Here is a 72,089-nt window from a genome sequence, read left to right on the forward strand (position 1 = left end):
TGTTTGTGTAAACAACCGTTTGCTGAGAGGAAGAAGAAAGGAAAGGAACAACAGATGTTGACAGAATTCTCATGGTAGCAAATTTCAAACACTCGGAATAATAGACGACATGAACAATTAAGTTAAAATAGTGCATCAAAGCTTCAGGAAAATTGAACTTTGAAACTGGCACTTTAAAACATACCACTGCATTTAATTTTTAAAACAATACACAAGAGGCAATGACTCCATCATGTTTCTTGCATTAATGACATCTTGATGCATGAACCAAAGAAGCATGCAGATATAAGCCATCCTTGACACAATAACTAATTTAGGGAATATTCTTTAGCCATGCCGGCTTACACTGACATAACTAGCCTATGTATTATTTCAGACTTATTTTACCATTTATATATGGTGATTGCAAAGCACATATAATGCTAAAAATGCTTACCTATCTTTTAACCACTATCCACAACCACTGAGCTGTATAGTGCAGCATATTTGTGAAGGTCCTCATTATAGATAATATACAGGTCATAGTATAGCTAGCAGTTTGCCAAAACAGTGGGTTGAACAAAAAAAAAAAAAGACAGCTCATGTTGGAGCCGCTGTACTAACAATCTGACTTTAACCACTTGCCGACCGCTCACGTTGACCCTACTGCGGCAAAGTGGCTCGATATCGTCCAGCGATGTAGACCTACGTCGCTGGACTCCTCCCCCTGTGGGCGGCGCGCGCGCGCCGCCGTAGGCTCTCTCCCGCTGTATTCAGTCACAGCGGGAGTCGGGCCAGGGGAGGAGCGGCGGTGATCAAGTGATCGAGTGTGGAGATCTGCCCGCTTGTGTAAACAAAGCGGGCGGATCTCCTAAGTGGCAAACAGTGACAGATTGCAGGATTCAGCATAGCTGAACCTGCGATCTGTGCCTGTGTCACACAGTCCCCTCCCCTTACACACGTTATCAAGTGATCGAGTGTGGAGATCTGCCCGCTTGTGTAAACAAAGCGGGCGGATCTCCTAAGTGGCAAACAGTGACAGATTGCAGGATTCAGCATAGCTGAACCTGCGATCTGTGCCTGTGTCACACAGTCCCCTCCCCTTACACACGTTAGTAAGCACTAGGCATACATTAACCCCTCCCTCTCCAATAAAGTTAACCCCTTCCCTGCCAGTGTCATTTTTACAGTAACAGTGCATATTTATAGCACTGATTACTGTAGTAATGTCACTGGTACCCCCAAAAGTGTCAAAAATGTCAGTTAGGGGTTCAATCTGTCCGCTGAAATGTCGCAGTCCCGCAAAAAAAAATCGCAGATCGCCGCCATTACTAGTTAAAAAAAAAAAACAATAAAAATGACATAAATTTCCCGTGGTTAGTAGCTGCGATAACTTTTGCGCAAACCAATCAAAACATGCTTATTGCGATTTTTTTACCAAAAATATGTAGCAGAAAACAAATTGGCCTAAAATGTTAAAAAATTTTGATTTTTACATTATTTTTTTTTTTGAGGAATTTCATATAAAAAAATTTGAAAAATATTGTTATTTTATCAAAATTGTCAATATTTTTTTGTTTATAGCACAAAAAGTAAAAATCGCACAGGGGATAAGATACCACCAAAAGAAAGCTCTGTTTGTGGGGAAAAAAGGACACAAATTTAATTTGGGTACAGCATCGCATGGCCGCGCAATTGTCCATTAAAGTAACGCAGTGCCGAATCGCAAAATATGGCCTGGTCAGGAATGGGGTAAAATCTTCCGGTCTTAAAGCGGTTAAAAATACGCTCATTGAGAATTTTTCTGTCAAAGACATGTAGCTAAATACATTTTGGCCTAAATATATGACAAAAATTGAATATATTTGATATTTTTTAACTGTCAAAGTAGAAAAATATTGTTATTTTTTCAAAATTGTCGTATTTTTTTATTAATATCGCAAAAAATTAAAATCGCACAGGTGATCAAATACCACCAAAAGAAAGCTCTGTTTGTGAGAAAAAAAGGACGTAAATTTTGTTTGGGTACAGTGTTGCATGACTACGCAATTGTCAGTTAAATTTGCACAGTGCCGAGTCCCAAAAAGTGGCCTGGACGTAGGACAGCAAAATCCTTCGGTGGTAAAGTGGTTAATACAGCGATCTCCATTGCTGTTCTTTTGTGTTTTGACAGGGGGATGCCCCCTCCCCCCCCCCGCCCCCGCCAAAACACACAGGTCAGTCGGGAGCTGGTCAGCAGACCTTCTTTGGCCATGAACGTTCGGCCGGCTTCTGTCGGACCGGCTGCCATACACATGGGCCGAATGTTGGACGATTTCTATTTAATGGGTCGATGCCAGCCGACATTCAGTCCGTGTGTACTAGGCTTAACCCTAGCATTTACAGCCACATAAGCATGCTTGCCACAATATTCCTATTACCATGGAATGTATCAAGGCAGATTCTTATTGTCCAACAATAGGATGGGAGACGTGAAAGTTTGGAAAAAAACTGTTAGGGTCCTTTCACACAGGCTTTCCACCCGGCTGGCTCCGTTTTGCTCAGCGGGGATCGATCCGCCGATCCCCGCTGAGCAGGCGGATGACAGGTCTGTCTCCGCTTACTTTGCAGAGACAGACCTGTCAGATCCACACTCTCCTCTATAGGAGATCAGATGGAAATGTATCGCCTGTCTGTTTTCATCCAATCCTATACGATCCGATCCTCCAGACGGATGGAAAATATGGTTTCCAGCGGTCTAGATTTCACGGACAGGATCAAATCGAATCACAGCGGGTGTCAGCAGAGATGTAACCGCTGACACCTGCTGCTCCATAGGGGTGCATGGAGCATCCGATCAGGTCGGCCTGAAAAACTGACAGGCGGACCTGATTGGAAAGCACGTGTGAAAGGGGCCTTATAATTAAATAATACAATCACATGTTGCTAGGAAGTCTGAAACAGGTAAAGAACATTAGAACTGATTTAACAACTCGCATAAGATGTGAAATGCTTTTAACCATACAGAACATGGCCAGTTGCATGTGACTTCGGCTGGCCATACACTATACAATTTTCTTGTTCAATTTCCTTTAGATTTACCTTAAACTGTGAAGTGCAAGGACCAGCCTGATTCCATACAAACTGAAAGTATTTAGGTTTGACATCATATTTATGGTTTTGGTAAATCTAAAGGAAAATTGATCAAGAAAATTGTATAGTGTATGGCCAACCTTAGGGGCCTTTCACATGAGCGATCTGATCAGGTTCCCGTGTCAGTTTTTCAGGTGGATTTTATCGGAAGGTCCATACATTCCTATGGACAGGTGACTGTAAACAGACTTGTGTCCATTTACACTTGCATTCCTCCTGGTTTGATCAGGCCTGCAAAAAAAAAATTGCAGGGGGCCTTCTCAGAGGTAGCAGGGTGTAAAAGGGCAGCAGAGTTTGTTTACTGAAAGGAAAGTCTGGATGGGTGCACACCAAACTGAGATCCAAATACCTTTATTTGCATAAAACCATAAAGAATATGAAGAGCACTACATGTACAAGCAAGGGAGGACCGGGTTACATTTTCGCACACAAATTTTGCTTTATCAAAGCCCATTTGTTTCATCTATGAACTGGTAATATTTACCTAGCCAGACCCTCCCCCATGGTGGTATCAGCAGGTTAATTAACCAACGTAATACCATGTTCTTATCATTGCTTAACAATCAAAAACCTGTGTTTCAAAAAACATACAATAAAGTGTAAAAGTAATGATACAAAAATATATATACAAAATATGCAAGATATAAACATATGAAATAGTACAGTCAAACCAAATGATGATATACAGTAATCTATTATATATTCAAATTTTATCCATCAATATGGATTTAAGGTAAATTCAAAAACTAGGCTAATAATAAGATAAACAGCCCAGGTAACAATATAAAATAGCTATTAATGAAAAGGGAGAAAAAATAAACAAATAAATAAAATAACAATTGCTCTGCATGCTGGAAAAAAAAAAGTCACAAAAGAGAGAACTTAATATCATGTTCAGGGGAGGACTGGCCCAGGGGGCAGAGGGGCAATTGCCCTCCCGGATGCTCTGATGCCCAGTAAAAAGGCTGTACCGCTTCTGCCAAAGGCATGCCTAAAGGATTCCTGGTGAAGTAAAAAGGCCCCACCTCTGTCCTACCTGAGTGCAGGATGAAGACAAGGAAAAAGCGCAGCCCCCGCCCCCGCCCCCCCAGCGTGGATGGTGTAAACTGTGTCTGAGCAGAGGCCGGTTCCATGCCCCACTGGAGATTCTCCTCCCCCAGCCAGCCCTGACCAAGATGTCCCAGTTCCCCCAAACTGCCCCCTGACAACTGCCCCCTGCTGGCCAGGTGGGGAACCTGGATTTGTTCAATAGAGACTACCTGGAGCAGAGCTTCAGCCTGGAATGGGGGTCAGGGGGAGGCCAGGAAGAGGGAGAGTCGGAGGGGGGCAGAGTCGCTGCACCATGGGCATCTGGTTTGTACATGCTCCCTGGGCCAAAATTTGCCAGTCAGCCCCTGAACATGTTGATGGATATAGTATCATTACTGCGATCCATATATACACATGCATGTTGTAATATAAATATTAATCAAATGGATCACAGTTTGTGTAGTTCATTAATCATAGTAATGGGTGAGATCCCATTCAAAATGGAACGCTGATGGAGTTCAGGTTTGAACATGAAATTTCCAGAACACCTTGCGTTTGCAGAGAGTTCTGAACACATCTCCACCTCTTCTAGGCATTACAACTTTTTCAATATATATCCCTGTATTTGTAAGCAGAGATATTGCCCCATTAACATTATTGAAATGTCTCGCCACATTTGTACCATGTTTCTTTTCAATATTGTATAAATGGTCATTGAAGCGATCTCTCTGTCTTCTCATAGTCCTTCCAATATATTGAATAGAGCATATTCTACAGGTAATGTAATATATATCATTCCTGGAATTACAGTTTATACATTTCTAAATGGTATATTCTCTGTTATTGGTTGTAGATCTAAATTCTAAAAAAAAACAGTTGTCAACCCCCCACTTATAATTACCTGTAAAATCCAACCAGGTTCTCCTCTGTGTCTTAGATTAAAAATCATTGGGAGATAGAAATCTACCTAGAGAGGGAGCCCAGCGAGGAACTATCCTAATACCCCTTGATAATATCTTAGGATATATTTTATCCTTATATAACATTGGAATGCTTCGCTCAATTATCCTTTTGATCTTTTTGTATTATTGAATGTTTAGAACAAAGATAAATGATCTGAAGCATACACAGTGACATACCTCCATTACTAAATATACAAACAAACACATCGCAATGGTCATGGGACTTTAAATGAGGCAGGTCACTTAATGAAATACAAATTGAGTAAAAATAGTAATTTATTACAAATTCCATGATTAACACAAATACATTAAATCACTTTCCCAATATAGTACAAATATATATCAAAAGAGTTGGCATACAGAAATTCTTATATGATAAAACAATTCATATGTAATACTGTTGATAACATTTCAGGGAAAAGTACATTATTGATCTATATTAAAGCAAATATCTAAATATTTATTGGAATCTTTGGGACTCTACATGCTTCGTGGATCCATTGTCCACTCATCAGGAGTTTGATGCAGAAATATATCTATAACTGTAGGTTTAAATGAGAAAATCTCATATATATGTATAAAAGGGGTATAATAAATTGTTCCCCACAAAAAGGAGGGGGGGGAGAGACGATATCAAAAAGATGGCTTTATTACATACATGTCAGCTCAAGGGGTAGACCCGGTGTTCCGTGAAAAACCCTACCCGTGAAAATTCCCTACCCTCGTCACTTCCTATGAACCTATGTCATTGAACAGCTGAGCCGCTTCCCACTGTGCATGCTCACAGCTCCGGAGGGTAGGGAATTTTCACGTGGTAGTGTTTTTTAATGTTACACCGCATCAGCTGTTGCCGCGGGTACATTAAATCATCTCTGCTGCAACATTAAATCATCTCCGCTCCAACCCCTCTGACTTCCCTGATCTCGGCTCCAAAATATAAAAGCGGCGGCGGGTCTTTGAAAATATAACTCACGGAGCCGAGATCTCCGTGAGTTGTATTTTCATAGACCCTCCGTCGCTTTTACATTTTGGAGCCGAGATCAGGGAAGTCAGAGGGGTTGGAGCGGAGATGATTTAATGTACCCGCGGCAACAGCTGATGCGGTGTAACGTTACAAAACACTACCTCGTTAAAATTCCCTACCCTCCACAGCTATGAGCATGCGCAGTGGGAAACTGCTCAGCTGTTCCATGACGTATGTGCACAGGAAGTGACGAGGGTAGGTAATTTTCACGAAGTAGGGTTTTTAACGTTACACCGGCATCTAAAAGGGGAATGAAGGCGCCAAGACATATGTCTATCCCGGGGCTGTGGCGGGAATGAACCGCCCGGGACAAGGGGTGGCAGCCAAGGGGCAGACCAGGACATCAAGCTGTAATTCCATGGAATGTGAAGAGTTCATGTACCCCTGGATGCCCATAGAGCAGAACAGGCTCTGTCCTTGTCCACTTTGCATAACACAGAGCAGACACAGATATTGTAACCCGCCCGTTCTGCTCCAATCAGCAAGGGATCAGCTCACAGATTCCCTGCTTTTTAGAACAAAAGGCCCACCGTGTGAAAGGGGCTCTACAACTAACTACAACTACAAATACAACTAAAAACTACAGAAAGGAAGGCGCCCGTGTGAAAGGGGTGCTACAACTAACAAAAAACTACAAACTATACCTACAAATAGCTACAGTGCAGTATGATTTTAAAAAATGAAAGGAAAAGTCAGCAAATGTAGTATTTTTCGTATTCAAAGTGTAAATTGCAAAACTATTTTTTAGCATTGTAGAGAGTGGGGAACAATTAAGGACTGAAAAATAGGGAACACGTGACGTCTGAAGGGGCGGTGCCACAGGGTGATGTAACCAAATATTCCCGCCCCTTTCCTATAAAAGAGCTGTCATGGCTCAAGCGGCTCATTAGCCGGGAGGCATGTGAAGAGGCTGGAGCGTCTATTTCTTTTTCTATTCTTCGGGTGTGGCAGGCGACGATTGATTGATTGCCGATGGATTTACATCAGGGGACACTATTTTTTTATATTTTTAGATGTTGAACCCTTCCCAGCCAGTATCATTAGTACAGTGACAGTGTACAGTATCACTGATCACTGTATTAGCGCCACAGACACAGATGATGTCAGTGGCAGTTAGTCAGTTCCCCCCCAGTGTCAGTTAGTGTCGGATTTTCTGCTACATTATCACAGTCCCACTATTAGTCGCTGATCACTGCCATTACTAGTATAAAATAAATAAATCTTCCAATATTTATACCATAGTTTGTAGACGCTATAACTTTCACGCAAACCAATCAATATACATTTATTGGGATTTTTTTTTTTAGCAAAGATGTAGAAGACTATATTTTGGACAAAATTTATGAAGAAGTTTAATTTTTTATTTAATTTAAGATGTTTTATAGCAGAAAAAAATATTGGGATTTTTTTTTTTTTTAAATGTTGTTTATTTTATTGTTTATATCGCAAAAACATAAAAAAAAAAAAAAAAAAACAGTGGTGATCATATACCCCCAAAAGAAAGCTCTATTTGTGTTAAAAAGAATTAGATCATTTTTTTGGGGGGTACAGTATTACATGACCATGCAATTACCAGTTAAAGTAGCGCAGTGCTAAATAACAAAAAATGGCCTGGTAATGAAGGGGGTAAAACCGGAGCTGAAGTGGTTAAGCAGAATTTTACTCAAATTGCTCTGTTTTGCATGGAATTGGGGCAGATAATATTTTGCTAAGAAGCATACCCTGAAGCAACTAACAACTTTTTGGTTTCTGAAATAATGTAAACAACAGCTATATGACTTTTGAGCAAGCACCAACATTTGTCAGAGGCATGAAGGAATTCTAAAGAGTGTTGTGGAATTCCCTAGATTATGTCTATTCTGCGATCTAGAATTTTTACCTGCCTTTTCGTCTACTTATTTACAGATTACACTGAGTTGCACAATGTTGGCATCTGCCAAAATTAATGAACTTCCGCACATGCACAGGAGCTACAGTTTAAATGGTTGAATCCCAAACACAGAAAGGCTAGGCGACCATAGTGGCACCAAGGAGGGAGCTCACGAAAGTCACGTCACTGGAGGGAGTAAGTATAGTTCCAGTGTAAGATATCCAAAAACAAGGTCGAAATCCAAACTATGGAGAAATAAAAGGTTTCTCTCAGAAAGGAAATGTGTATTGACATTGCCTACATTCAAGTTTGAAAAAAATGTGAGAGATCTATTATAACTCTGAAAAATACCTTTTGATTGTCAGTGTGGTAGTGTTAAATATACTTCTTTTGTTGCAAATATTTCTGAATATGAACTGTAATAATACACATTAAGCATTACTCTGTCTAATGCCACCCACACACAAACAGGCATGAAGAAGGTCACTATGGGAGCGGGCAAAATTAGTCACAATTCTGCAGAGAAACCAATCAGCTTCTAACCTCAGTTTGTTTAACTACTTACCCACTGGGCACTTAAACCCCCTTCCTAACCATTTTTCAGCTTTCAGTACTCTCACATTTTGAATGAAAATTACTCAGTCATGCAATGCTGTACCCATATGAAATTTTCCTCCTTTTTTTCACATAAATATAGCTTTTTTTTGGTGGAATTTAACCCCCACTGGGTTTTTTATTTTTTGCGCTATAAATGAAAAAAGACCAAAAATTTTGTAAAAAAAAAATGCATGTTTCTTCTTCATGGTTTTAAAATTTTGAAAATGTAGTCATTTTTCTTCATAAATTTTGGCCAAAAGTAATACTGCTACAAATCTTTGGTAAAAATAACCCCAAGAAGTATATATTATTTGGTCGTTGTGAAGGTTATAGAGTTTACTAGCTATGGTGCCAATCATTAAAAACTGATCACACCTGATGTACTGCCTATCTCATTTCTTGAGACATTAACAAGCCAGGAAAGTACAAATACCCCCAAAATTACCCCTTTTTCAAAAGTAAACATTCCAAGGTGTTTAGTAAGAGGCAGGGTGAGTTTTTTGAAGTTGTAATAGTTTCCCCACAGTTCTTTGCAAAATGAAGATTAATATTATTTGTTTTTCACAAAATTGTCATATTACTCACACACTGTATAGGCATACTTGCAACTACACCCCAAAATACATTCTGCTACTCCTCCTGAGTAGGGATGATTGAACTTTTGAAAAGTTCGGTTCGACCAGAACACTCGAACTTCCCGAAAGTTCGGGTCCGGATTCCAGAACCCCATTGAAATCAATGGGACCCGAACGTCGGTAATCAAAAAACACCATTTTGAAGCCCTAAAACCCAATAAATGCCCCTAAAAAGTGCCTAGGGTTCTGGGTCATGCCACAGGGACTATTAATCACACAAAAAAAGTTCTTAAAAATTGTTGTTTTTGATAGAGAGCCAATTATTGAAAAAATTATTGGGAAAAAAATGAGATTGGATTTAGTGTCTGGGGGGTCTAAAAAGTGTACCTGTGAAGTTTCAGCTCTGTAGCATGTCCAGAACCAGGAAAAAAAGATAATTTTTCTTAGAATTTTTATTAGTGCAGGGATGGGGTTCCGCTCCTATCACACCTGTATGTGTGTATGTGTGTATGTGTATATATATATATATATATATGTGTGTGTGTGTATATATACCCCTATACAGAAGTTCAGATGTTATGCCTGCCTCCAAAGACGCCCAAAAAATGCCCAATAAATGCCTGCAACAACACACCTGGGCGTTTTTGTTGCAGGCATTTATTGGGCATTTTTTGGGTGTCTTTGGAGGCAGACATGACATCTGAACTTCTGTATAGGGGTATATATACACACACACATATATGTATATATACACATACACACATACAGGTGTGATAGGAACGGAACCCCTTCCCTGCAAATAATTTCATTAGCGCAGGGATGGGGTTCCACTACTTTTACACCTATATGTGTGTATGTGTAAATATACATATATGTGTGTGTGTATATATATACCCCTACACAGAAGTTCAGATGTCATGCCTGCCTCCAAAGATGTCCACAAAAAAGACCAATAAACGCCTGCAACAAAAACGCCCAGGTGTGAAAGTAGCGGAGCCCCATCCCTGCTCTACTGCAATTCTAAGACAAACAATAATTTTTTCTCTGGCGGTCACCCTGACATGGATGAATTCGGTCACCCTGGCATACAAGGAGCGGAGCCCCATCCCTGCTCTACTGCAATTCTAAGAAAAATTATCTTTTTCTTATGGCGGTCACCCTGACATGGATGAATTCGGTCACCCTGGCATACAAGGAGCGGAGCCCCCTCCCTGCTCTACTGCAATTCTAAGACAAATTATCTTTTTTCTCTGGCGGTCCCCCTGACATGGAAGAGTTTGGTCACTCTGGCATAGCAGTCAGAGTCAGTTCACCCTACACTACACTACGGTCACCCTGACAATTAACACTTTCCCTACAGAAACTAGATTATTGAATCTAACCATAGTGGTATATAGTACCCTAACTAAACTAGATATCCCTTTCCTCACACGAATAATTGCTAAATGACACTTTTGCAGCAGGAGTAACAGAACTGCTTCCACTCTCTTCCACAGCCCCTGTATTACAGTGCTAGAGATTTGGCGGGGCTATGTTATATACTGGACCCCTAGTTACTCCAATCACATTCCTAGCATCCTCCTGCCCCCTCAAATGGCTTTTACAGATTTTTCTGGTCCAATCAAGGGCTTTTAAAGCCCAGTTCCTGTCCCATTGCATTTTGGACGGTTCTGGTTGCCGAATGTGATGTAAAGGAAAGTGCACTGATTCAAATTGGGTGTGCTGCTACCTTAGAGTGAATATATTGAAGTGTATATGGAAAAATCAGGTGCGCTAACCCAAATGATGTGGTACAACATACAAAGCGGTATGTGAATAGAATCACCAATAACAAAGAAAGGTATACTGAAAACAAAATGGTGAAAACGAAAAAGTAAATCCAAAATTCACACTAGTGATTCACCAGTGAACAATGATATTAAACGTCCATGACATTAAATCAAAACAGTCCAAAAAGTGAAAATGCAAGTGCCGTGCTGTAAACACAAAACTCTGGAAGGTGCAAAACTTGTGTTGAGAAGGTTCAGGGTCCCGCCACCAGCTTAGCCTCTTACCAAAGACTGGAAAAGAAGGGCATATATGGATATTACTGCTCTGGGGGTCATGCAGCTTGTGAGGGGATTCCCAGACACTCAGGTGACACTCTAGCACACTTGTGATCCCTGGACTCTTACCGGACAAAGCCAAAAAGAGAGCCTGGAATGGTGTTAGGTGCCATAGTGCATTATTCTATCTCAGTGGATGCCCAATCGGGGGAAACGCGTCAGAGAGGAGGCACCGCGTCATCACTACTAGACCAAGGCAGCGGTCCGCACTGCAGGCGGACAACGCTACTCTGCTCCACCCTGAGGGAACTCGCTTATACTGTCTACTATACTGTAAGTGCGATCATCTGTTTTCAATAAATTTTACTGTTGATAATGCACTATGGCGGTCCCCTTTGTTGTGTCCCCTACCATTGAGGTATACTAGACACAGGAAGTCACAGCAGCCATCCAGAGTCCAGCGATTCCTGGCAGGATCACCACCTAACACCATTCCAGGCTCTCTTTTTGGCTTTGTCCGGTAAGAGTCCAGGGATCACAAGTGTGCTAGAGTGTCACCTGAGTGTCTGGGAATCCCCTCACAAGCTGCATGACCCCCGGAGCAGTAATATCCATATATGCCCTTCTTTTCCAGTCTTTGGTAAGAGGCTAAGCTGGTGGCGGGACCCTGAACCTTCTCAACATAAGTTTTGCACCTTCCAGAGTTTTGTGTTTACAGCACGGCACTTGCATTTTCACTTTTTGGACTGTTTTGATTTAATGTCATGGACGTTTAATATCATTGTTCACTGGTGAATCACTAGTGTGAATTTTGGATTTACTTTTTCGTTTTCACCACCTGGTTGCCGAATTCCGGACTTTTTCCGCAAAAAGTTTGGAATTCGGCCGAATTTCGAACAGGCAATGTTTGGGTCGAACCGATGGTCGACCCGAACCGTTCGATAATCCCTACTCCTAAGTATGGTGATACCACATGTGTGAGACTTTTACATAGCCTGACCACATACAGAGGTCCAACATCTAAGTAGCACCTCCAGGCGTTCTAGGAGCATAAATTACACAGCTAATTTCATGACAACCTATCACACTAACGGCCCTGGAGCACATTTTGGAAAGAAAACACCCCAACACATAATCTATGAGGCATAATGAGTCTTTTGAGAATGTCATTTGTTTCTACAAGTTTTTGGAAAATGTAGAAAAAAAATGAAAACACATTTTTTTTTTTTACACAAAGTTGTCCATTTATAAGATATTCCTAACACATAGCATGTACATAGCAAAAAAGACACCCCAAAATGAATTCTGCTATTCCTCCTGAGTATGGCGATACCACATGTGTGAGACTTTTACACAGCCTTGCCACATACAGAGGCCCAACATTCAGGGAGCACCGTCCGGTGCTCTAGGGACATGAAATTAAAAATCTTATTTCTTGACTACCCATTTCACTTTTGTGAGGCACTGTAGGACACTAATAAGCACTGTAGTGGCATGGATGTGGCACGGATGAGTACTGATGTGGCATGGATGTGGCACAGATGAGCACTGATGTGGCACGGATGAGCACTGATGTGGCATGGATGAGCACTATGTGGCATGGATGTGGCACGGATGAGAACTGATGTGGCATGGATGAGCACTGATGTGGCATGGATGTGGCACAGGTTAAGCACTGATGTGGCACAGATGAGCACTGATGTGGCATGGATGTGGTATGGATGAGCACTGATGTGGCATGGATGTGGCACAGATGAGCAATGATGTGGCATAGATGTGGCACGGATGAGCAATGATGTGGCATAGATGTGGCACGGATGAGCACTGATATGGCATGGATGTGGCACAGATGAGCAATGATGTGGCATAGATGTGGCACGGATGAGCACTGATGTGGCATGGATGTGGCACAGTTGAGCACTAATGTGGCATGGATGTGGCACGAATGAGCACTGATGTGGCACGAATGAGCACTGATGTGGCATGGGTGAGCACTGATGTGGGATGGATGTGGCACGGATGAGCACTGATGCGGCATGGATGTGACATGCATGAGCACTGCGGTGGCATAGATGTGACACGGATGAGCACTGATGTGGCATGGATGTGGCACAGATGAGCACTGACATGGCATGGATGTGGCATGGATGAGCACTGATGTGGCATAGATGTTACACAGATGAGCACTGATGTGGCATGGATGTGGCATGGATGAGCACTGATGTGGCATGGATGTGGCACGGATGAGCACTGATGTGGCATGGGTGAGCACTGATGTGGCATGGATGTGGCACGGATGAGCACTGATGTGGCATGGATGTGACAAGCATGAGCCCTGAGGTGACATGGGTGTGGCACGGATGAGCACTGATGTGACATGGATGTGGCGCGGATGAGCACTGACATGGCAAGCATGTGGCATGGATGAGCACTGATGTGGCATGGATATGGTGCAGATAAGCACTGATGTGGCATAGATGTGGCACAGATAAGCACTGATGTGGCATGAATGTGGTACGGATGAGCACTGACATGGCATGGATGTGGCACGGATGAGCACTGATGTGGCATGGATGAGCACTGATGTTGCATGAATGTGACACGCATGAGCACTGAGGTGGCATGGATGTGGCACAGATGAGCACTGACATGGCATGGATGTGGTATAGATGAGCACTGATGTGGCATGGATGTGGCACGGGTGAGCACTGATGTGGCATGGATATGGCACAGATGAGCACTGATGTGGCATTGATGTGGCATGGATAAGCACTGATGTGGCATGGATGCGGCATGGATGAGTATTGATGTGGCACAGCTTTGGCATGGATGAGTGCTGATGTAGCACGGATGAGCACTGATGTGGCATGGATGAGCTCTGATGTGGCATGGATGAGCTCTGATGTGGCATGTATGTGACATGGATGAGCACTGATGTGGCATGGATGAGCAGGGATGAACACTGATGTGGCACGAATGAGCATTGATTTGGCATGGATGTGGCATGGATGAACACTGATGTTGCATGGATGTGGCACGGATAAGAGCCAATGTTGTATTGATGTGGCACAGACGGGCATGAATGAGGCATGATTGCAGCACAGATGGGCATGGTTGAGACACAGATTGGCATGATTGAGGCATGTATAATGTATGTGTGGCTGTAGTTAATAGGGATGATCGAACGGTTCGGGTCGACCATCGGTTCGACCCAAACATTGGGTGTTCGAGGTTCGGCCGCATTTAGAACTTTTTGCTGAAAAAGTTCGGAATTCGGCAACCAGAACCGACCAAAATGCAATGGTTCAGGAAATGGGTTTTAAAAGCCCGTGATTGGACCAGAACCATTAGCAAAAGCCAATTGAGGGGGCAGGAGAATGCTAGGAATGTGATTGGAGTGACTAGGGGATCCATAGTCCAATCATTAGTGAATACGCCCCCCAGTATATAAGATAGCCCCCGCCAAATTCCTAGCATTGTTATACAGGGACATGGAAGAGAGTGGAAGCAGTTCTGTTAATTTTACTTTAAAAGTGTCATTTAGGATTTGTTAGTGTGAGGAAAGGGATATCTAGTGTAGTTAGGGTGCTCTTTTACACTTTAGTTAGATGCAAAAATTTAGTTTCTGTAGGTGAAGTGTCAGGGTGACCGTAATGTAGTGTAGGGTGAACTGACTGCTATGGCAGGGTGACCAAACCCTTTCATATCAGGGTGACAGTAATGTAGTGTAGGGTGAACTGACACTGACTGCTATGGCAGGGTGACCAAACCCTTTCATATCAGGGTGACAGTAATGTAGTGTAGGGTGAACTGACACTGACTGCTATGGCAGGGTGACCAAACCCTTCCATATCAGGGTGACCGCTATAGAGAAAAGCTAGTTTCTCTGAAGTCACTTTCGCTGCAGTAATATGGCTTCGCCCCTGTCAGCTTGCTTTTTGGCTGCAGGCGTCTATAGGGATTTTTTGAGCACATGTTTGGAGTCAGGCATGACATCTGAACATGTGTATAGGGGGTATATATACACACTCATGTATGTGTATATATACACCTGCATATATATAGGTGTGAAAAGAGCAGAAAACACTACTTGCGCTAATGAAATAATTAACACCAATATAGTTACGCTCCTATCACACCTATATATGTCTAGGTGTATATATACATATAAGTATGTGTGTATATATACCCGTATACACAAGTTCAGATGTTTTGCCTGCCTCCAAAAACCCCCAAAAAATGCCTGCAACAACACACCTGGGCGTTTTTTTTTTTTTTTTTTTGGCGCTAGCGTTTTTTTGGCCATTTTTTTGGGTTACATAGTTACATAGTTACATAGTAGGTGAGGTTGAATAAAGACAATAGTCCATCCAGTTCAACCTGTGTAGGTGTGTGTGGCTGTAATCATCTCACATACCCCTGAATGTTCTGATCCTTGAGATGTAAGTCTAAGAGTCTTTTGAAAGCCACCATACTACCTGCAGAAACCACCTCTTGTGGTAAAGAATTCCACAATCTTGTTGCCCTAACAGTAAAGAACCCTCCTCGTTGCCTGAGGTTAAAACGCTTCTCCTCTAATCGCATTGTATGCCCTCGAGTCCTCATGCAATCCCTTCGAATGAACAGCTTTTTTTCTAAGCTGGGATCCCCATTAAGATATTTATAAATTGCTATCATGTCCCCCCTCAGACGTCTCTTCTCCAGGGAGAATAAATCGAGCGATTGTAGACGCTCTTCATAGTCAAGGTCCTCCAATCCCCTAATTAGTTTAGTTGCCCTTCTCTGGACTCTCTCCAGCTCCAACACATCCCTCCTGAGGACTGGCGACCAGAACTGGACAGAATACTCCAGATGCGGTCGGACCAGAGTTTTATAAAGTGGAAGGATTATAGTCTTATCTCCGGAATACATCCCTTTCTTTATGCATGCTAATGTTCTGCTGGCTTTGGCAGCTGCCGCTTGACATTGCATGCTGTTGCCTAATCTATCATCAACCAAGACTCCCAGATCCTTCTCCATTTTTGATTCCCCCAAGGGTTCCCCTCCTAACGTGTATTGTGTTTTTATGTTTTTAGTCCCCAAGTGCAAAACCTTACACTTCTCCACGTTAAACCTCATTTGCCATGTCATTGCCCACTCTGTAATTTTGTCCAGGTCATTCTGTAGGATATCTGCTTCATGCTGTGTAGTTATTGCCCTGGCCAATTTTGTGTCATCTGCAAAAACTGATATCGAACTCCTGATCCCGACCTCAATGTTGTTTATGAATAAATTGAACAAGGTTGGTCCCAAGACTGAGCCTTGGGGGACCCCGCTTACCACCTCAGACCAGTCTGAGTATGCGCTGTTTATTTCTACCCTTTGGACACGCCTTTTAAGCCAATTCCGTATCCAAGAGCAAACCCTGCTATCGATACCTGCAGACCTTATCTTATAAATTATGCTATCGATACCTGCAGACCTTATTTTATAAATTAAGCGCTGGTGGGGAACTGTATCAAACGTCTTAGCGAAATCCAAGTACACCACATCCACTGGTCTCCCCCTTTCTAGCTCACAGCTCACCTCCTCGTAGAATGCTAAGAGATTGGTTTGACAAGAACGCCCATTTGTAAACCCGTGCTGATTACTGCTGATGATGTTGTTGTCTTTAGCAAACTGTACGATATAGTCCCTTATCATCCCCTCCAGAAGTTTACATACTATTGATGTCAAACTGACAGGCCTATAATTTCCCGGGATATGCCTCTGGCCCTTTTTGAATATCGGTATCACGTTAGCTTTCTTCCAATCCCCTGGTACATCTCCTGTCCTAATACTGTCAGCAAAGATCAGGAACAGTGGTCTCGATATAACTTTACTGAGTTCCTTGAGTACTCTCAGATGTACGCCATCCGGGCCTGGTGATTTGTTTGTGTTAAGTTTATCCAGCCTTTCCCTGATTTCACCCTCTGTTAGCCATAGTGGAAAGTCCTGTGTATTACTACTAACCATACAGTCATGGTCAGTGTACCCCTCCGTTTCCTGTGTAAAGACTGACGAGAAAAAAGCATTCAGCACGGTTGCTTTTTCAGTGTCCTCTGTAACCATCCTACCATCATTGTTAATTATGTGTGCAATATGCTCTGCCCTAGTTTTTTTGCTGTTGATATATTTAAAGAATTTCTTTGGGTTTTTTTTACTATCCTCTGCTATTTGTCTCTCAAAGTTGATTTTAGCCATCTTGATTTCTTGTTTACTTTTCTTATTTGCCTCCTTGTATTGCTCGAAAGCCGATACTGTGCCCTCTGATTTATACTTCTTGAAGGCCAATTTTTTTCCCCTAATAAGTTTTTTGACGCTACGGTTTAGCCAGCCAGGTTTGGCTTTGTCTCTTCTAAATTTATTTCCCATAGGAATGCACTGCAAGATGCCTTTGCTTAATATGTTCCTAAAGCATTCCCATTTTTTCTCTGTGGTCAGGGATCCCAGGGTTTAGTCTCAGTTTACCCTTTCCATCAATGAGTACAATTTTGGAAAGTTTGCCCTTCTGAAGTTTAGGGTTCTTATGTTCCCCACTTGCCTTGTTATATTGTTATTTATACTAAATGTGATCATCCTGTGATCGCTAGAGCCCAGGTTGTCCTGGACTCCTACCTCCGAGATTAGGTCTGGGTCATTAGTGATCAATAGATCCAGGACTGCATTTTCTCTGGTAGGGGAATCCACCAACTGTGACATGTAATTATCCAGTAAGGTTTCCGTGAATAGACGGGCCTTCTGTGAGTGTGTAGTCCCCTCTTCCCAGTCAATGTCGGGATAATTGAAGTCCCCCAATATGATGACTGATCCCAATTTTGCCACTTTACCCATTAGTGCTAAAAATTCCAGCTCTACCTCCTCCCCTTGGTTAGGTGGCCTATAGCAAACCCCCACAATTACTTTCCCCTTTTCTCCTTCCCTATGGAGTTCAACCCACACAGATTCTAAATCCATGCTCAACCCACACAGATTCTAAATCCATGCTCAAGAACCATCCGGGTTCTTTGGAGGCAGGCAAAACATTTGAACTTGTGTATACGGGTATATATACACACATACTTATATGTATATATACACCTAGACATATATAGGTGTGATAGTAGCAGAAATGTATGCTTGCGCTAATGAAATCATTTACACTAATATGGCTCCGCTCCTATAACCCCCAAAAAATGCTTGCAACAACACACCTGGGTGGTTTTTTTTTGGCGCTAGCGTTTTTGTGGGCATTTTTTTGGGTTCTTTGGAGGCAGGCAAAACATCTGAACTTGTGTATAGTGGTATATATACACACATACTTATATGTATTTTACACTTAGACATATATAGGTGTGATAGGAGCGGAGCCATATTAGTGTAAATGATTTCATTAGCACAAGCATATATTTCTGCTACTATCACACCTATATAGGTGTATATATACATATAAGTATGTGTGTATATATACCCGTATACACAAGTTCAGATGTTTTGCCTGCCTCAAAAGACCCCAAAAATGCCCAAAAAAACGCTTGCTACTAAACCGGCAAGGTGTGAAAAGAGAGAAGCCACTAACCTGTTCTATAAGTGACCTAATACAAACAATCTTTTTTTTATGGTTCTGGACATGCTTTTAGACCCCCCAAATACTAAATCCAAAGAATTATTTTTTTTTCAATAATTGGCTCTCTATCAAAAATGACAATTTTTAAGAACATTTTTTTGTGTGATTAATAGTCCCTGGGGTATGACCCAGAACCCTAGGCACTTTTTAGGGGCATTTATTGGGTTTTAGGGCTTCAAAATTGTGTTTTTTGATTACCGAAGTTCGAGTCCCATTGATTTCAATGGGGTTCTGAAATCCGGGCCGAACTTTCGGGAAGTTCAGATGTTCTGGCCGAACCGAACTTTTGAAAAGTTCGATCATCCCTAGTAGTTAATAGGAAATATGCTGGGTACCTTCACAGGCTGCCTAAACCTCACCCAATCAAATGGGGATATAGGGTGGGCCAAAGGCAGACCAGGAGAAAAACCAGGAGAGCTCTTTTGGGATTTTAATAGTACCATTTTTGCAAAGTACTATGACTAATTAGAAAAATATAAATAATTTGTAGACACTTATTAGTTAAAAATTGAAATTTATTACACAAAAAAATCCATCAAAAATGTATCCATATACATACCATACAGTTCACAGAAAAGTAGTCATACATGAGATTACAAACTATTCACCAATTAGGGGTTAAAACATGTTAGATGGGCTGCACAAATGGCTAGGCAGTGTATCCATACTTTCTAATCCTGGTAAGTATATAGCTGTATCTGCCGAGCACCAGCCCAATCATACTTTACATGTTTTGCGACAAGAGGCCGCTTCTTCTGAAGTTTTTAGCAGTTTACCTAGAGTGAATAGACTCTCCTGGTCTGCCTTTGGCCCACCCTATATCCCAATAGGATTGGGTGAGGTTTAGGCGACCTGTGAGATATACCAAGTTGTTTTTTGTATAATTGAGGCATAGATGGGCATGACTAAGGCATGATTGAGGTATGATTGAGGCATGCTTGAAGCATGGCTGAGACATGATTGAGGCACGATCAATGCATGAATGAGGCATAGATGATGCAGGGGTGAGCAGTGCTGCAGCCTCTCTCCACTCCTCATACGCTGTACCGATCGCTGTGTACAGCGTGCGAGGAGAGAACTGAACTGGACATGCACCGGTTTGTTGACAAGTGATTGCTCCGTTATTGGATGGAGCGATCACTTGGTAAAGGGCCGCTGTCATTGGCCCTTTACCAAGATCAGTGATGCACGCGGAAAGCGTTAATTCTGGGAGGACGTCCCTGCATGCCCTCCCAGAACCACCCAACCACGCTGTAGCCGTCATTCAGCTATGGCCAGGTCAGCAAGTGGTAAATAGGCTTTAGCAATAAAACATGGAAGCTGATTGGTTTCTCTGCAGAATTGTGACTAATTTTGCTCTCTCTAGCTCTCTAGTAAATAAACCCCTACGTAAGCATCTATGATGCCTAAGGAGTGCTTATTATAACTCAGGCAGAATAACTTAATGTATGCATGCTCTTGGTGATGTACTTACTTTAGGTCACACATCACTTTATTATGAACATGAACTTTCACTTTGGGTGTTTTTGACAATGCAGTACGGTTATTTTGTATTACCTCCCCCAGGATGACCTGTAAGAGATCAGAGCAAAGCCAAAGAAACACAGAAAGTGAGCCTTAAAGTGGATATAAACACCATTCACGAAATCTGACCTGGGCACATATATCTGTAGTGTTTACTTTTCTCTCACTAAAGGCCTAAGATCCTGGTCTTTCTGCTGCTCCATTCCTCTGTTATCAGCATAATAACTTCTGACAAGCTCTCCGACACAAGAGATAAAAGCAGCTGGAAATTTGTGTGGGGGAGGTAACTTATCTATTCACAGCATAGCTCTGCAAGTTTCTTTGTTTCTCTACCTATGTGGAGGGGTGTGTGCCTTTCCTCCAATCAGCTCACACACAGTGTATGCCCAGACTCCCCTCCTACTGCTGAATAAGGAAGAAACATTTCTAACATGATGTGCACTTTCTAAAGAATATAGAAAGCTGAAGACAGCAGTTATACATGTAAAAGGTATGTAGGGAGATTTGTCTCATCTCTGTGTATCATCTGAGGCTGTTCACCTTACTGAGTATATGTGAGAGTTTACATCCACTTTAAAGCAATGGGTTTGTTTTACAAAAAACTGTTAAAAAGAAAAGTATGTATGTCTCTGTTCGTAGAAAGGCAGACACCCTTTATACAGTACTTGCTTTAACCGCTTGCCGCCCGCCCGCCGTCATATTACGGCGGAGCGGTGCAACCATTGTTCTGGGCCGGCGTCATATGACGGCGGCACTTTCAGCAGTGCAGGCGCGCGATTGTGTGCGCACCGCCCTGGGGTCATTTTATGGGGGTTTCCATTGTCCTGGTGCTCCAGGGCCTTCAAAAGTGCGATAGGTTGTCAGGAAATTATATGTGTAATTTATGCTCCTAGAATGCCGGACGGTGCTACTTGGATGTTAGGCCTCTGTATGTGGCCAGGCTGTGAAAAAGTCTCACACATGTGGTATCGCCATACTCAGGAGGAGTAGTAGAATGTGTTTTGGGGTGTAGTTCCAAGTATACATATGCTGTGTGAGAGAAATAACCTGTTAATACGTCAATTTGTAAAGAAAAAAAAAAAATCTTCATTTTGCAAAGAATTGTGGGAAAAAATAAAAACTTCAAAAAACTCACCATGCCCCTTATTAAATACCTTGGAATGTCTACTTTCCAAAAATGGGTCATTTGAGGGGTATTTGTACTTTCCTGACCTTTTAGTGTCTCAAAAAATGAGATAGGTCTTCAGTACATCAGGTGTGATCAAGTGTGATCAATTTTCAATGAATAGCACCATAGCTTATGGACTCTATAACTTTCACAAAGACCAAATAATATACACTTATTTGGGTTATTTTTACCAAAGATAAGTAGCAGTATAAATTTTGGCCTAATTTGCAAAATTTTATGACAGAAAATAAGAAAAATGCGTTTTTTCACGATATTTTCAGTCTTTTTTTATTTATAGCACAAAAAATAAAAAACTCAGTAGTGATTAAATACCATCAAAAGAAAGCTCTATTTGTGTGAAGAAAAGGACACAATTTTTTTATGGGTACAGTGTTGCGTGACTGAGTAATTGTCATTCAAAGTGTGAGAGCGCTGAAAGCTGAAAATCGGTCTGGGCAGGAAGGGGGTGAAAGTGCACTGTAGGCAAGTGGTTAAAAGAGTCAAATACATTTAAAACACAAGTTCTGTAGTGGCCCTGTAAACTGATTTCTTTCCACTGGAGTGAAGTGTGGAAACTTTTAAAATCCACACAGTATTGGAGCTAAGATTAAAGTGATTGTAAAGGCTTGTTTTTTTTAAAATAACAAACATGTTATACTTACCTCTTCTATGCCGTTGGTTTTGCACAGGGCAGCCCCAATCCTCCTCTTTTCGGGTCCCTCTTCGCTGCTCCTGGCCCCTCCCTCCTGTCGAGTGCCCCCACAGCAAGCAGCTTGCTATGAGGGGACCCAAGCCACGCCTGCAGCTCCTTGTCTCCATTCAGAAAAATTCAGAATAACAAGAGTCAACCCCACACAACCCAGGTGTAGGGGGGGGGGTGACCCTTCATCTGGATCTATGAACATTGTTATCTGAATAATCAGTATTATGAATGTTTGTACAGATTGATCTTTGAACTTTATTATGAGTCTTGTGGGTTGTCCCTGGCCATGAGATCTGAGTAGTGGTTGGTAGTTCAAAACCCTTCTGTCTTTGCAACTCTTTTAAGCTTGTGAACTCCCTCCCTGTCTCATGTGAAAGCCCTATGTACCTGAGTGGCAATAAGAACACTAATTCTGGTGGCCCTGGTGACAGCTAGGGATGCATTTGTCCCCCGCCGCCTCTAAGACTGAGAACCGAGCAATCAAACATCACTGATCGCTCTATTCTCAGAGCTCAGTGAGCAGAGAGCTGGTGACTTTCAGTCACCGCTCTCTGCTCTGCCCCCCTGCGCTCACTGGAGTGCTTGTCAATAGAGGGGGTGGGAGCGGTGGGCTCAGGCTCTCAGTGGCTTGCCATGAGGCTGAGCCAGGTGGTGGCTCAGGGTTGTAAGAGGATCCCAACCATATTCTAACAATCTTTCCCCAGCCTGGACCAGCTCTGTGACGTCAGCCGACAGGTGGCTTTAGTCTGCTGTCTGCTGAAAACAGGTCACTGGAGTACAGAACGAATTGCACTCCTGTGATCCACAGGAGAAGTACAGCCAAACAAGCTTTTGGCTGTACTTCTCCTTTAAAGGCTATGGGACAGGAAGTAAAGGAAAATCTCCCTCATGGGAGTCAGACTGAAAAGCCTTTGGCTTTCTACCCCTCTGAGAGTGTTGGATGCTTGTGACCATTGACATAAATGGTTTCTTCTTTTGGCCCCCTACATCACTTCAGGACTCAGCCCATAAAATCAGCTGGAAACATTCAGAATTGACATTGCTATGGAAGCATCACTGATTAACTGACAGGGATTGATAACGTACATATCTGTCAGTATATTTGTGAAATAGTAATAGCAAAATGTACTGTTTATTTATCCCTATACATGAACATTATTATTTAAATTGCATTAAAAAAAAGAAAAATTGTGTATCCAAAGCTCAAAGGTAATTTTCTAACATTGTTCTCTGTTAATAAATAAACCAATTTGAACAATTAAATCATACTGATGCTCTTAGAGAAATCAATGCACAGCTCTATGTTTTCAGAGTTTACTATACTGAATGAATGCTAGTCACACATTCTTTCCATGAATGGATTCAAATAGCACATTTCCCGTTAAAGGATATCTGCAATATTACTCAAGTAGAAAATATATTTTCAACAGAAGGCAGAATTTTAAACGCCCGGAATAAGTACAAAAGAAAATACAGTTATTCTAGAGGATATCATGCACAGCCCATCATACCTGTGATTATCCTATTTATGCTGCAGATGAACACAAAGTCCTACAGAATAATTCAAATAATTTTGACATTTGGAAAATGTATGCCTTGCACTTTTCCAGGAACATTGATTCTAAAATCAATGGCAAGCAGTGTATTTTGTTTAAACGAGAAGCATGGTGTATAAATTAAAGTGACCAGCAAAGTTTAAGTAACATTTCTAAGTTCAGGTGCCTGTGAGCACTTAAGCCTCGTACATACACAACGATTATCGGCCGACCGATCGTCCGACTTTTGTCCAGAGTGGTGTTTTGTTGGTTGGAATGTGCCTAGACTGCACACAAATTTTCTCAGCCAACAAAAATCTACTTCAGAAGTGATGTCATGTGCTGGTTTACTTTCCGTGTGTTTTTTCTTCTCTGAGCATGCCCAGTCTTGCTCATTAGATTTTTCCCTGTCGAAATCTGTACTTACTGCACGAAAATCGGCCGTTGTGTTGACGGCCAACAAAAATTTTATAGCCTGCACATCAGATTTTTTTCGGCCGAAAAGTCGGAGTCGGTTGTCGAAAGCATCATACCAACAAGCCGAAAATCGGCGGATCTGACGTTGGCCGAAAATTCCCGGTCAATAATCGATGCGTGTGTACGGGGCATTACAGTATGCTTGCCTTTAAACCCATTCCTTTGTGAAAGGACCCTGGATCCTAGGCTCTAGTAGCATGTGTGTTTATTTATTTTTATTTTTTCCTGGCCACGATTTTAAGTGTTTGTCATGGTATATATATAGAGTCATAATTTGAGTCAGAACCAGGTTTTTATATTTTAAGACAGTGTATTGATCCATCACTGGTGACTCCACTCATTTACTTGAAATCAGTTTATATTATTTTTGGGGGACCTTGAGATTTTTCAGAATGATGTTGTTTTCATAGTCTGATTCCTCTCTAATCTTCCCTCTCTCTGCTATCTGCTGACTCGCTCCCAATAAATTAAAGTGATACTAAAGTCTTGTTTTTTTTTTTTTAGTTAACCACTTTTGGACCGGAAGATTTTCCCCCTTAATGACCAGGCCATATTTTGTGATTCGGCACTGCGTTACTTTAACTGACAATTGCACGGTTGTGCGACGCTGTACCCAAATAAAATTGATGTCCTTTTTTCGCACAAATAGAGCTTTCTTTTGGTGGTATTTGATCACCTCTGCGTTATTTTAATTTTTTGCGCTATAAACGAAAAAAAGAGCGACAATTCTGAAAAAAAAAAAAAATATTTTTCACATTCTGCTTTATAACATTCCCAAAATAAAATTTAAAAATCAAAATTTTTTAAGATTTTGGACCAATTTGTTTTCTGCTACAAATTTTTGGATTGGTTTGCGCAAAAGTTATCGCGTCTACAAACTAGGGGAAAGATTTATGTCATTTTTATTATTATTGTTTTTTTTTTTTTACTAGTAATGGCGGCGATCTGCCATTTTTTGAGGGACTGCGACATCGCGGCGGACAGATCAGACCCCTAACTGACATTTTTTACACTTTTGGGGGGACCAGTGACGTTACTAAAGTAATCAGTGCTAAAAAAATGCAGTGTTACTGTAATAATGACACTGGCAGGGAAGGGGTTAACACTGTGAGTGATTAATGGGTTAAATGTGAGCCTAGGGGAGTGATTCTAACTGTATGGGGGGCGGGGCTTATGAAATGACCATATAGACCTGTGATCTTATATAGAAGGATCCCAGGAGCTCTGTGATCATTCCAGAGAGAAGAACGGTCAGCTGTGTTTACAACAGCTGACTGTCCTTCTCTCTCTCAGCGGGGAGTGATCGGGGGTGTCAGGCGGCATTCTGAGCCGCCTGCCCCATGCATCAGAGTCCCTGCTGCCGAGTGGCGTTGTTTCGCGCAGGGGGGCCAGCCTGCCACAGTATACAGTATATGCAGTGGGCAGTCCGGAACCGGTTAAACATGACTAACAGATTATACTTACCTGCTCTGTGATGTAGTTTTGCACAGAGCAGCTCAGATCCTCATCTTCTTGGGTCCCTCCCTCCTGTTGAGTGCCTCCACATCAAGCAGCTTCCTATGGGGGCACCCAAGCCAAGCCACAGCTCCCTGTGTCTATTCAGATGTGGGGCTGTGGCCTGGCCCCTCCCCCTCTCTCTCCTCATTGGCTAACTGACTTTTATTGACAGCAGCAGTAGCCAATGGCGCTGTGCTGCTGTCTCATCCAATGAGGAGGGGAGTCCCGGGCAGCCGAGACACTCCTGCAACATCCCTGGACCTAGATGGACCTCAGGTAAGTATTAGGGGGGCTGAGGGGGGCTGTTGCACTAGAACATCTTTTCTTGTCATCATTGGGTCAACTAATAATGTTTGAAAGCCCTGAAAATGTTGTCCAGACCTGCTATTTGAATGAAATCCTAGAATTATTAAAGTAATTGTAAATGCTCACCTTGTAAAACAACCCATTCCGTTTAAAACTGAAAAGAAAGGCAACACATTTGTTTATAGATTTAAAAAAATGTTATAAATACCTTTTCTTTTTTTATAAGTGATCATATTCCCTCTGTTGTCAGCTACATCGCTAGGAGTGGCAGCAGAGGAGTGTCCTGATATAGAATCAATACCACAAAAGTTGTAGAGCAGTACGTACATATAAGGGAGTATCAAGGAAGTGACCCGACGCTGCTGAGGACGTACTACTACGAAACGCGTACGGCGTGTCGCATCACTCCCGGTTCCTGTTGTTAGTCGTGGACCGCATTGCATCCTACACGCTCGCTCCACTGCTTGTTTACTTCCACATATATGTGAGTACCCTTAATCCTGTTCTATTGTGCAAATAAACCTAGTTTGGCAATATTACACTATGTGCCTTTCTTCTATACTTGAACACCTGTTATACTGACACCCCGCGGATACCTGGAGACACCAGCCCTTACTGCCGGGACACCCCTAAACCCCAGCTTTCCCCAGGAATCCTCCCATTCGGGACCCTCATAGACGTCCATCTCAGGACCTACAGAGGAGGATAGGATCCATCTGCTGGAGCATTATTTATACCCGCTCTATACCCCTGTGTGGGGTGGTTATTTCTGGTAAGTTTGCTACTTACCCGAAGGGTCACAGAGCACCTTACCACCCACCACGGGGTCACCTATTGTGTTTTATTCACACACAGACTGTCACCTGCTTATGTATTAATTTATACCACTATTCCAGGTAATACCCTCTTACTTCATCACCAGTTCAGCATTTTTTTCATAGCACTGGACTCTCTTTTTGGTTGTATACAGCACCACTATCTATTTATTTAGTTACGTCACCTAGTTACATTGGTGTATTTTTACACCTATTTTGGACATTTATTCTCCTGTCACTTTGAGTCCATGATATTATGCTCACTGCCTTATATGCACTTGTCACTTAGAGTATATGACACTTTGTATCACCTACAGTGGGTACGGAAAGTATTCAGACCCCCTTAAATTTTTCACTCTTTGTTATATTGCAGCCATTTGCTAAAATCATTTAAGTTCATTCTTCTTCCTCATGAATGTACACATAGCACCCCATATTGACAGAAAAACACAGAATTGTTGACATTGTTGCAGACTTATTAAAAAAGAAAAACTGAAATATCACATGGTCCTAAGTATTCAGACCCTTTGCTGTGACACTCATATATTTAACTCAGGTGCTTTCCATTTCTTCTGATCATCCTTGAGATGGTTCTACACCTTAATTTGAGTCCAGCTGTGTTTGATTATACTGATTGGACTTGATTAGGAAAGCCACACACCTGTCTATATAAGACCTTCCAGATCACAATGCATGTCAGAGCAAATGAGAATCATGAGGTCAAAAGGAACTGCCTGAAGAGCTCAGAGACAGAATTGTGGCAAGGCAAAGGTCTGGCCAAGGTTACAAAAAGATTTCTGCTGCACTTAAGGTTCCTAAGAGCACAGTGGCCTCCATAATCCTCAAATGGAAGACGTTTGGGACGACCAGAACCCTTCCTAGAGCTGGCCATCCGGCCAAACTGAGCTATCGGGGGAGAAGAGCTTTGGTGAGAGAGGTAAAAAAGAACCCAAAGATCACTGTGGCTGAGCTCCAGAGATGCAGCCAGGAGATGGGAGAAAGTTGTAGAAAGTCAACCATCACTGCAGCCCTCCACCAGTCGGGGCTTTATGGCAGAGTGGCCCGACGGAAGCCTCTCCTCAGTGTAAGACACATGAAAGCCCGCATGGAGTTTGCTAAAAAAACACCTGAAGGACTCCAAGATGGTGAGAAATAAGATTCTCTGGTCTGATGAGACCAAAATAGAACTTTTTGGCCTTAATTCTAAGCGGTATGTGTGGAGAAAACCAGGCACTGCTCATCACCTGTCCAATACAGTCCCAACAGTGAAGCATGGTGGTGGCAGCATCATGCTGTGGGGGTGTTTTTCAGCTGCAGGGACAGGACGACTGGTTGCAATCGAGGGAAAGATGAATGCGGCCAAGTACAGGGATATCCTGGACAAAAACCTTCTCCAGAGTGCTCTGGACCTCAGACTGGGCCGAAGGTTTACCTTCCAACAAGACAATGACCCTAAGCACACAGCTAAAATAACGAAGGAGTGGCTTCACAACAACTCCGTGACTGTTCTTGAATGGCCCAGCCAGAGCCCTGACTTAAACCCAATTGAGCATCTCTGGAGAGACCTAAAAATGGCTGTCCACCAACGTTTACCATCCAACCTGACAGAACTGGAGAGGATCTGCAAGGAGGAATGGCAGAGGATCCCCAAATCCAGGTGTGAAAGACTTGTTGCATCTTTCCCAAAAAGACTCCTGGCTGTATTAGATCAAAAGGGGGCTTCTACTAAATACTGAGCAAAGGGTCTGAATACTTAGGACCATGTGATATTTCAGTTTTTCTTTTTTAATAAATCTGCAACAAAGTCAACAATTCTGTGTTTTTCTGTCAGTATGGGGTGCTATGTGTACATTCATGAGGAAGAAGAATGAACCTAATTGATTTTAGCAAATGGCTGCAATATAACAAAGAGTGAAAAATTTAAGGGGGTCTGAATACTTTCCGTACCCATTGTATATCTATGCACTTGTCACTTTGAGTATATGACACTTTGTATTATTTATACTCATAATCACCTTTTACGGTTACTTACACACTGGGATCAAGTTATTTTAGATTTTTATACTATTGTAAGATTTATTCATGTTGATGGTCATATATTCATTTAGCATATATATGCACGTTGCACTTTGACTCCATTTGAGATCTATACAGTTTACCAGTGCAGATTTTTACCTCTCTCTTTTATCCTGTCATTATATTTATTTTCATCTATTTATTGTCATCTTACACGTGTTTTATCATTAGACAGCGCCATTTCCCTCACCCCCCTTTTTATACTTCTTATAGTCCTTGTGGCTATAGTTTAGGGAGGCTGCAGTCTAGTACATATTCATTCACTTCTGTATATTCCACAAGCGCGGAGTTTACCATTTATATTTATACCTGCATTTCGTTGGCTCCTTCAGCCGGGCCGCTGACTCTATCAGGTACCTTGGCGTCAACATCACGCCTGACCCTGCGGCTCTCTACGAAGCCAATTTCACTCCTCTCCTCGCCGCTCAAATTAAAGCTGACTTGACACATTGGCACTCTCTCACCCTGACTTGATTTGGCAGATGCAGTGCCCTAAAAATTACAACTCTGCCACAAATCCTCTACCTACTGCAGGCCCTCCCGGTGCGCCTCCCTGCTGGCTTCTTCCATCGACTGGACGCTCTGTTCCGGGAGTTTGTCTGGTCCCACCGCTGGCCCCGCATCAAACTTCAGCTCCTATATCTCCCCAAGATTTGTGGCGGGGTGGGTTTGCCCAACATTAGAGCTTATTTCAGGGCGGCCCACCTCACCAGATTGATTGATTTGCACTGCCACTCGGCAGCGAAACGCTGGGTGGCCATGGAATTGGAAGACTCAGGTGGTGCTGCTAAGAGTTGGCCGTGGATCTCTGCACCTCTCCCAAGGGAGTTGCAGGGGCATCCCACTTTGGGATGTACTCTCACTGTTGTCAGAGATACGTTCCTACACACTGCGGTTTCTCCGCTCCCCTCACCGATGATGCCCGTGTTGGGCAACCCGGATTTCCCTCCCGGGCTGGATGGTGGTGGGTTCCACGGCTTGACTGCCATGGGCCGTGTCCACCTTGTTGACTTTTTGGGGAGTGACGGAGGCCTCTCCCCGGGGGCGTGGATGGGGACCGTGGACCCTCCATTGGATTTTTGGGGGGTCTCCAGCTTCGGCACTTCCTCTGGGCGGCCCTCCGCCTCCCCGGTATCTCTCGACCACCGACTGACCTGGAACGGATCTGCCAGAGACGGGAGCCAACGCGACACACAGTGCTCCCGCTGACTTTTCCCCCCAGTTTCTTGCCCACTGGGAATCTGACCTCTGTACCTCTTTCACGAAAACCCAAAGGGACAAGATTCTTCTCTTTGCACATAAATCCTCTATCACCACTAAGATACAAGAAATGGGATACAAGGTCCTCACGTGCTGGTATAGGGTGCCATCTTTCTTGCATTGTTGTTTCCCGCAGGTATCGGATGAATGCTGGCGCTGTAACAACACCACTGGGACGATGTTCCATATTTTTTGGGAATGCCCGCTGTGAAACCATTTTGGCAAGCGGTGGCTGGCATTATCAAACAACTTACTAACGTGGACGTGGTGGACCCTGCAGCATGTTTACTGCACCTCACCCGACGGACAGTTAAAAAATACAAGTCCTCTCTGACTATTCATTTTTTAAATGCGGCCAAAGCCAGCATCCCTCTCTGCTGGAAATCGCCTGCTGCACCCACGAGATCTTTATGGTTTTCTAGGGTGAAGGAGCTTCGGGACAAGGAAGACTTGTTCTGCACAACCAGGAACAGGCTTTTTGGGACAAAAGGAGACCGTGGGATCACTTCACGTGTACGGACGCCTACCTGCGAGAGCTCTCTGTCTCTGGCTAGGGCACGGGGGGTATGGGCCCGGGGAATCTTGTCACGCCAGCCCTTTCAGCTAACTTCCTGCTTCTTTCCCCTCTCCCTCCTTCCCTCTTGTGTTTTTCTACTCTACACCCTGTGGTTCCTGCCACCTTCCCCCTACTCTCACATCTGTATGTATCCTCACTTTCTCCCCTAGTCTGGGGTCTTCTGTAACTTATACTCAACTGCTTGTTCATTCCCTGACTGACTCCATGGTTAGGAGTCGTGGTTTCTTGCTCCTGTTCTGTACAGGTGCCCGTCTGTCGGTACTACCCTGGTACCTGACACTCACAAGTTTTGTATAGCTGAGATTGTTCACTTATCCCCAAATCTATCAGCCCTTGTTTCATTTGATATGTCGGTTACTATACACTTCCGGGTGGGGTTTGACCCCACCTTTCTGGTTCAGTTGACCATGTTCATCCTCCAACTAATGTAACCTTTTTGACGAAACAATGTTTATGATGTTGTAGTCAGAATGTACTGTCTCATTTTTTCCTGATGTGCCTTAACTCTGTTTATACTGCAACCTCTTCTTAAATAAAGAAATTAAAAAAAAAAAAAAAAAAAGAAATGTTGATTTTACTCCACTAACAACTGGGAAATCTAACAAACATTCTGGAAATAAAAACCTTTTTAATGAAATTCTACTTGTGTATGGTCAGCTTTACTCTACTCTCTCAGCATGCTCACTGCTTGTACATTTGTACTGCTGGAAAACATAATTAGCTCTTGAAGTTTGCGCTATCTCTCCAAGGCTAGGTACTGATATAAAGAAGATTATAGGAGTTTGATATTAGGACAGTTTCTAGTACTCAGTCTAGTTAAATTTAAAATGCGTTCAGCACTAAAATTCAGCAATGGCCAAAACTATTGAACTCCTTGGTTAGGATGTATGTGTGGCGCCGCTCACAATCCCGGGTGGCGTTCTCGCTCCTTTGGCTGGTCAAAAGCCGGGTTGGGTTGGCGGTGCCCGAATTTGAGAGGTACCTGACTGCTGCCTCCCTGGTGCGGATAGCCGACTGGAAACACTGCTCCGGTGTGAAACTTTGGGTCCAGTTGGAGCAGGATATGGCAGCTGCTCCCCTGTTTGCACAGCTCTAAATTCCCCCATCTGCTAGAAGCCTTGCTGACACCGTTTCGCCTCTCACCAGTTCAGTTTTCCGTGTCTGGGACGCGCTCCACAAAGCTCATAAGATCCCATATAACTCCCCGCTCATGCCGATCCTGGGCCATCGTCACTTCCTACCAGGTTTCCGTGATCCCTCTTTTTCTCAATGGCTCCCTCAGGCTGCAGACACTCTTCTCCACCGTATAACTACAACAGAGGGGATGTTGCCGTTCACCAAAATATGTCGCTCTGCACCCGCGACATTCATGGATTACTGGAAGTACCACCAGCTACAGCAGTTTGTGAAAGCTCTTCCTCATCCCCTACGCCATCTACAAACTTTGAATCCTATTAAACAAATCCTGTCCCTTGTGAAACCTCGCAAAGGACTACTATCCCAGTTCTATAAAGCCTTGGACGCATTGCTTCCCAACCCCACTCCCTCGTTCCTGAAACAGTGGGAATTGGACCTCCAATGCCCTCTCTCTCCAGCACAGGAAAAAGTCATTCTCCAGCTATCTCACACCTCTGCAGTCTCCGTTAGGACAGCTGAGGCTAACTACAAGTTATTGACCCGGTGGCACTACTCTCCCGCTAAATTGCACAGGATGCTACCAACTCTGTCGGACAAGTGCTGGAGAGGCTGTGGGCTCAGAGCCACACATGCACACATCTGGTGGACTTGCCCTGTCATCCGCCCCTTTTGGATCACTATTCTGTCACTCATCGAAGAAATTCAGGGATCTCCTCTCCCTATGGACCCGTGGACTGTGTTGTTTCACGATACCAAAACACACCCGGCTCAGTATCGCAAATCCATCACTCCTCACTTGCTTAACGCAGCTAAAGCCCTAATTCCGAAATACTGGAAGCAATCGGTAGCCCCCCCGATACACCAATGGTTGCGCTCTGTTGATTGTATTTATCACTTGGAGGACATGACCCTGGACTTCTGCGGGCTTGCCCCCCTAGCACACAAAATATGGTCATGTTGGTTAGCATTTACCCACTCTAAAACATATGCTGTATATATGGTTGATGACTCTCCTTGATTATGCTGTCTAGAGTTCTGGGAAACCCCCTCTATCCCCTCCCCCCCACCTTCTAACTTTCCCCCTCTTTTCTGCTCTCATCTATCCACTGTCATTGAGCGCCTTCGCTCATATACCTGGTTGATAAGCTTCATAATTCCTGAAATATTGAGTCTCATGTTTACCTGCCTGTTTGATGTACATGTGGCTCTTGGTTGGCATTAACGTTTACAACTATGTTCATGGTTTATGTCTATTTCCTCTTGGTAATAGAGGTATGTCTTTGTTTGTGACTCTCTTTATATTTCATTAAAAACATATTAAACAAAAAAAAAATGTAAAATGCGTTCAGCACTAAAATTCAGCAATAGCCAAAACTTTTTGTGTTGAAGTGGGAAACGTATAAAAAGGTTAGAACCTCTGTCAGGTTTCAATTGCTATCTATGTGTGTTGAGATTCTCCATCTCTTTTTGTTTGGTTGACCAATGTCATTGGAATAGAAAGTGTTAGGAAATCAAAGCTGTACTGCTGTCACGGGAACTCTTCATTTTGGAGAATTCTGCTCACCTTCTGTAGTCTCTTGAACAGGAAGTGAGGAGAAATCTCCACACCGAGACAAAGACAGAAACAAAAAATGACAGAGGTTTTAAAGAGTTGACTTAAAGTGGTTGTAAACCCCATGTGCCATAAGTATGAAAGATTAACATCTGTGTAAAGTTTGTACAATAGTCATGTAAATGGCATTATTTGTATCTCATTATTTTAATGTGTATTCCTGTTACAGCAGGCTGAATATTTCCTGGATCCTTGGGCGTGCCGACGGCCCAAGGCTCGGGAGGTGGTGTCGTGATATCACGGAACTCCCCTCCCAACAGTACTCTCTAGTGCTGCATAGCAGCATGCACAGTTGCTGTAAATGTGGCTAGGGCCGCTGAAAAGGCAGTAGAGCCAGCCCTCATGTACTGGGCCCATGCCTCATCAGTTCAAAAGGGGGGTCTGGGCACCTACCGTGCAGGAGGGCCAGCAGTACTGCCCTATTGCTAACACTTGTGATTTTTGTGCAGTTCTGACGGCTTCTACTTTTCTTGTCTTTCTCCGGCTGAGGGCACACAAGCTGGGTTGTTTCAGAATGGTGAGCGGGGGGGAGGGGGGTTTTACTATCCAGAATGAACACACCACCCTGAAAGAACACATTGAGCGCTCAGTAGTAATGATCGCTCCCTGTGGAGTTGCAGATATTTCCTCTGTGATGCAATTCACTTGAATGGGTCTTGTTAAATGATGGTATAATTTCTGCCATAGCTGCAAAGCATTGCATTGCAGGAATTGCATTTTAGCAAAAATATAATTTGATATTTTACGAGGAGGGGCCGTGTCAGGTAGGCTGTTCGGGACCCCATGATTTTTATCAGCAGCCCTGCATGTGGCCATGCCCCCTCATTAGTCCCGACCAATTAGACCCCTAGGAAGGCACTACCTGACTTCCTTGAGTCCCGCAATCAGTGGCGGGAAAGGGGTCATCCCGTGCCCAGGACAAAGATGCCAAACTGCCCCCCTTCTCGTTTATGATGTGAAAGCTTAGGGGATCCTACGCCCAGCAGTCTCTCTTTTGCCTGGAGATCACCACTATATCTAAAGCTCCATCTTTGTGCAGTTATTTGTTACATTCTTGATGTGTATATATGCCTTTATTGCATGATTTTAGAGCTTAAAGTAACATCTGTAGTCAATTGATTGTGCACACCAGTCTTTCAGCAATGATTTTACATATACACTAGTGCGCATAGCCTGCATTCTCTTGTGGTTTTGATAAAGCACGTATTGCATGTGAAACGTTAGTCTCGTTGTCCTCTCCCTGCCTGTCAGTGTCGGTTGTTTTTATGGAATTTTGTATACAGTAATAAAGCCGTTTTTGCATTGAGTGAGAGTGCAGCCATCCGATCATTCGTTCACGATTGTTTCTGCAGCAGTGGCAGGGCGTGTACTTCATTATCCACAGTGCAGTCTGAGTACTATGGCCGGATGCTATCACCTGTTGTAAGATTCTGGTACCTTCGGTACCCTTATAGGTCATTTCCTTCTTCATATTGCGTCCCACCTTTTCATCTAGGTGGAACGCATATACCTTTAAGCTGCATGACGTCATCACTAAGCGCCGCTCTGAGCGGCTATTTCAATCGCCGGCTTCTCTCTCACAAATTGTTCGTTCAAACCGCATGGTATTCAGCCTTGTCTTACGCTGTTGGAGCCTCCAGCTATTGCCATACCTGGATAGACCGGAACCTCGCTATTGATTCCGTATCTCGCTACCCGATCATTCACTCATTACCGGACCCTTCAGCTTACTAATCTAACTAGTGATAAGTACCCCACAGGGGATTCCTTCCTATCAAACTTACACTATCTACTTCTGCATACTAAGGACTGTTACTATCTATGCATTACTATTTCTATCATCTGCACTGTTACATAGATTGCTAGCTCTTGAGTCTACTACCATCTATATCCTTGCACTAAGTTAGCCTCTCTTGTACACTCCATCTGCTGTCCCCTACCACCTGTTATTGCACATGATTGCTAACCTATCTACCATCATCTACTATTCTCCTGAACATTACTATTGAGTACTCATCATTGCTATCACAACTCACGCCTGTCCTTTCAGCACATCACCTCTATACTATCATATACAACCTATCACTCCAGGAACATCTTATTGAGTGTTTGTATATTGTATGCTGAAGCAGGCTGGCCACAATGATGAGTCTGGAGAGTTGTACATGGTGATTCAACACATCTCTACATGACTACTGAGTAGAGATTCTGCAGCTGCAAATCCAACTCTCTAAACAAACGCTAGAGCGTTACACCTGTCAGCTATCAGCAGGATTTCGTTAGCAGCAGTCTCTCACTTGTCTAAATCACTATGCTGTCACTACTCCTGTCAGCCTTGTAACAGAAGGAAGGCGCCCCCATGCCTGCAGAAAACAATTGTGCCCAGGGTAGCCATCACTCCCGCCCAACGCCTGTCCCAGCCCTGCCCACAATAATAAGGTGCTCATCATCTACTGCTGGGGGAAGCCAGGGGAGGGATCTGTGTGGATGTGCTTTGTGCATGTTACGCTGAGCGCTCCGGGCCTCCTGCTGGCCTCGGAGCGCTCACAGCGTATGCCTCCAGGCAGCACTCCAGCGTCTCGGCGTGTGCGTCCCTGCTCTCTAGGGCGCGCGCGCGCCGGGACTCTTAGATTCAAAGGGCCAGTGCACCAGTGATTGGTGCCTGGCCTAAAGTGGTTATTAAGGGTTAAGGTTTGTGAGAGGTAGTGCTGACTTAATTAGGCTTCACCTGTGCACTACCCATAAATACCGTCTCCTCCCACAGCTTCCTGCCGGATCCTTGTGCCTTGTGCCTTTGAGAAAGCGTTCCCTGCTGTGTTTGTTTGCTTTGCCTGTTGCCAAACCCATTGCTACTGACTACTCGCCTTTGAACCTTTGCCGCCTGCCCTGACCTCTGCTACGTCCGACTACGCTCTTGCCTACTCCCTGTGTACCACGCCATATCAGCTGCCAGAGGGGTCGAGTTGTTACTAGGGGACACGACCTGGTAGTTACCGCCGCAGCAAATCCATCCCGCCTTGCGGCGGGCTCTGGTGAAGACCAGTAACTGCTTAGAACCGGTCCTCTAGTACAACCCGTGCCATCGCCTCTCTGGTCCAGAGGATCCACTACCAGTCCTGCCGGTGCGTGACAGTAAGATCCGGCCATGGATCCCGCTGATGTTCCCCTGCCAAGCCTAGCGGACCTCACCACCATTGTGGCCCAGCAGGGTCAACAGCTGGCCCAGTTGACCGCTATGTTGCAGCAGCTCCTGCCTTCTCAGCAACAGCCAGCACCTCCGCCTGCAGTTGCCACCGGTTCCAGAATCAGTTTGTCCCTACCCGACAAATATGACGGAGATCCAAAGCAGTGCCGTGGGTTCCTGTCGCAGTGCTCTCTCCACCTCGAGCTACTGTCCGACCAGTTTCCTTCTGAGCGAGCCAAGGTAGCCTTTATTCTCAGTTTACTGTCCGGGAAGGCCCTTGCCTGGGCTACACCACTATGGGACCGCGCAGATCCTGCCACCGCTTCCGTCCAGAGCTTCTGCCTAGAGTTCCGGAATGTTTTTGAGGAGCCTGCCCGGGTTACCTCCGCAGAGACTGCCTTACTAAACTTGACCCAAGGAGATTCTTCCGTGGGTGACTATGCCATTCAGTTCCGCACCCTGGCCTCTGAGCTGAACTGGAACAATGAAGCCCTTTGCGCCACCTTCAAGAAGGGACTTAACAGCGAGATAAAGGACGTCCTGGCTGCACGTGAGCTTCCTTCCACTCTTAGTGACCTCATCTTGCTGGCCACTAGGATAGACAAGCATTTCGCCGAAAGACAAGAGGAACTCCTCCTTGAAAAGGAAAAAGCTCGTCTTAGACGTTACCCTCGTCTGGCTCCTGTTTTTCTGCGTCCACCTCAACCCGCTACTGGGGCTCCCGCCATGGAGGCCATGCAGGTGGATCGGTCACGCCTGACTCCGCAAGAACGAAGCCGCCGCAGACACGAGAACCTGTGTCTGTACTGTGCCAGTACTGAGCACTTCCTTAGAGATTGTCCTCTCCGTCCACCGCGTTCGGGAAACGCTCGCACCTAGTAAACGTGGGAGAGGCGTTGCTAGGTGTGGATTCTTCCTCTCCACGTCTCATCATACCTGTGCAGTTGATCATCTCTTCCAAGTCCTCTTTCTCCGCAACCGCCTTCTTGGATTCCGGTTCAGCAGGCAACTTCATTCACGCCTCCTTGGTTGACAAGTACCATATTCCAGTAATCCGTCTACCCAAGCCGTTTTTCATCTCTACTGTTAACGGTGAGAGACTCTCTGCCACCGTGCAGTTCCGTACCCAGCCTCTGCAGATGGACATCGGAATATTTCATACCGAGACTTTAGAGTTCTTTGTCCTTCCCTTCTGTTCCTCCGAACTCCTCCTGGGTCTGCCGTGGCTTCAACGTCATAGTCCTGTCCTGAATTGGTCCACCGGTGAGATCCTGCGTTGGGGTTCCTCCTGTTCTGACCGCTGTCTCAAGCCTGCTCTGGTCAAACAGGACCCGCAAGTTTCTCCGCCTCCAGGGCTGCCCAAGCCATACCATTCCTTTGCAGATGTCTTCTGCAAGAAACAAGCTGAGGTTCTTCCTCCTCACCGACCCTATGATTGCCCGATCGACCTGATACCCGGTTCTACTCCACCTCGGGGCAGAATTTATCCTCTCTCACCTCCTGAGACTCTTGCCATGTCTGACTATATACGTGAGAACATACAGAGAGGATTCATAAGAAAATCTTCTTCTCCTGCTGGGGCCGGTTTTTTCTTCGTGACAAAAAAAGACGGCTCCCTCCGTCCCTGCATTGACTACAGAGGTCTTAATAAAATTACCATCAAGAACCGTTACCCTCTGCCTTTAATCTCTGAGTTATTTGATCGTCTCCGAGGGGCAAAGATCTTCACTAAATTGGACCTTCGGGGGGCCTATAATCTGATCCGTATCCGTGAGGGAGACGAATGGAAGACCGCCTTTAACACTAGGGACGGCCATTTTGAGTATTTGGTGATGCCCTTCGGCCTCTGCAACGCACCTGCTGTCTTCCAGGAATTTGTCAATGATATTTTCAGGGACTTACTTTACACCTGCGTGGTCGTATACCTGGATGATATCCTCATCTTCTCCTCCAATTTGGACCAACACCGAGCCCATGTGCGACAAGTCCTTACTCGTCTTAGGAGGAATCGCCTGTACGCTAAACTTGAAAAATGTATTTTTGAACGGACCTCCCTGCCTTTCCTGGGATACATTATCTCAGCCCAAGGACTTCAAATGGACCCAGCCAAGCTCTCTGCGGTTCTGGATTGGCCACGTCCCTCTGGTCTCCGAGCCATACAAAGATTTCTGGGCTTTGCGAACTACTACAGGCAATTCATTCCTCACTATTCCACTCTGGTAGCTCCTATCGTGGCTCTCACAAGAAAAGGAGCTAACCCCAAATCCTGGCCTTCCCAAGCCGAGGAAGCCTTCCAGTCCCTGAAATCCGCCTTTGCCTCTGCACCCGTTCTCTCTAGACCAGATTCCACCAAACCTTTCTCTCTTGAAGTGGATGCCTCCTCGGTGGGAGCCGGAGCTGTCCTCACCCAGAAGTCCTCCAGGGGCAAGACTTCAACTTGTGGCTTCTTTTCAAAGACATTCTCTCCCGCAGAGAGAAATTACTCCATTGGGGACAGAGAACTGCTTGCTATTAAATTGGCACTGGAGGAATGGAGACATTTACTCGAGGGCGCCACACATCCTGTGTACATCTTCACAGACCACAAGAACCTGGCTTATCTCCAGTCTGCTCAGAGACTAAATCCCCGTCAGGCCCGTTGGTCTCTGTTCTTCGCCCGCTTTAATTTTGAGATCCATTTCCGTCCGGCTTGTAAGAACATTAGGGCAGATGCTCTGTCTCGCTCCTCTGATGTGGTGGGCGACGAGTTAACACCTCAATATATTATCCCTCCAGAACGCCTTATTACAGTCGCTCCCGTGGACCTGCGCCTTCTTCCTCCTGGAAAATCCTACGTACCTCCACGTCAGCGGTTGCGAATTCTCAAGTGGGGCCACGCCTCCCATTTTGCCGGTCTTCCGGGGGTGCTAAAATCTCTCCAACTAATCTCCCAAAGGTACTGGTGGCCTTCTTTGGAGAAAGATGTCTCGGACTTCGTCCAGGCCTGTATGATTTGCGCCCGGGATAAAGCGCCTCGCCAGAAACCAACGGGTCTCCTCTTGCCTTTACCTGTTCCTGAAGTTCCCTGGTCTCACATCGCTATGGACTTTATTACAGATCTTCCCTCCTCCCATGGCAAGTCCGTTATTTGGGTCGTGGTGGATCGCTTCTCCAAGATGGCTCACTTTGTACCCCTGCCCGGTCTACCCTCTGCACCCATGTTGGCCAAACAATTTTTCCAGCACATCTTCCGTCTCTATGGCCTTCCCACACATATTGTCTCGGATCGTGGGGTACAATTCGTCTCCAAATTCTGGAGGGCTCTATGTGCTCAGCTCGGGATCAAATTGGACTTCTCTTCTTCTTACCATCCTCAGTCTAACGGCCAAGTAGAACGGGTGAACCAAATTTTGGGTGACTATCTGCGTCACTTTGTGTCCTCACGCCATGACGACTGGGCTGATCTACTTCCCTGGGCGGAGTTCTCCTACAACTACAAACAATCCTCTGCTTCTAACAAGTCTCCTTTCTTTGTAGTTTTTGGCCGTCATCCTCTTCCACCTCTGCCACAGTCTCCCACTCCTTCTTCTGTACCTGCCGTTGACAGTCTTGTACAGGACTTTTCCTCCATCTGGCGAGAAACCCACGCTGCTCTCCTCAAGGCTTCCGCCCGTATGAAGGTTCAAGCTGATAAGAGACGCAGATCTCCTCCGGAATTTCGCCCGGGTGACAAGGTGTGGCTCTCCTCTAGGTACATCCGATTTAGGGTCCCAAGTTACAAGTTGGGCCCTCGTTTCTTGGGACCCTATAAAATCAAGAGTCGTATCAATCAAGTTTCTTATCAGCTCCATCTTCCTCCCTCCCTCCGAATCCATAACTCCTTCCATGTTTCCCTTCTTAAACCTGCTGTCTTTAACCGTTTTTCTCCCAAGCTTGTTTCTCCCACCCCTGTCGCCGGTACCTCCGATATATTCTCTGTCAAGGAGATCTTGGCGACCAAGATCTCCCGGGGGAAAAAATTTTTTTTGGTCGACTGGGAGGGCTGCGGTCCTGAGGAGAGGTCATGGGAGCCGGAGGAGAACATCCTGGACCGCAGTCTCATCCTCAAGTTCCTCGGTACCAAAAGGAGAGGGAGACCAAAGGGGGGGTACTGTTACGCTGAGCGCTCCGGGCCTCCTGCTGGCCTCGGAGCGCTCACAGCGTATGCCTCCAGGCAGCACTCCAGCGTCTCGGCGTGTGCGTCCCTGCTCTCTAGGGCGCGCGCGCGCCGGGACTCTTAGATTCAAAGGGCCAGTGCACCAGTGATTGGTGCCTGGCCTAAAGTGGTTATTAAGGGTTAAGGTTTGTGAGAGGTAGTGCTGACTTAATTAGGCTTCACCTGTGCACTACCCATAAATACCTTCTCCTCCCACAGCTTCCTGCCGGATCTTTGTGCCTTGTGCCTTTGAGAAAGCGTTCCCTGCTGTGTTTGTTTGCTTTGCCTGTTGCCAAACCCATTGCTACTGACTACTCGCCTTTGAACCTTTGCCGCCTGCCCTGACCTCTGCTACGTCCGACTACGCTCTTGCCTACTCCCTGTGTACCACGCCATATCAGCTGCCAGAGGGGTCGAGTTGTTACTAGGGGACACGACCTGGTAGTTACCGCCGCAGCAAATCCATCCCGCCTTGCGGCGGGCTCTGGTGAAGACCAGTAACTGCTTAGAACCGGTCCTCTAGTACAACCCGTGCCATCGCCTCTCTGGTCCAGAGGATCCACTACCAGTCCTGCCGGTTCGTGACAGTGCATTAACGATCCCGGTTTGTCAATCACAGGAGAGGGGGCATGGCGACGCCTTTTTTTTAATGTATTTTTCGCTGTAGGAAACCAAGGAGGATTACAGATGATGGGCTGCTCCTTTCCCAGCCAGACTGCAGACGGATGAGTTCTCCTGCTTTGCTGAGTGAAATAGAATGTTTAGTTTAATTTAGATTTTTCGGGTTTACAACCACTTTAACTCTTAAAAGTGGTTGAATGAAACTCTAATGTATGATCATCAAACATGTTAAGTGACACCTGAAAAAGTTTATTTCTTACAAATGACCCGGTTAGTCATTCGTTTCTTTAGCCAGAAAAGAACACGATTCACAGCCAACTACATAACAAGGTTCTAATACTTTACACCTTCTAATATCAGAATTGGGACTCTGCAGAGATTGTCTCAGACTTTCCTTATAGCTGTAACATTTAATATTCTGCTGGTGTTTGGAAAGGGGATGTGTTTGATGAAATTAGGCAGAAGTGAGCACATTGACCTGTAAAGTATGTTGGATCTGGATTTCAAGAAAGCTCAACTTTTTCTGACCCTTGAAACATAATTCTGTCTATACTGAAAGTAACTGTGTGTGTGTGTGTGTGCTTTTTCATGAGAGGATTCAGCACATGCCCTGTCAATGTAATTACGAAAATGAAATAGCTGAAGACAATGAAAATAGGGACATGTTGGTTGCTCATTAGGCAGCAGTCCAATACCCAAAGCAGCATAGCTTTACCTAATGAACACACATTTGTATAAACCTGCAGTCATCACGTATGTGTATAGACCTTCAGTGATCTCTGCATGTACATGGAGTGAAAATGGACTATTACATACAATTCCCAGCAGTGTGATAAGCAAAACTGATACTTCTTAACCACACAGCCTATTTCAACCTTGCTACAATCAGACCAGGGAATATGTAATCCTTCAAATAATCATGCAATATATAAATATCAACAGCTTTGTAACCCTAAAGGAGATACACTATACTACTAAAAGTATTGGGACGCCTGCCTTTACACGCGCATGAACTTTATTGGCATCCCATTTTTAGTCCGTAGGGTTCAATATTGAGTTGGGAAACAAGGGTTAACAGGCGCATGGGCTGCAGGCCCCAAAAAAGTCCATATGAAAGCTCATTTAAAAAGACCATATAAGGAGGAAAGGTTATATGGTGGTAAAGCAAGGATAAAAATTCCAAAGACTTATGGCTGCCATCAATGGGAACAAGCCAAGGTTCAAGTAGGCTGTGAAGGACAAACAAAGGAATAGGCACCTCTATGTGTAGACTGTAGACATTTTAATGCACAAAAGAAACAATATCAACTCACATGGAGTAGGTATTTAAGAGCACTTCGAGTGGAAGGATGGTCAGGACTTTCTCCGGTCGGTGTGTAGCCATCTGCTGTCACAGCAGCGCTGTGTGAACTGCTCCCCGCTGGTCACTGTAGGGCCGGCTGTGCGGTGGGTGGAAATCCAGAGCGAGGCTTGGAGGGCAGAAGGTGCGGCGGCATGGGGGGAGGTGACCTATGGCCTGGGGCTTGGGTGCCTGAAGATTTCTACCAAAACGCATGAGGGAAACCCTTCCTGGAGGCACAGGAGCAAGGAGAGAGGACAGCAGGAGGAGGTCAGCACATCTGGGAGATCTCCTGAGAGTCAGCCGGGTGGGCTGGTGAGTGTCAGTCTGAAGGACTGTGTGGAGAAGTAGCCAGGAGGGCTAGTGAAAGGGGCAGTTGCAGCCAGATGGGTTGGCAGTGCCTGAAGGGACGGTGCTGGGATCAGTAACCACAGGAGTGATGTAAGCTGGACACTGAAATTCTACTACACACCTAAGGGGTCTCGGGTTCCTGTCTGTAATGGGCCATTGCTTCATCTGACTGAGTGACTGTCAGGTATTGTCAGTGTTCCAGCTATGTTCTGCAAGCAAGTGTGCTGGAGTGCCTGGAGTGTGCTGGAGTGCCTGTGAAGACTCGGTATGCCTGGCTTTGCAGGGTGGGGGATGCCAGTTACTTGCGGCTCCTTAGGGAATGTACTACACATGTTACATGGAGACTCATGGAAAAACACAAGCTGCCGGGACTGTATCATATCTGCTTTTTCATTTCACCCTTAGTTCTACTTTAAAGTATGTCTAAAACCAAAACTTATTTTTCATTCTGGATAGAGTATAGAAGGGTTCAAACCTTTGTCAGTTTTTTATTTAATCACTTGCCGACCGCGTCACGCAGATTTACTGTGGCAGGGCGGCTCGGCTGCGCATAATCACGTATATGTACGTGATTATGTGCAACTGGCGCAGTGATTAGGCACAGCAGGAGCCAGACCGCGGGAGGAGTGGGCTCAATCGCAGCCGGCCTCCTGCGATCTTTGGGGAAACTGACAGAAGAGCCTCCTGTCTATGTAAACAAAGCAGGGGGCTCTCCTTTCACACAGGCACAGGGAGATTGTGTGTTTCAGCTAAACTGAAACACCAATCTCTCTGTGCCTTTTCCAGAGCCCTCCCCCCCCCCCTCAGTTATCAAGCACTTTTAGGAGCACACTTAACCCATTGATCACCCCCAGTGGTAACCCCTTCCCTGCCAGTGTCATTTCTACATTAACAGTGCATATTATTTAGCATTGATTGATGTATTAATGTCACTGGTCCCCAAAAAGTGTAAAAAAAGGCCAGTTAGGGGTGCAATCTGTCCACCGCAATGTCGCAGTCCCGCAAGAAATTGCTGATTGCTGCCATTACTAATAAAAATAAATAAAAACTATTCTTTTTATTTTTACCAAAAATATGTAGCAGAATACAAATTGGCCTAAACTGATTTAAAAAAAAATGATTTGTTAGATTTTTTATTGGGAATGTTTTATAGCAGAAAGTAAAAAATATTGTGTTATTTTTCAAAATTGTTGCTCTTTTTTTGTTTATAGCGCAAAATCTAAAAACCGCAGAGGTGATCAAATACCACCAAAAGAAAGCTCTATTTGTGGGAAAAAAAAGTACATCAATTGCATTTGGGTACAGTGTCGCACGACCGCGCAATTGTTAGATAAAATAACACGAATCGCAAAAAATGGCCTGGTCATTAAGGAGGTTAAATCTTCCGGAGCTGAAGTGGTTAATTTGTGTCCCATTATGATGATTTTGTATCACTTCCTGTCCTGCAGACACAACAGAAAGTGAGAGAAAATGTCTCCAAAGTGAGGTAAGTCCTAACTTAGACAGATGTCACCTGAATGTGTCTCCATTAGAAATGTATCCTCTGTTGTTGTTCTGGTGACAACTCAAAAGCTTGTGTTTTCCCTCAGTCCCAGTCCTGGTCACAAAAAAAAAGTAGAGAGAATAAATCTTTCTAGTGGGGACACAGACAGCAATAACAATCTGACAGAGGTTCTAACCCCTCACTGCCGTATCCAAATAAAAAAAAAAAAATTGTCTTTAGATACACTTTGGAGTCCTTTTGCATACTCAGGAATCCTTGAACCTTGGTATAAAACCTGACCTTATTCAAGAAAATCTTGAAAAGCTATCTTCCCTTGTAGATTTTTTAAAACTTCGGAAACACATCTGAGCTTTCAAAGTAAGGCACACTCCTTTGAAGTTCATTGATTTTTGCTTTTCATTTATCAATCCCCAAGAATCTTTGTGTTTTAGACCATAGTCACCGGTGGCTACAAAGAAACCTCAACAGCTTCAATGTTTTTTCCTATTTTTATATGTTACTTGGAAACGTCAGGAAGGGATATGCTGCTGTAAGTTTGGGAATGACCCCAGAATTGGCACCAAACCAACATAAACACTCTATTTGACTTAAAAAGCAAATGTGTCTGCTGTGGAGTTAGTAGTTATTATGATAATGACTGGCAAACACAGGACTGAATGACTCTTTTGGCTAATTGGAATGCAGCTCCTTCATAAACTCTTTTGTGAGTTCAAATAAATGCTTTGGCTCAGTTATCATTTGGATAAGTCAGTAAACTAAGTGTGTGTGTGTGCTGAATATATATATATATATATATATATATATATATATGTATATACATACAATATCTCACAAAAGTGAGTATACCCTTCACATTTTTGTAAATATTTTATTATATCTTTTCATGTGACAACACTGAAGAAATTGCACTTTGCTACAATGTAAAGTAGTAAGTGTGCAGCTTGTATAATAGATAAAATTTGCTGTCCCCTCAAAATAACTCAACACACAGCCATTAATGTCTAAACCGCTGGCAACAAAAGTGAGTACACCCCTAAGTGACAATGTCCAAATTGGGCCAAATTAGCCATTTTTCCTCCCTGGTGTCATTTGACTCATTAGTGTTACAAGGTCTCAGGTGTTAATTGGGAGCAGGTTTGTTAAATTTGGTGTTAGGTGGGGGGTCAGCCTGTCAGTGATCAGACCATATGCCACACACTGCATCGAATAGTTCTGCATGGCTGTCGTCCCAGAAGGAAGCCTCTTCTAAAGATGATGCACAAGAAAACTCTAAAAAGTTTGCTGAAGACAAGCAGACTACGGACATGGACTACTGGAACCATGTCCTGTGGTCTGATGAGACCAAGATAAACGTATTTGGTTCAGATGGTGTCAAGCGTGTGTGGTGGCAACCAGGTGAGAAGTACAAACACAAGTGTGTCTGGCCTACAGTCAAGCATGGTGGTGGGAGTGTCATGGTCTGGGGCTGCATGAGTGCTGCCACCACTGGGGAGCTACAGTTCATTGAGGGAACCATGAATGCCAACATGTACTGTGACATACTGAAGCAGAGCATGATCCCCTCCCTTTGGAGACTAGGCCACAGGGCAGTATTCCAACATGATAATGACCCCAAACACACCTCCAAGATGACCACTGCCTTACTAAAAAAGCTGAGGGTAAAGGTGATGGACTGGCCAAGCATGTCTCCAGACCTAAACCCTATTGAGCATGTGTGGGGCATCCTCAAAAAGAAGGTGGAGGAGGTAAGGTCTAACATCCACCAGCTCAATGATGTCATCTTGGAGAGGTGGAAGAGGACTCCAGTGGCAACCTGTGAAGCTCTAGTGAACTCCATGCCCAAGAGGGTTAAGGCAGTGCTGGAAAATAATGGTGGCCACAGAAAATATTGACAATTTGGGCCCAATTTGGAAATTTTTACTTTGGGGTGTACTCACTTTTGTTGCCAGCGGTTTAGACATTAATAGCTGTGTGTTGAGTTATTTTGAGAGGACAGCAAATTCACACTGTTATACAAGCTGAATACGCACTACTTTACATTGTAGCAAAGTGTCATTTCTTCAGTGTTGTCACATGAAAGGATATAATAAAATATTTACAAAAATGTGAGGGGTGTACTTACTTTTTTGAGATACTGTATGTATATATATATTTATATATTGCAATTAGATGAGGTGAACAGCGCTCAGTCGTGAATCTGTGCATAGCAATCAGGCCATCGTACGGGCCATATATAGAGAAAATATCAAAAGGGATTGCTGCAGGGGGGGCGTGGCTGCCGTTGCGGAAGATGGCCGCTTAGTGTGCTAGCTCCGCAAGCCACCCGAGACACACGCCGCACCGAGGGCTTTCCTAGCCCCTACGAGCACACATAGGAGAAGGTGAACCTCCGCTGAAGCACCAGAGATGACCCGCCGCAAGAAGGACCCGGCGCAATCCTCTAATCTGGCCGGATACTTCATCTCCCAGGCACCCGGTCTTCGTCAAAATGGCGCCGGCAGCGCGGGACGAGCACAGCACAGTAAGCAAGGAGAAGGCCTACTCCCCAAGCTGTCCCCGATCCGGCCGCCTCTACCGCAGAGACAGAAGGTCGGGAACCCTGACAGTGGGCAATCATCCGGATCTCCATCGCCGCCGTCACCATCCTCGAGGAGCCCGGCAAAAACCAGGCAGAGAATGAACTCCCCACCACCTGACTTCCATGGGGCCTCAGGTATGGATCTTTCCCAGCACTCTCCCACGCCATCTGCACACCAACCCTCCATGAGAGACCCCCTATCTGGGCATTCCTCTGGGGGCAACCCTATTTCGGAAGCCACAATGAGGGACATGTTATACTCCCTGCGGGCATCGATGCAAGCAGACATGCAGCTGCAAACGAAACAAATTACTGCCGAAATCACGAATTTAGGATCCCGTATTGACCAGGTCGAACACTCGGTCCAGAACCATGCTGAAACCATAAATTCAGTGATTGATAAGCTTAACTCACACACTGAAGAAATAGCACGCTTGCAAAACAAAGTGGCGGATCTGGAGGATCGCTCCAGACGTAACAACTTGAAATTGCGGGGCATATCTGAGGCGGTCACCCCTGATCATCTACTGCAGCACGCCACCTCACTTTTCAAGGTGCTGGTTCCCTCACTGTCAGATGCGGATCTGCTAATAGACAGAATCCATAGGCTACCCAAGCCTGCCTTTCTGGACTCAAATGTGCCGAGGGACGTCCTGCTCAGGGTCCACTTCTATACAGCAAAGGATAAGATAATGCTAGCATCCAGGCAGCAGGGAACGCTCCCAGATCCTTATCGTGATGTGCAAATACTGCCTGACCTTTCCAGACACACGCTACAAGCCAGACGTAACCTGTCCACTATAACAAATGCGTTACGTAACCACCAGATACAGCTCAAGTGGCGGTACCCGGCGACACTTTTGGTGACCCATGAAGGTTCTACCAACACGGTCAGGACTCTTGATGAAGGCCTGAGGTTGCTCAGAAGATGGAACATTCTCCCCCCGGATCCGGTAATTGTTCCGGACCATGCACCCCTAAGACCACTGGAAGCAGAATGGAATGTTGCTTCCCGCAAAAGGTCCTCCTCCAGACCTTCCTCAAGTCATCCCAGCCCTAGCCGCTCCTGAACTCACAACTGATGTCTCAGGCCATGGAAGAGAATTCTCCATATGGCCCTTCCTTGTTCTAGTTGCGAACTCCTTCGCTCTCGAGCTGCTGAGACGGCTCTTTTTTTAGGCTTTGTCCTTTTTATTTTTGTGTTTATTTTTGATCTGGTTATTTTCTCTATGTGTACTTACCTCAACACACCATGTCATGCATCAGTACCAACAATGGGTGATCTCCTCTCTACCTTGGATCTGTCGGCATTGCAATGACCATCAAGTTAGTGTCAATTAATGCCAATGGCCTAAACCACCCTGCCAAGAGACGTTCCCTGTGGAAAGAAGCCACTTCTCGCCAAGCGGATGTGCTAGCAGTGCAAGAAACCCATTTTGATATCAACGCAACACCTCTATGTGGACACAAAGCATACTCACAAGTTGTTTTGGCATCCACCACCGAAAAGAAGAGGGGGGTCATGCTCGCCTTCAAGGACTCTCTGTCGTTGAAGATACATAACTCAGTCTTGGACCCTAATGGCAGGTACATCATCCTAACCTGCGATATCAACGAACTGCCGATGACCCTAGTGAATGTGTACGCACAAAATACCCACCAGATACGATTCCTTCGCAGAGTCCTCAAGCAAGTATCTAACATGCTGTATGGTCACTTACTCATGTGTGGGGACTTTAATGCTGTTGTCGACCCTGGGTTGGACTCTTCGGCGTCCCCCCGGAGTCGACAGCAATCACTGGGAAATGTTCTGCATGAGGAAAAACTGTATGATGTGTGGAGGTGCCAGCATTCTATGGAGAGAGATTATTCTTTCTTTTCTGCTAGACATAATTCATACGCTCGCCTAGACATGTTTTTTGCAGACCTGTTTTTGCTAGAAAAAGCATCCTCCTCTGTGGTTGGCGACATATTATGGTCGGATCATGCCCCAATGGAACTAACCATAGAGGAAGCTGAGAAGTGTACCAACTCCTTTATCTGGAGATGCGATATACATATGCTACAGGACGAGGAATGTAAAGTATATATTGCTAAACAATTGCAGGAGTTCCGAAGTGTAAATGACTCCTCTGTCTCTGACCCGTGGGTGCTGTGGGGCGCACAAAAAGCCTTCCTGAGGGGGGTGTGCATCCAGCAGCAGGCACGGTTTCGGAGACGGAGGAAGGATAAAATGTCACAATTGATGCATCAGATCCACACCTTAGATAGTGCAAAACAATTAAACCCTGAACCATCTAGATCTCAATCCATTGCACAGCTGCGGCAAGAACTATGCCTCTTGCTATTGGAAACCTCCAACAGACACCTCCAGTATCTAAAGAAAAAGCATTACCATCATGCCAACAAAGCAGGCAAATTCCTAGCCTCCCAGGTTAAACGCAAGCAAGCCAAAGCTAGAATCCCCTATCTAATTAACGCCAAATGTGCCTCAAAAGTGACACACCCACAAGCCATAGCTGACGAATTTGCTGACTTTTACAGTTCCCTCTACAATCTGAAAGATAACCCCTCTGAAATACATCCATCGGCGGAAAACATTGACCGTTTTCTCCGTAAAGTATCCCTTCCCTCACTGTCAGCCTCCCAGCTGCAAACACTTAACTCCCCAATCACCACCCCTGAAGTCCTGTCTAGCATAATATCCTTGCCGAAAGGCAAATCACCCGGACCAGATGGTTTTTCCAACGAGTTCTATCAACTCTTTGCCCCTCACTTGACCCCCACCATGACAGCAGTGTATAACAAAGCTATGGAAGTAGCTGCTTTGCCCCAAGATATTCTCTGTGCTCACATCGTTACACTACCCAAACCTGGTAAAGACCCCAACACGCCAGCCAATTTTCGCCCCATATCCCTCCTAAATTCGGACGCAAAGATTTACGCACGCATATTATCTAAACGTATCCAAACATTTCTCCCTGCACTCATACATAGAGACCAGATGGGATTTACTCCAGGCAGGCAGACGTCTGACACCACCAGGAGAATACTAGGTATAATGCATCAAGCACATTCTTCTAAAACCCCATCCGTATTGCTTACTCTGGATGCTGAGAAAGCATTTGACAGGGTCCATTGGGGCTACATGGAAGCCACCCTGCAAAAGTTCGGATTCTCAGGTCCCATTTTATCCGCTATTATGGCTTTATATTCACATCCCACAGCACAAGTCTACACGTCAGGTATTTTGTCGAAACCGTTCACAATCACAAATGGTACACGTCAGGACTGCCCTCTATCCCCCACGATATTTAACTTGGTCATTGAGCCGCTAGCGGAAACAATCAGATCTCATTGAAAGGGTTTATGTGATTCCGTGCTTAGAATAGGGAGTATATATGGAAAAAAATGACACCGCACCTGGCTGTTGCCCACTTCAAAAAATGCAACCCTAAAAGGGGAGCATTTAGATAGATAGGGAAAATGGAAGAAGTGATTGGCGCTGCCCAGTGGGGTATTTGGGAAATCAATCTATGGTTGCTGTACTCCTGAGTTGAGTTTTATATAAAAGTCTGTGCAATATAATTTATATTAAGACCTGTGTATAGCCTTATAAAATCATGAAACAAATAACTAAACTGTGTAAAATCAGAGTTGGTCTATGTGCATAATCTAAACATAAAGTAAAAACCTTTAAAATTGGATAAACATATACATACAATATGTGCGATTGGTGAATATAAAGTGCAAAAAAGTGCAATAGTGAATATCAGGAGTGGAGTGATAAATAATTAAATAATTAAATAATTGAAATATCTAATCATAAATTAGCAACCATGGAATCACAATCAATAAATATAACCATAAAAATTCTAATAAATATAAGTGCAAAAAAAAAATATATATATATATATATATATATATATATATGTAGCTGCGAGCGAATAAGTGCAAAGGTGCAAGGGTGAAAAAATTCCTTCTTATATATAGCTGTGCAAAAACGGCAGCACAAACGGTAAAGGTGTCCGTATAAATTATCAAACAAATAAATCCAAAGACATGTGCAATCTCAGTGATTTGATAGATCCAAAAAAGTCCTATATATGTATAGTCCGTATATGGTGGTTAAGGTGCTCTTTTCTCTATGCCCAGAGTGTGCTGAGTGGGCGGAAGGAAAAAGTGTTCCCCTGAGCCTGGGGTCCTGCGCTTACCAGATTCCCTTACCCCTACAGGGGTAAACAGCGGGTCGATAATAAGGGATCGCTCCCATGCACTGGCAATCAGGATATCCCTAGACCACGATCTCTCTCCGTTATTGGTAATCAGATGTCAGCTCAGTAGATACAATAAACTCCAGTGCAGTACCCGGGTATGAAGAAGAAAAGGGAAGGAGCCTCCGATAGTGTGTTATCGTTTTAAAATCATCTCCAGATGACGTCAGTGTGACGAAACGCGTCGAGAGCGTGACCACGTCATTTCCGTCTACCGAACCCGAGGCTTGGAACGCACATCCGGCGGTTGGCACGCACGCTAATCCCAAGCGTGCACCGCGAGAGAGGAGGTTGCGGCTCCTATGCCAGACGGGCATACGTTAGGTTCCACTATTATGTGAGTACATGTCTTTTTTACTAATAAAGCTGATTTTAAAACGATAACACACTATCGGAGGCTCCTTCCCTTTTCTTCTTCATACCCGGGTACTGCACTGGAGTTTATTGTATCTACTGAGCTGACATCTGATTACCAATAACGGAGAGAGATCGTGGTCTAGGGATATCCTGATTGCCAGTGTATGGGAGCGATCCCTTATTATCGACCCGCTGTTTACCCCTGTAGGGGTAAGGGAATCTGGTAAGCGCAGGACCCCAGGCTCAGGGGAACACTTTTTCCTTCCGCCCACTCACCACACTCTGGGCATAGAGAAAAGAGCACCTTAACCACCATATACGGACTATACATATATAGGACTTTTTTGGATCTATCAAATCACCGAGATTGCACATGTCTTTGGATTTATTTGTTTGATAATTTATACGGACACCTTTACCTTTTGTGCTGCCGTTTTTGCACAGCTATATATAAGAAGGAATTTTTTCACCCTTGCACCTTTGCACTTATTCGCTCGCAGCTACATATATATATATTTTTTTTGCACTTATATTTATTAGAATTTTTATGGTTATATTTATTCATTGTGATTCCATGGTTGCTAATTTATGATTAGATATTTCAATTATTTAATTATTTAATTATTTATCACTCCACTCCTGATATTCGCTATTGCACTTTTTTGCACTTTATATTCACCAATTGCACATATTGTATGTATATGTTTATCCAATTTTAAACGTTTTTACTTTATGTTTAGATTATGCACTGATTTTACACAGTTTAGTTATTTGTTTCATGATTTTATAAGGCTATACACAGGTCTTAATATAAATTATATTGCACAGACTTTTATATAAAACTCAACTCAGGAGTACAGCAACCATAGATTGATTTCCCAAATACCCCACTGGGCAGCGCCAATCACTTCTTCCATTTTCCCTATCAATCAGATCTCATTCCCTCGTCACCGGGTTTAAATTACCATCCTTTCACCACAAAATTAATTTATTTGCAGATGACGTAATCATGATGCTCACCCACCCAGAACGATCCCTCCCGGCAGCATATGCCATACTACAAGAGTATAGCAAGGTTTCCTTTTACAAACTTAATACGTCTAAATCTACGATTCTCAACCTAGGAGTCCCCCTTAAAATCCAGACCATCCTCCAACAACTGATCCCGATACCACGGTCTTCTACGTCCATTCACTACCTGGGCATAGATCTACCAGCTGATCCCCTCAAGTTGCACCCCATTAATATTAGCAGACTAATGGCCAAAATTACCGCAACAATCTCCACGATTGGAGTCTCATTTTTCTCATGGAGCGGCAGAGTGGCGGCCTATAAGATGTTTATTTTACCCCAAATTTTGTATCTTTTTAGGGAACTCCCCATCCCTTTCCCGATAACCCACATTACCAAATTTTCCAAGCAAATGTCTTCCTACATATGGGCAGGGAAAAGGCCGCGTTGCGCTTTTTCGATCCTGACCAAGAAAAAACAATTTGGAGGGGCGGCGGTTCCTGACCTCCACTCCTACTACAAAGCCTCTATCCTCGCTCAAACGAGACAATGGTTTCAAACCAAAGAAGAACCTATGTGGGTGACTCTGGAACGGGATGTAGCTCCGACAAAAGACTTGAGCACCTTACTCTGGAGTGACAAATGGAAGGAATGGAACCTCGCGGTTCTCTCTCCTACTATGCAAGCAACACTGAGAATGTGGCGCATTGCTCCGCACTCCCTATACATTAAAGATGTTTCTAAGATCTGCCCACTGCCCTTATCTGTACTCCGGCCCTACCTACCAGATTTGCCAGTTGGTCAATTGGCGAAGTGGCAAGCAACGCACATTAACTCCTTTTTTCACACCGACACTCCCATATCGATAGCTGACATGATCACCAAGAATAACATACCATATCACCTACATTTGCATGTCATGCGTATATCCCATTTCCTACGGTCCCATCCTCAAAGACCCATCTTAATAGATAGTAGGTTGTGGGACTTATTCACAGCTGAATCCTCAAGCCCACCCAAACTTTCCCATTACTACGATTTACTGTTGGATAACACCACATTTTACAAATCCGCTCACATGTTTAAGTGGGAAGGGGATCTAGGTACCACATTCCCCATCTCGCAATGGCGCGCAGCCTTGGCCGCGATATATAAGTTCTCGCATTGTGCAAACCACTGGGAGATGACGCTGAAGATCATAAATAGGAGGTACTACACCCCGTACCGGCTAGCCGGATTCTCACAATCCAATTCCCACTTGTTTTGGCGGGACTGTTCACAGGTAGGAACCTTGCCACACATCCTCTGGTCATGCCCATCTATCAAAAGCTACTGGACTCGAGTATTCCAGTTTATATCCTCTTACACCGGGTGCCTACTTAAACCCTCCCCAGAGTTGGCTGTGCTCCATCTGGGAATTGATAAGTTACCGACACTATACAGGCCCTGGGTAACCCATGTCCTACTGGCAGCTCGCACATTAATCCTGAGAAAGTGGAGATCAGCAGAGGCTCTCAACCTGTCTGACATGGTCCAATTACTTAAAATTAACTACCAGTTTGAGAAAGCACTGGCAGTCAACAAGATGAAGTTACAATCCTTCAACTCCCACTGGGATTTCTGGGCCGCCACGGTGAAATGATGATGTTTATTAATATCACGGCATGTTACCATTGTAGTCATTGAAGTTATTGTTTGAAATTGTTTAGATGGAATCACCATGCATTAATCACATTGTTGAGGAAAGTACACCTGTATGCATATCTGTACTATTATTACTTACATCGTATTTTTCTTTATCTGTTATGTTTAAAACTTGAATAAAGAATATTTACAAAAAAAAAAGGGATTGCTGCACATAAAAACTTTTATTGGAAAAATCCAATCAAACAGACATTCACAAAAATCTGTCAGAACATGTCCATAATTACAGTTTCGGGCTTTACTGTTAGCACCCTTCCTCAGATCAGAACATGTCATAGAGATATGTTCTAATCTGAGGAAGGGTGCTAATGGTAAAGCCTGAAACTGTAATTATGGACATGTTCTGACAGATTTTTTTGAATGTCTGTTTGAATGTATTTTTCAAATAAAAGTTGTTATGTGCAGCAATCCCTTTTGATATTTTCTCTCTCTCTCTCTCTCTCTCTCTCTCTCTATATATATATATATATATATATATAAATGCTGTAAATGAAGAATGCTTTCAGAAATAAGTGTTAATAGTTTATTTTTATCGGTTAACAATATGGAAAGTGAATGAAGAGACATCAAATAAATTTTTTGTGTGACTACCCATTGACTTTAAAATAGCATCAGTTTTTCAGATCTTCTGTGGTTCTAAGCTGCCTCAAATCCTTCTGTTTCTTCATGTAACCCCAGACAGACCCAATGATTTTATGATCAGGGATCTGTGAGGGCCAAAGCATCACTTTCATGACTCCTTGTTTTACCCTGAAGATAGTTCTTAATGACATTGGCTGTGTGTTTGGGGTTGTTGTCCTGCTGTAGAATACGTTCAGTGCCAATCACATGCCTACCTGATAGTTTGGCATGATGGATAGGTATCTGTCTGTATTTCTCAGGATTGAGGACACCATTAATCCTGACCAAATCTCCAACTTCATTTGCAGAAATGCAGCCCAACCTCCCCAATGCTTTACTGTTGCCTTCAGACAATGATTATTGCATTGCTCTCTAGCCCTTCACAAACAAATTGCCTCCTGCTACAGCCAAATATTTCAAATTTGACTAATTAGTCCAGAGCATTTGCTGCCATTTTCTGCACCCCACCATAGGCGTGCGCACAGTGTGTGCCGGGTGTGCCTGGGCACACCTAATCACCTAGGGCACATTAGCATTATCGCTCTGTTTGCCAGTGAGGAGATGGGAAAGATCTCCCTCGGACCTGCTCTGCCATAAGAGAAGTGCCACACACTTCTATTTCACTTTGCCAGCAGGGAGAGTAATGTATCAGGGCCATGTACATGTAGGCAAACACATGCATGTGTATTTAAACTTTGGGGTGCACACCCTAATGCAATAGGCTGCGCACACCTATGCACCCCACTACCTATGTTTTTGTGCATAGGACAGGGAAACAAGGCTAAGTGACTGAACTATGCATGAAAACATAGGAACAGGGGTGTAAAAGAAGAACAAGGAGTCCTGGAAATGATGGCTTGGCTTCGACAGTGCCCTGATCTTAACATCATCGAGTCTGCCTGGGACTAAATGGAGAGACAGAAGGATTTGAGGCAGCCTACATCCACAGAAGATCTGTGCTTAGTTCTCAAAGATGTTTGGAACAACCTGCCTAGAAGAATGGAAGAATTAATGCAGTTTTGAAGGTAAAGGGTGGTCACACCAAATATTGATATGATTTGGATTTTTCTTCAGTTCATTTACTTTCCATTTTGTTAACTGATTAAAATTTGCTGTTACATTGTCATGTTCATCCTTTATGTTCAATTCGCAGCCTTTTTTCCCACCTGTCTAAAACTTTTGCACAGTACTATATGATCTTTTTTCTTTTTTTTGGATGGAGTAGTCAAAACAGCTGTCAGTTTTTTTTTATCCATCTGTGCCTTATTAGGGAAATGTGCCTTCACTTCCTGTCCTCTAGCCTCAATGGGAAGTGAGAGGATATATTTGCCATATGGGGGGAAATCCACTCTTAGAGAGCTGTTGCAGAGAAAAGTGCCCCCATTGGAAATGTTTCCCTCTTTTCTTTGTTCTGTTGGCAGCTCAAAAAAAAAAAATAAAAAATGTAATCTTTTTTATGTTCCTAGCGGGAGTGGTGATCAGGTGACAATTACAGAGTAAGCCCTCATGCACACTGGGCGTCAGAAAAAACGAGCTGCAGAGCCACGTCTAACGCCAGGAAGCAGCTGTAAAAACGTGCTTTCAGTAGCTTTTTCCATTTGCGTTATTGCACGTTTGACCACGTCGTTTTTAGCAGCGTTTTTTCTGCCTCCATTCAAAATCAATGATTTGAATGGAAGGTGCACCGCAAGTCGGATCAGGATGATCCGACTTGCGCTGTGAGAATCTTGAGGGGGAACTCCACACCAAAATGGGGAAAAAATGGCGTGGGGTTCCCCCCCAGGTTCCAAACCAGGCCCTTCGAGTCTGGTATGGAATTTGAGGGTAGCCCCACAACGAAAAAAACAGAATGGGATCCCCCCAAAATCCATACCAGACCCTTATCTGAGCATGCAGCCCGGCAGCCCAGGAAAGAGGAGGGGATGAGTGAGTGGCCCCACCCCCCCTGGACCATACCAGGCCACACGCCCTCAACATGGAGGGTGTGGGTGCTTTGGGGCAGGGGGGCTCTGCACCCCCCCCACCCCAAAGCACCTTGCCCCATGTTGATGAGGACAAGGGCCTCATCCCCACAACCCTGGCCGGTGGTTGTGGGGGTCTGCAGGCAGGGGGCTCATCGGAATCTGGAAGCCCCCTTTTACATACACTGCCTTTTATGGGGTGTATGGGTAGGAGTACAATGTACCCCATACCCATTCACATAGGAAGGGGGTCCGGGATTTGGGGTGCTCCCTTGTTAAAGGGGGCATCCAGATTTAGTGATGAGCCCCCTGCCCGCAGACCCCCACAACCACCGGCCAGGGTTGTGGGGATGAGGCCCTTGTCCTCATCAACATGGGGGCAAGGTGCTTTGGGGTGGGGGGTGCAGAGCCCCCCCTGCCCCAAAGCACCCACACCCCCCCATGTTGAGGGCGTGTGGCCTGGTATGGTCCAGGGGGGGTGGGGCCGCTCACTCGTCCCCTCCCCTTTCCTGGGCTGCCGGGCTGCATGCTCAGATAAGGGTCTGGTATGGATTTTGGGGGGGACCCCACGCCATTTTTTCAGCGTGGGGCTACCCTCAAATTCCAAAAGCGACGTGGCCAAGCGTGCAATAACGCAAATGGAAAAAGCTACTGAAAGCACATTTTTACAGCTGCTTTTTCGTGGCATTAGAAGTGGCTCTGCAGCTCGTTTTTTCTGACGTGTTAAGCAACACGTTAAGCAACAGCCTTTAGCAGCGTCAGACGTTTTTACAGCTTGACGCTGCAGCTCCAGAACGCACAGGTCCTGGGTTTTTTTTGGAGCTGTAAAACGCCTATGCCACTTGGAGCTCCTAAAAGCTCTATGTGTGCATGAGTCCATAGAATAACATGGATGGGCGTTCTGCAGCTGCAAAAAAAGAAAACGTCTGACGCTGCTAATAGCAGCTCCAAAAACGTCCAGTGTGCATGGGGGCTAAATCTTGCTAACAGGTACATAGACAGCAATCACCACCCAAAAAAAGGTTTGCCTTTAATTATACTTCCGACGTGCAAAAATAATAATTTTGATAAAACCGAAAAACAGCAGACCAATAAAATATGTCTCCCCTGGCAAAGTGCCAGTTGGACCATACAATGTGGTGGACAGAAGTAGCCAACTCTCTCAATTGGTTAATACTAATTTAATGCAAGAAGAGATGTGGATATGCCAATGTAAATTCAAGACAGATCAAGGGAACAACCTGAATAGCTTCCATAAATGTGTGCAAAATAATTTAGCCTAGTATTTGTATCTACCCCCATGTTGAGGAGATGTGGCATGGCATGGTTCAGGGGAGGAGGGGTTGCACACTCCCTCTGCTTTCCTGGCCAGCCAAGCTGCACACTCAGATTAAGGGTCTGTTATGGATTTTAGGGAACCGTATGCTTTTTTTTTTCTATGTGGAGCCCCCTATTAAAATCCATACCAAACATGAAAGGTCTGGTATACAGTCCCTGGGGACCTCACGCATTTTTTTTTTACATTTTTTTTTTTACATTTTTTTTTTGTGTGAGATACCTCCTTAAAATCCGTACCAGACTCAAAGGGTCTGATGAAACACTCCAAATTGCTGGCAAATTACATTTATTGCCAGTGTGTTACACAAACACACTTACCCCTTCACATGTTTCCAAAATACATAGCAGACCCTTGAAGGCGTCTGTGCTCTGTTTTTTCTTTTTTTTTTTCCATAAAAAGTTTTTATTGAGAAAAGTCAAGCAAAACATGTGAACTTCAAATAGTGACATTGAACAAGAGAATGCGTCATAACGCATGTGAAAAGTACATTGCATCAAACAGGCAAGAGAAAACAATTTTCAACTTTAAACGTTTTGTATAAAAATGGTGTATAAGCGTGGACTAACGTCCACATACAGTAATGTATTGGTAGCAATGTGGTCTGGTCTAGATAAGGGTGAGTATATTTTACCCCGTATCCTTTATATACTTCAAGCAACACTTATTGCTATTCCTCTACCCTTTTTCAAACAAATGAAATCCCTCTGTACTAACTTCCTATGGAACCACAAAAGACCAAGGATCAGCTATGATCAGCTGACTAAACCCAAACATAAAGGGGGAATCAACCTCCCAGATATTCAACACTACTACTGGGCTTGCCACTTAGCCAGAATTGTGGATTGGAATATCCACGCACAGTCGAAAGATTGGATAGCACTAGAAACATCCTTCAGCCAACTAAATCTAAGCTCCACTTCCTGGATACTACCTAAACATATCCCTACCTCTCTGAAAACGCATCCTCTTATAGGACCTACCCTTCAATGTTTTTCCATTGCCGCCTCTAAACTCAAATTGTCCTCCAATCCGAGCCCCATGACCCCATTAAGTAACAACCCTGCCTTTCCTTACGACCAAGATCTGTCCCAGATTCTACAAAACTGGCCCCACTCACAATTGAAAGCATTCCACCTCCTGGAAAACAATGCTTTGGTGGACCTCCCAATATTAGCCAGTCAGACGACAAACAAAACTTTCCCCAACCAGCTCTATCAACGTATGATAAACTGGTTGAAACGGAATGATCGAAATAATCAACTTTCCCGGCCCCTATCTCGTCTGGAATCCTTGTGTAACCAGCCGTCTCCCCAGAATCATGTGATCTCGACCATACATAACATGTTCTTTGAAAATACTCCCTCTAAATCCCTAAAGATACACAATTTTCGGATAAAGAATGGGAAAAAATCCTTACCATTGCACATAAAGGCTCCATTAACGTAACCACGCAGGAGAACAATTTCAAAATCATTTCCAGATGGTATAGAACCCCGAATATTCTCCATCACTACAACGCCAACACACCAGACACATGCTGGTGATGCTCTCAGGAAAGGGGCTCTATGCTCCACATATGGTGGGACTGCCCCCTCATCCAACCCTTTTGGTCTAAGGTTCACCAGATCACAAAACAAATATCATCTTACGATATTGACTTTACCCCGGCCCAGATGCTCCTTCACCATTCCGATATACCATTACAAAAATATCGCAAAACACTTCCTATGCACCTAATTAACGCAGTTTTTTTTTTTTTGAACGAAGAAGATGTTAATGACACATCAACTTCTGGCAATTTTTACATTTTGTGCCCCTTCACAGGCAGGATTGGGACACTCCCCAGGCATGTTATTTAAAGGAATTGGACATTTTTAAAGTTTCACTTTAATAATTAAAAAAAAACACTGCTCCTGGCCAAATTGATTTAAACATTTTTTTTTAATTTGTGTGAGATACCTCCTTAAAATCTGTGCCAGACTCGGAGGGTCTGATGAAACAGTTTAAATTGCTGGCAAATTACATTTATTGCCAGCGTGTTACACACACACTCATACCCCTTCAAATGTTTCCAAAATACATAGCAGACCCTTGAAGACGTCTGTGCACTATTTTCTTATTTTTCTTATTTTTTGTTTTTTGAACAAAGAAGATGTTAATGACACATCAACTTCTGGCAAATTTTTACATTTTTCGCCCCTTCACAGGCAGGATTGGGACACCCTCCAGCCATGTTATTTAACGGAATTGGACATTTTTAAAGTTTCAGTTTAATGATTTAAAAAAAACACTGCTCCTGGCCAAATGGATTTAAACATATTTTTTTGCATTGGTATGTGTTCCCCAGGGCAACGACCCCCCCCCCCCCTCCCCTTTCCCATGCTATTTTTTTACACCCCTTTGCCTATTAGCCCAAAAATTGGGCATTTGGAATTTGACAGATTTCCCACTGATTTCAATGGGGTTCAAGTTTGGCATCCAAACTTCTTTGCAGTTCGCCCATCCCTGCTCAAACCAAACCCAGGGCCTTTCAGCTCATCACTACTTCTGATGTGGTTAATTGTTTGAAAGCATTTTAAGGTACACTACACAGTATAAAATATATGTACACTAAGGAATGATATACAACATATAATATATATACTAGAAATTTATTTAACAATAGCAAAAGTTTGTCCACAACAGAACACAAAGTTGGGAAAATTACAGACAATGCTAAAGAAGTGCCAGAGCAGGCAGCATCTACAAGCAAGAAGTGTGAAGAGCATGAGTAATGGAAATTATAGAGCAGGGATCCTCAAACTATAGCCCACCAGCTGTTGCAGAACTACTCATCCCATGAGGCATTGTAAAACTTTAACATTCATAGACATGACAAGGGATGATAGGAATTGTAGTTCCTGAACAACTGGAGGGCCATAGTTTGAAGACCCTTGTTATAGAGGCATACAGGTGTTCTCGCTCTCTCTCTTTCTTTCTCTCTTTCTCCCTCTCTCTAAACTGCAGTTTGGAATTGCATGCTATTAAAAAGTCTATGATCTACCAGAACTCTTTCGTTCTTGTTTTTGACTTCACAGTTATACCCCCCCCCCCCACCTAGTATGTATGATGCATGTACTTTTTTGCCCCCAAGTGCATAACTATATTTATCAACATTAAACCGCATTTGCCACATAGTTGCCTAATCAAACAGTGCATTGAGGACTGCTTGTAAGTTTGAGACATCTTCTAATACATAGCTTGGTGTCATCTGAAAACAAACAAATTGGACTTTTAATGCAAAACTCTATTTAATTTATAACTAGGTTAAAAAGTAAGGGTTCAAACACGCTAAACCTGCGGGAACCCCTAACAACCCTGCCCCATTCAGAGTATAAATCATCAATCACTACTCGCTGTATTTAACACAGTTTTCTATTAACTTACTGATTCAGTTTTTTAAGGATAGACCTTAAATTGATTGTAAAGTTTTGTGTTTTTTTTCTATTAAAAAAACAAAAAATATTATATTTACCTGCTCTGTGCAGTGGTTTTGCACACAGCAGCCCAGATCCTCCTCTTGTCAGGTCCCTCTTCGGCTCTCCTGGCTCCTCACTCCTGTTAAGTGCCCCCACAGCAAGCAGCTTGCTATGGGGGCACCCAAGCTGAGCTACAGCTCCGTGTATCCATTCAGACACAGATCTTCCATTCGGCTCCACCTCCTTGATCTCCTGATTGGCTAACTGAGTTTGATTGACAGCAGTGGGAGCCAATGGCACCGCTGCTGTGTTAAAGCAATCAAGAGAGAGAGTCCCGGACGGCTGAGGCACTTGTGGATATGGCTGGAAAGAGAGGGGGCTCAGGTAAGTATTATGGAAGCTGGGGTGGGGGGGCTGCTGCACACAGAAGGCTTTTTATCTTAAAGTTGTTGTTAAGCCAGTTGCAGGACTTTGTATAATCCAGTTTGTCTCCTAAGCCTGTGTGCCTCTATCTATGTTTTTTTTTTTAAAGAATGGTGTGAATACCTGATTTCAGTGTGCTTCTCGGCGATCAAGTGACTGGATGGCTCTCCTCTCCCCATCTGACAGCTGCAGGGAGCGGGGCTGATATTCCTCTGCTAACGTCACTCAGGAGGAATGGAGGAGGAGGAGAGAGAGAGATTCGGCCAGACACTTGATCGCCGAGCAGCACACTGAAATCAGGTATTCACAACATTTTTTTAAATAAAACACATAGACAGAGGCACACAGGCTTAGGAGACAAACAGGATTATACAACACATTAACAGTTATTTGAGCAGCAGGAGGGGTGGGAGGGCCATGACATGGAGCTGACAGGCAGGGAGGGGGGAGGAGGACACAGGAGAACAGAGAGCAGGGCTGCGGATGACAGAGACACTTACACTGACCACGGTGTCAGGGCTCAGCAGCCATGATACACCATGGTCCGTGTACAGAAGGGAGGGTAGAAACTGTCAGGATCACCCAGGTTTTTTTGGTGATAGAATAGGCCTAATGACACAGCACAAGCACTGTGCTGTATACCATGCACAGGATCCATTTCTATATAGGAACACAGGTCTCTATGGTAATTTCACAAGCCACGCCCCCCACACTTAGAATAACTCCCCTAGATTCACATTTAACCCCTTGATCACCCACAATGTTAACCCCTTCCCTGCCAGTGTCATCGTTACAGTAACAGTGCATATGTTTAGCACTGATTACTGTAGTAATGTCACTGGTCCCCCCAAAAGTGTCAAAAATGTCAATCAGGGGTCCGATTTGTCCGCCTCAATGTCGCAGTCCCGCAAAAAATCCCAGATCGCCGCCATTACTAGTAAAAAAAAAAAAACAATAAAAATGACATAAATCTTTCCTGTAGTTAGTAGACACAATAACTTTTGCGCAAACCAATCAAAATATGCTTATTGTGGTTTTTTTTTACCAAAAATATGTAGCAGAAAACAAATTGGCCTAAAATGTTACAAAAATAAATTTTAGGGGAATGTTATATAGCAGAATGTGAAAAATATTGTTTTTTTTTTTCAGAATTGTTGCTTTATTTTTTTGGGGATAGCGCAAAAAATAAAAATCGCACAGGTGATCAAATACCACCAAAAGAAAGCTCTATTTGTGGGAAAAACAGGACGTAAATTTTGTTTGGGTACAGCATCGCACGACCGCGCAATTGTCAGTTAAAGTCACACAGTGCCAAGTTTAAAAAAATTGCCTGGTCATTAAGGGGGGAAATCCTTCCGGTCTTAAAGTGGTTAAGATAAAAGAACTTCTGACTTTACAACCACTTTAACTTACACATTATCCTTCTGTGGAAAACTGTGTCAAACACTTTGCAAAGTCCAAGTATATTGTATCTACAGCCACTGCTTTGCCTAGATTTTTGCTTACTTTTTCATAAAGAAAGTAGATTTGTTTGAAACATTTGGTCTTTTGCACAATGTAAATGCATACGGACAATTGCCTATAATGTTGGGGTTTTTTTATTCTTTTTTTTTTTTTTTTTTTTTTTTAACATAACTCATCTATGGGTTCTTTTACCAAACTTCAAAGCATTTTCCAAGCTATAGAAGTTCAGCTTCCAGGTCTGTAGTTACTTGGTTAAAGTTGGTGATCCCCTTTCATAAAGAGGTACTATAATGGCGTTGCACCAATGCATTGGTCTCAAACCAGTCATTAGAGAGTCTATAAAAATTAAAAAAAAAGTGTCTTCAAAATAACAAAGCTCAACTCTGAGAGGACACATGGGTGTAATCCATCTGGTTCAGGTGCTTTATTCACTTTTATTCTGTCTTTTTCTGGACCATATACATTTTGAACCACTGTGGTTCTTTTAAAGCTATAGTACTACCATCCCCTCTATGGGCTTAATCCCCGCCATTTTCATATGTATACACAGAGCTAAAGAATGTATTTACTCAATTTTAATCGTTGTACCCAGTTTTGCACCCAGTTAGGACTTCATGTTGAGACCTGATGTTTTTACTGATCTTTTCTGGTTTGTCTTACTTACTTTTTCAACCTGTCATTCATTTTGAGATTTGGAGATCTTGATTTATTTTTTACATATTTTGTTATATTTTTTTGTATCTTTCAAATAATGAATGTGTTCCATCTTTTTATATTTTTAAATGCCCTTATTTAATTCCTAATGGCCTTTTAACTTTGGATGTGAGCCACATAGGTTGTTCTTTTAGCCTTTTGAACTTATTGTCATGGAAATATATTTTGCAGTGTGTATACATACTGTTGAATTGAAACATTCCAATTTATGTTCTGTGTTCTCTAATAAATATATTGCTTCCCACTCTACGTTTTGGAGAGCATCCCTCAGTATTGGAAAATTTGGTCTTTTAAAATGTGTTTTTATCTTTCAAATATGTGTTCATTGTTTACAACTAAAATTAAATTAACTCATATTATGCTCACTTGCCCAGATTTGAACATTTTTAATTAGCTCCACATTGTCTGAGAATAACAGGTCCAGCTACGCATAATTTCTTAGGCTTCTTGAAACTGTGCCATAAAATTGTCTTGTAATATGTTTAGATATTTTTCTGCCTTTTGCTTTACTAGCAGTGCCGTTGCACCAGTCATGTTCAGGATCGTTAAAATCACACATTATTACCACTATCCAAGCCCTTGATGCTCCTTGTATCTGTGTAAGGAGCTAAATAGGAATGAGACAAACTGTCCTGGGTTTGGTTCAAGTAGGGTTCTGCCAAGATTTAGGAACAAAAAGAAGAAGAGCCTCTAAGTGCAGTTAGACTGGTCATTTTAATACACCCAAATTTGGGCTACTTACAAAAGTACAGTAAAAACAAGCTCATCATGGAGATACTGTAGGGGTCAGAGATGCCAAGCTGGAAGGAGGCCACAGGAACTGCCTGATGTCTCGCTGTATGTGCCCCAGGGATGGGGAGGAAGCTGTATTGTACTTATGTGAATAGCCCAAATTTGCATGTATTAAATGACCAGTCACTTAGAGGCTCTTCTCCTTTTGTTCTTATTTCCTATGTATTTTAGAGTCTGCTTCAGCTCTTGGATCAGCTTGCCCTAATGACGGACTTGTTGGACTTTTACCCATTTTCATTCAGTTGTTGGCTTCATAGAAATACTTTGCATTTTGCGCCTACCATCCCTCTTTCTCTCCTTTTTTCCATCTGCCAAGATTTGAACAAAGGTTTGGATGCAAATTGAATGAAGTCAATAGGAGCCAAATCTGTTGAATCAAAATGCCCATTTTCTGGGTTAATATGCAATAGGTTGACAAAAAAAGCATAGGGGGGTGAACATTGCATTCAGGAACATAAACTAGTGCAAAAAATACATTTTTTTAACCACTTCAGCCCCGGAAGATTTTACCCCCTTAATGACCAGGCCATTTGTTGCGATGGCTATGGTGCTGTCCAGGGCTCTGAAGCTGCCAGATTTTGAGGTCCCTTCCATGACCCTGTTAAATCGATCCTCATCATAAGGATAAAACCGGTATCCAGTACCTCTATAGGACTCCAGTGGCAGAGAGGAGTAAGGAGTATACCCCTGAGACACAGTATGAGGCTTAATATCGATGAGATGGAGGTGAGCACATAGGACACCTAGTGGTCAAGAGCACCGAAGAGCACCTGCATGCATTTGAATCTAGGAGGAAGATTTTGATCACCATTAACACTATTTGGGACACTTGAGCACCTTGAATAGAATAACAGCATTGAATCACCTGTGAATCTATTCAGAGACTCATAATATCAGTTAGATACAGTGTGATAGTATAAGCACAGAGCACTTTTGGCATTTTTTACCACCATTAATATTGATTATTGAGAATTTTTAAAGTATATATGTTTTACATACATATATGGGTTGTTATACACCAAATAATATTTAGGTATATTTTTATATGATTTTTCACAGCAAGCATATATTTAATATTTATTTATTTACTTTGACACTGAGACACTTTATAACACTAGACTGTTTTTAAACATTGTTCGCACCAATATATATATATTGAAGTCACACAAAGACACTTTAGAGCATGTTTGCACCTTTGAAGCGCGGTACTCCTCCCCTCTATACTGTGTTACTTTAACTGACGATTGCACAGTCGTGCGATGCTTTACCCAAATAAAAATATTTCTATTTAAAAAATCAAATTTCTTCATCAATTTTGGCTAATATGTATTCTGCTACATATTTATGGTGAAAAAAAAAATCCAATAAGCGTGTATTGATTAGTTTGCGCAAAAATGATAGTGTCTACAAACGATGGGATATTTTTATGGAATTATTTTTTTTACTAGTAATGGCGGAGATCAGTGATTTTTTGCAGGACTGCGACATCGCGGCAGACAAACCGGACACCTTACTGACACGTTTGACACTTTTTTGGGGACCAGTGGACCAGTGACACCAATACAGTGATCAGTGCTAAAAATATGCACTATGTTACTGTACTAATGATACTGGAAGGGAAGGTTTTAACATCAGGGGTAATCAAAGGGTTAAGTGTTTCCATACGGGTGCTTGCTAACTGTGTGAGGTTTGCTCTGACTGGATGAAGACAGAGATCAGTGTTCCTGCTTAGCAGGAACACAAGATCTCCATCTTCTTCCCTGTCAGAACGGCAAGCTGCCTTGTTTACATAGGCAGATCGCTGTTCGGCCTCTCTGGAGAACGATCGTGAGTGGCCAGCAGATATTGGGTCCGCCGGACCTGCTGATTGGCATCCCCTGTGTTCAATCAGCGTGCACCTCTGGCGACATGCACACGCCACCCAGTGGCTATTGCACGAAATGACGTACAGGTAAGTGATTTCATGCAATAGCGCTGACCTGCCGCAGTAAATATGTGGTAGGCGCTCGGCAAGTGGTTAAACATTTAGTTTGGTCGGAAGCAGTGATTTTTACAAAGCACTGACATTTACAAAGGAAAATGGTTTTAAATTGCTGGCAAATTACATCTTCCTTCTGGTATGTTTCTAAAAAGTAAGGCACACAGTGGCAGTTAGGAACCAATAACAGCAGGGAGCAATTACTGTATATATAAAAGTGGAAATATATATATAATATATAATTCTATACAGTGGGTATAGAAAATATTCACCCCCCTTTAAAAAAAATCACATTTTGTTGTTTTGCAATCTGAAATGAAGACAGACACAGTTTGTGGAATCACTTGACTTTGTGACAATCCACAAACGGTCAACATCAAATTTAACTTAACTTGAGCAGTTCTCAACAGACTAAGAGCTGTAAATCAAAGCAAAAGGTGCTTTAACAAAATACTGACACAAGGGGGTGATCCTTTTTCCAACTCAGAGATTCTGTTTTTCAATTTTTTTTTCTGACATGTTGGTGTTATAAGTCGCACTGAGTAATTACAGCTGCATAAAACAAAAACCATATATGTCCTCATTTCAAGCTGCAAAGCAACAAAATGTGATTATTTTAACCAGTTGCCAACTGTGCTATAACCGAATGACGGCTACAGCACAGCTGGCTTGTTCTGGGACGTCATCTTGTAACGACGTCATGTGCACCTGCTTCTCATGCGCCCCCCGGGTACGCATTCCACGCATGCAGAAGTGTCAGTAATCACTGGGTCCGCAGGACCCAGTGCATCACTGATCGGGGTAAAGGGCCAATCACAGCAGCCCTTTACCAAGTGATTGCTCTGTCCAATGACAGAGTGATTACTTTGTATAGAAACTGCGATAATGCCCAGTTCAGCTCTCTCCTCATACTGATACCGAGTGTGAGGTAAGGAGAGAGATTGGTCACTGCAGAGTGAGTTTTGCTGCATTCTGTGTGTCCTGCTACATTCTGTGTGCCCTATAGTGCCAATCAGTGCCCTATAGTGCCCATCAGTGCCCTACAATGCTAATCAGTGCCCTATAATGCCCATCAGTGAGTGCTCATCAGTGCTCATCAGTGACCTACAGTGCTCATCAGTGCACATTAGTGCCCTACAACACTTACCGGTGCACATCAGTGCCCTATAGTGCAGATCAGCGAGTGCTCATCAGTGCTGTACAGTGCTCATCAGTGCCCTACAGTACTTATCAGTGCCCTACAGTGCTCATCAGTGCTGTACAGTGCTCATCAAAGCCCTACAGTGCTCATAAGTGCACATTAGTGCTGTACAGTGCTCATCAGTGCTGTATAGTGCTCATCTGTGTTCATCAATGCCCTACAGGGCTTATCAGTGCCCACCAGTGCCCTAGAGTGCTCATCAGTGCTATACAGTGCTCATCAGTATCCTACAGTGCTCATCAGTAAACATCTGTGCCCTACAGTGCTTATCAGTTCCCTACAGTGCTACTACAGTGCTTATCAGTGCCAATACAGTGCCCTATTAGTGCTCATCAGTGCCACTACATTGCCCTCTTAGTACTTATCGGTGCCCAATAGTGCACATCAATGCCCATCAGTGAGTGCTCATCAGTGCCACTATATCAGTGGATCCTCATCAGCACCCATCAGTGCTGCCTCATCAGTGCACATCAGTACCAGCTTTTTAGTGCAGTGCATTGGTGCACATCAGTGCAACTTCATCAGTGCACATAAGTGCACCCTTTATCAGTACCCATCAATTCACCCTCATCAGAACACAGCAGTGCAGCCTTATTAGACCAGCCTTATCAGCACCCATCAGTGCAGCCATATCTGTACATGCTATGTGTATAGATATATAAATATCTTACAAATAGACAACTTTGTGTAAAATGCGTTTTTTTTTTCTCTTCACATTTTCCAAAAAGTTGTGGAAAAAAATGGCATGTTCAAAAGACTCAATATGCCCCATAGATTATAAGCTGGGGTGTTGCTTTCCAAAATGGGGTCATTTTGTGAGTGTTTCTACTGTCCTGGTGCTCCAGGGCCTTTAAAAACATGATAGGTAGTCAGGAAATGAGATGTGTATTTATGCTCCTTGAATGCCTGAAGGCGCTACTTGGTTGTTGGGCCTCTGTTTGTGGCCAGGCTGTTTCCCTTTTCTTACACGGAACAGTGGTGATGCCGAAGTGTTTATTACTTATCTTTGTTCTCTATGCTACAATTACATAACTACTGTATGTCAGTATTGTATACGTTGCATTGACCTTCTGTTCCGTATGTTCTCATACCATGTATATTTTACTAGTTTTACCTTGTTTTATTCACAAAACTTTAATAAAAACCAATGAAAGTTAAAAAAAAAAAATATATAGGTTTTCATTTTCTTCGCATGTTTTACAAAATTCGTGGAAAAAAATGACAAGTTCAAAAGACTAATTCTGCCTCATAGAATATATGTTGGGGTGCTTGCTTTTCAAAATGGGGTCATTTTGGGGGCGTTTACATTGTCCTGTGCTTCAGGGCCTTCAAAAATGTGATCGGTAGTTAAGAAATTAGATGTGCAATTTGCGCTCCTAGAACACCTGACGGTGCTCCTTGCATGTTGGGCCTCTGTATGTGGCTAGGCTGTGAAAAAGACTCACACTTGTGGCATAGCTATACTCAGGAGGACTAGCAGAATGTGTTTTGGAGTGTAGGTGCAAGTATGCATATGCCATGTGAGAGAAATAACCTATCAATATGACAATTTTGTGGAAAAATCTTCATTTTGCGTAGAATTGTGGGAAAAAATTACAATTTAGAAAAACTCATCATGCCTCTTTTATAAATACCTTGGATTGTCTAATTTCCAAAAATGGGTAATTGGGGGGATTTGTACTGTCTTGACTTGTTAGTGTCTCAAGAAATAAGATCAGTACATCAGGTGTGATCAATTTTCAATGAATGGCACTATAGTTTGTAGACTCTTTCACACGTAACATTCATAACTTTCACACAAACCAAATATTATACACCGATTTGGTTTATTTTTTGTAGCAGTACAGGCATACACCTCTTTACGTACTCTCACTTTATGTACACTCGCGCATTTTGCCGAGACACATTGGCGTCTATGGGAAATATTGGACAGCTTGACATGGCACTGCTCCCCATCTTTTTTTTTAAATCAGAAACAAAGTTTATTGAACAGAACAAGAAATTCACAGGCTTCACATAACAAGCTCTCTTACAAAGAGAGAACACAGACAGTCAAATATAAGAAACATAGCATCCCCAGAAGAGTACATCCCCAGCAAGACATATCACATCAATTCACCCGGTCACAGTCACACGACAGAACATACGGTTCCCACCCCACTTCCAAAGCCAAAACATAAGGCACTATTGCAATAAGCGATCCATGATGAGATCTGCGGGGGCCAGGCCCAGCTGAGCCAATCACCCACCCCAGATCTTGTCATACCTCAGTGGGACACCTCTATGCTGATAGATTAGATGTTCATAACGCAGAGTAGTTCCCATGGCTTTCACCCACATCTCCAACGAGGGAGGGGACGGGGACGTCCAGTGCTGCAAGATAAGTTTACGGGCTTGAAAAAAAGCCAGCGACAATGCCTATAAAGACGGAGGGGGGGTGCGGTGCACCCGAAGGAGTATGTAAAGTTGAGAGAGTCGTTGCACAACGCTAAGAGAGCATGTACGCACCGACTCCAAGGCCTCATCCCACTGATCATGGCTGATATCGCCAACATCTGTCTCCCAATGAGTTATAGCAGGGCTAGGAAATCTCTCCAAGTAGTCAGTCAGCAACATAGAGTAGCATTCCAAAATAAACCCTTTAGTCGTGATACAACGCCTCATCATAGCAAAAACCGGGGTCAGGGACAGCTCCGGGCACAGCAAGGAGGGCTGAGCCTGGATTGCGTGCCGCAGCTGTAAATACAAAAACCGCATGTTTGAAGGTGAGTCATAGCCTGCACTAAGCTGGGCAAAATCCAACAAGCGTCCCTGGTGGAACACCTGTTTAAGGTGAGTAACTCCCCACGTCCGCCACCGCGCAGCACATTGTAATTTGGCTAACTCCGGATAGGTCAAGTTATCCCAAAGTAAGCTGTATTCAGTAAAGCCATTAGCCCCCTGCAACTGCTTCGCCTTAGCCCATATTTTGTGCATTAGTCTATAGGTGGGAAACAATTTGTTAGATTTCAAGAAGAGCTGCGACTCCAGGGCCTCAGGGACCCTGCACGCCGCTACCTCATGAAGCACTACCCTGATTGTAGAGTCCCCATCATCTTGGACCCCCACTCGAAGGGCCCTCACCAAATGCTGCAGCTGTGCTGCCAAATAATAGATCCAAGGGTTGGGAAAGGCCAATCCCCCCTGTCCTTGGGCCTGTACAATTGTTCAAGACGTATTCTGGCAACCCCCGACCTCCACAACAAGGAGCCGAAGATGGAGTTCACCAAGCGGAATAATTTCAAAGGAATAACTACCGGGGAGTTATGGAGAAAATACAAAAGTTGGGGCATTAAAATCATCTTCACCAGATTAGCTCGACCGGCCACCGAAAGCCATAGTTTGGACCAAATGGCCACCTTGTCCTAGAATCTCGTCAGAAGTGGGAAGAGATTCAGGCGACAATAATCGGTAATGGTAGCAGAGATCACCACGCCAAGGTATTTGAACTGCTGCACCACCTGTACCGGACAGAAAG

The sequence above is a fragment of the Pelophylax lessonae genome (assembly GCF_965119305.1).
Source record: "Pelophylax lessonae genome assembly, chromosome: 5".
NCBI classification, from domain to species: domain Eukaryota; kingdom Metazoa; phylum Chordata; class Amphibia; order Anura; family Ranidae; genus Pelophylax; species Pelophylax lessonae.